At 34.9% G+C, this 66859-nt stretch overlaps 3 protein-coding genes across 4 annotated transcripts; all 3 read right to left on the bottom strand.

Annotated features, from left to right (window-relative positions):
• Window positions 1–16327: 16327 nt before the first annotated feature.
• On the bottom strand, window positions 16328–23843 carry LOC101897631 (actin maturation protease). The gene is made up of 3 exons (XM_005182922.4): window positions 22777–23843; window positions 16884–16980; window positions 16328–16818 (listed from the first exon to the last, which is right to left on the bottom strand). Exons 1-3 carry the CDS (start codon window positions 23397–23399, stop codon window positions 16597–16599), a joined length of 942 nt encoding a protein of 313 aa, XP_005182979.2. The 5' UTR covers window positions 23400–23843; the 3' UTR covers window positions 16328–16596.
• LOC101897462 (U6 snRNA-associated Sm-like protein LSm3) lies at window positions 17312–20350 on the bottom strand. Its single transcript, XM_059123640.1, has 3 exons — window positions 20192–20350; window positions 20014–20124; window positions 17312–17544 (listed from the first exon to the last, which is right to left on the bottom strand). Exons 1-3 carry the CDS (start codon window positions 20210–20212, stop codon window positions 17368–17370), a joined length of 309 nt encoding a protein of 102 aa, XP_058979623.1. The 5' UTR covers window positions 20213–20350; the 3' UTR covers window positions 17312–17367.
• Window positions 23844–27075: 3232 nt separating the features above from the next.
• On the bottom strand, window positions 27076–33544 carry LOC101897969 (uncharacterized). 2 transcript variants are annotated; one of them, XM_059129781.1, is made up of 6 exons: window positions 33267–33544; window positions 33018–33176; window positions 30747–30953; window positions 29626–30513; window positions 27601–27753; window positions 27076–27540 (listed from the first exon to the last, which is right to left on the bottom strand). In XM_059129781.1, exons 1-6 carry the CDS (start codon window positions 33502–33504, stop codon window positions 27155–27157), a joined length of 2031 nt encoding a protein of 676 aa, XP_058985764.1. In that variant the 5' UTR covers window positions 33505–33544; the 3' UTR covers window positions 27076–27154. The 2 variants fall into 2 exon arrangements, with proteins under 2 accessions (XP_058985764.1, XP_058985837.1); XM_059129854.1 differs by lacking the exon at window positions 30747–30953.
• Between the last annotated feature and the right edge of the window lie 33315 nt (window positions 33545–66859).

The following is a 66859-nucleotide window of genomic DNA, read 5'->3' as shown; positions in this document are numbered from 1 at the left end:
TTCGCTAGGGAAATCAAAGGAATAAACTCATCAAGCACTTCCTGGCACCTCCTGTTCAGAGATAAAGAGACGTTAGTAGTGACAAACATGGTTATTAAGGTGATAAGCAGCTTGTCATCGAGCAGCTCGGCATCTGTCACGAATTATACTGTCCGGTAAATATCGCAGAACAATGCACTTCGAGTTACGACCGGCTGCTGTCAGTGAGGTGACGTACTGCTGACTAGCGAATTGTTTGCCCTATCATTCCAGCTATCAAACAAGGTCATCGATAGCTTACGCCAATTTTTCTGTGCCAAATTTCTGGTGAAGCTTATAGGCAAACCCAATTGAGGAGCTCCTTAATAATTAATAAATTATCTTCGACTTTTTCCTTTTCTGGTTGTATAGGTGCTTCTACTTCAGTCCAACTTTTACAACATCAACAGTTTTACAAAATAAACAATGTCAAGAAAAATATTTGAAAAAATGATGGCCGTTCAAAAATAGTTGAATGCGAAAATCTGATACAATCTATTTGCCTTCTTTTTGTAGCTTGTTATAAAGTCCTTAAGAAGAATAAAAAATGTTCTTTTGATACTTACAAAAATGATTGAAAAATCCTTAGTTTTTATGGAGTGTTTAATCTGACAAGAACATAAACATTCAAATTCAAAGAACGTACACAAAAAGTATTTTGTGCATTCCACTCATCCTGTCAAATCCCATTGTCGAGAAACTAACTAATACGACATTTTGCCTCAATATCTGAAAATCAAATATTGTTTCGTAAAAAAATCTACTCGTCTACGATCCTTTAGACCAAGAGGTGGTCTCTTTAAATTCTTGTAAGCATTGGTAATTGAAATTCCGTACATACTATTTTCTACATCAGTTTCAGGTCAAAAAAATCTTGGCTTTCTGGCAAATTTCCATTTCAATAGGTTCGGAATTAAGCTGCGAAAATATTCTTTGTATAATGTTGCAATACTGGTTTTTAAAGTGCTTCCTATTCCTACTTTTACGAAATTGAAATGACTTTAGAGTTCATCAAAGACATTGAGACGATCCAATATTTCCCTTATATATTTTCAAAATCAAAATTAAATAAACATATAAAAAAGTATCCCTTAACTCTAATTGTTGTGATTTTTATATAAACAAATACATTTAATATATATATAAACGCCTAACCAAAAAAATGTCAAACAATAAAGGTTAAATAAAAGCCAATGAAGTCGTAGCGGGTCGTTCCATATTGGAATTTACAATTGGAGTGCAATTATCTTCAACTAGCCCTAAATTATCTTCAAGCCCTAAATACTCGTATGATTTCGCAGATAGTGGCGGTACTTTGTGCGATCCAACGACTCTTTACGACTTCATTGTACTCAAGGCCTAAAAATCATAATTATTATATAAAATATATAATTATTGTTGTAAAATAAAATAACTGGTATGCATATGCGCGTAACATAATGGCAATGACGACTATATGATGGTAGTTCTGAACAAATCTACATACGATGATATATCAGAGACAAAAATAAAAACAAAAACAAAAAATAGAAACAAATAATCTACAATTTTTGCTAAATTTTCTTATACACTACCCTGTCGTTTCCAAAATGTCGAAATAAACTGTGTTTATATACCTATTTATATAGTAGTTATACATCGATGCATATATATATATACAAAGTTGCATATAAAATACAAAAGAAAAATGTGAGGTGGAATGGCAAATGCTGGTGGTATGCATTAATGATGGGAACATTGAAACTAGAAAGAATAAAACGTTGAAAGTAGATATGGATAATTTCATTTGGAAAAAAACTGAGTTTATTGGTATTAAGAGATGGGAATAAAGAATATCTTCTTTTCTTTTCTCTCTCCTTAATTTGTCTTTCAATGAAACTTTAGACGTCAAATCTCATTTAGCCGGCATTGCCAATCCATTCCTAAAATTGTGAGTTAAATTGTTAGTTTTTGAAATACAAATAAAAGGCGTTTAAAAACGAAACATATATGTGTGTGTACATTTCTATTGTAATTTCTTACCCAAAATATTATTGTATTATTATAATTAATATAGTTAAAAAAAAAAATTATATTTCTGCTTGCTATTATGTAGTGTGAAAGAATTTTTAATATTTAAAGTGAAACAATAAATATTTGAAAATAATAACAAAAAGACTTACAACTTAAAAGTAATAGCATGTTGTTTGAATTTTCTATGGAAAAGGGAATTGTAGTCTGGGTGTGGGTTTCTTTCTCAATATACTAATTAATTATTTCTCAGTACGTTTTACAAAATTGTGTTTCCATCCTCGTAAATGTAATATCCAACAAAATATGAAACAAAATGACGAATTAAATTTGTGAAAAAGTACGCGGTGAAAAATGTTGAATTTTACATTGGGTCACTTCTGGACTAAACTTGGTCGTGCGTTGTGGCATTCATTTTATTCGAACTGATATTACGCATTTTGGGCACAATGCTTATGAAATCGGAATACACTATATATGAAGCTATATGGGCCAAACAAATGATTTGAGGAAATTTTCGTCTCAATAAGATAAAAATTCGAACTGTACTTATTTACGTACTTACAAAAATACATGGACAGCCGCACGGACAGCATAAATCGACTCGGAATGTCATTCTATGAAGATCAGCAAAAGAAATTATGGGTCTATTTAAAACCGCAATAGGATATTTAATGAATATATAGGATAGGTTATTTTAATGAATATATATTTTTTTCATACAAAAAACGTCAGTATGCGGACTATAGGAACATGTCATGCCGACGATTGGAAACTGGTGCCGACTACTGGCAAAAAAGCTCTATTAAAAAAAAAAATGCAAATATTTCAAATTTAATAAAAAAAGTTTAAAAGTATCGGTCGGTCCAAATTGTTGACCCTCTGTGGAGTAGGTTCCGAAAAATTATCCGATATGCCAATTTCGTATCGGACCTAAATAAATATTGGGACCTGTCAGGTTTGCACTATATTGGACACTTCCTTCACTTTATATGAGATATCTCATAATTTTTAGAAAATGTTAAAATGTGCGTAAGTTACCAGATATAGTCGACCTAAGTATTCCATCTTTAGTACCAGAAGGAATAGGCCGTTATATTCCATCTTCACACCAGACCGTAGGTTAATAAAAATATTGTGTAATTTGATAATATATATATATATATATATATTTTCGGTATTTTCATGATTTTAGCGACATTATTCACCGTAATTGTTTCAAATTTGGTATTTGAAGTTCGAAATGGATACTACAGCATAAGACAGAAAATTGTCTGTACAGGTTCGCGTTTTCGTATAGCCCCCATAACACGGTACCTCCCTATATTCGGTATTTTGATGATTTTAGCGACATTATTCACCGGAATTGTTTCAAATTTGGCATTTGAAGTTCGTAATAGATACTACAACTTATGGCAGAAAATTGTCTGTGCAGGTCCACGTCTTCGTATAGCCCCCCTATAACGGCACCTCCCAATATTCGGTATTTTGATGGTTTTAGCGTCATTATTCACCGGAGTAGTTTCAAATTACGTATTTAGAGTTCGTAATGGGAACTACAGTCTGTGACACAAAATTTTTTAGGCAGATCCAGATCTTCGTATAGGCCCCATATATCAGTACCTCCCTATATTCGGTATTTTGAGGGTTTTGGGTACAATACTCACCGAAATTGTTTGAGGTGTCGTATTCGAATTGGAAGTTCATAATGGATGCTACAACCTGTGACAGAAAATTGTCTATGCACGTCCAGGTCTTCGTATAGCTCCGATATAACGGTACCTCGCTATATATGGTATTTTGAAGATGCTACATTATTTCGTCTTTTTAATATGGTAATGGCTTATAACAAACAATGCCTACGTAGGTCCACGTCGGATAGACCCCAATATAACGGCTATATTCGGTATTTTTAAGATTTTAACAGCATTTTAAACGGATTTTTTTTTGAAAATTTCCGTATTCATTCCAAATGGTGGAGGGTATTCAAAATTCGGCCCTCCCGAACTTATTGCTTTTTATTTATTTATTTATTTTTTTAAAAATTTCGATCTTTTGTGTAGGAGGTACCAGAAGGAGTGGACCAATTTTCCCACCACCGAACTCGATCTAAGTTTGATAATAATATTACGATGTACCAAGTTTGGACCAAATCAGATACTCCATTCGAGAGTTAGCGTGCACACCAGCCAGCCAGACTGACAGACAAACAGACGGATGGACATCGCTACATCGACCCCAAATGTCCTGAAACAGATTTGGTCCAAAGAGATCTAGAATCTAAAACGGTTATTCCGATGGGCACGTTTTGGCCGTATCAAATGATATATAACCTCTCTAGCCAATTGACTTAGGGCATAATTATTGAAACTTTATTTACAATTACAATAACTGAACAAGTTTTTTAATTTAAACAACGATGAAAGGTGAAAGATTTTAATAGCCAATATCCTAAAAGTGCCAACTGGCACACTGACCCCATATTGGGTGTTTCCATTGCTAAATATAAATTTTTTAATTTTTTTTTTACTTTTCTGCAATAGGCACCGAAAGGAGTGGGCCAATATTGTCAATATCTGAAGTCAATCTAAGTTTGGTACATACATTACGTGTACCAAGTTTAGACCAAAACGAACACTTCCTTCAAAAGTTGTTGTTAGCACAGACAGAATTGCTAGATCCAATTCCAAATGTCCTGAATCGGATTTCTTCCGAATGTACATAGGCTCCAAAACAGTTATTTCCATGAACTACATTATGTCCGTATCAAATGATTTATACTCTCTGTTGCAATAAGGCTAAGGGAAAATAACAACTTAACGCCGCGATTAACACAGACTCACCCATTTGTAAAAAAGTTCTTATCCAGAAACTTCCAAAAATAATCCATGGAATAAGCACAGTGATATCTTTTTGAACAACACATATACTAGTATATTATGCACATCTAAAAAAAACATACATTCCGACGAGAGCTTCACATACGATCTTTAATCTGTAAACAGCAATTTTACACACCTCACACACAAGAAACTACATTTAAGTAACGTCACTTAGCTTATAACCACCGAAAACACTTTTAAAACACATTTCCTCATTGAAATAAAGAAAATAAACAGTAAATGAGCAATAGTTAATGAATTTTTACAATTTTTTTTTAAACATTTTCTCATTATTTTTAGAAACATCACATAAAAATCCGAATTCAACCAAGCCGACAATAGAACTGATTGAAGAGTAAAATAACCCAGCAGTCCGCTCGCCATTACAATTTAATACCCATCCGAATGTATGCTATTTTGTCAATAGGAAAAAATGAAATAACAGTGGTTTATAGCATACAACTAGCATCCGATTTGGATGAGTCGCATTGCTATTACATTGTGGAACAAAATCCATGTTAGAATTAAAGAACAAAACAAAATATAATAAAATGTGTCCATCGCACTTGCATCTGAATCGGATGCCTTTGTATTGTTTTGTAAAGTTTTTTTTTTTTGTGTGTTGTTGTTATTCATTTTTGATGCTTCTTTCTATTTAAATGCAAAATTTTATTCTGTGAAGTGTTTTTGAAAGTGCAAGTTGTGAATATTGAAAAAAAGTTAATAAAATAAAATAAATTAATAAAATAAGAATATAGTAAGTGTTGTGTGTTAAATAAGTTAAATAAAATGTTAGGATTCAGTAGGAGAAATTTAAGACGATCAAAGAAAGTGGAAGCAGACAATTTAAAAAGAAATGCACAATTGAGGACGGACTGTTTGGAAACAATGATATTGTACTAAATGAGCAGATTCCATGCATGCCAAAATTGTAGAAGATTTTGGAAAATATGTAAGAATATTAAAAAATCTCCGTTAGAATCCACTACTAATTTAATTTTTTTCAGGTTAGTATCATAAAAATTATAATTGCACCAGATGGCCTTATTAAAAACTTCGGCAAGATTAATGACATTTCTATAATATTATCTTATAACTATGATGGTACCCGAAATAAAAAGGCGTTTAAGGAATTTAAACTTTTATGAAAAAATGTTCTATATTTTCTATCCTTATTTCAGAAGCTGTCCGATGTGAAGGATTCAATAAACAGGATTACTCCAAAAAATTAGAAATTGTTTCAAATTAAGGCCAGACACTTCCGAACAATGTCCTACAATAAAAAAAAAAACAGGAAAAAATTATTTTCTTTCTTTAGTTTAAGCTTTGTTTCCTCCCACGTCTTTTTAATAACTTTTATGAATTTCTTTTTTATGCATTATTTCTAATTATAATAAGAATATTTTATTGTTGAAAAACTGTTCTATAATACGAATATTTTAATAAAAAAAACAGCTGAAATTTAAGTTCCACAATCTAAAATGTTGATGGAATTGGACCCATCCAACCTTCGCTTACAATGTTGATATATTTCGGACCCATTCAACATTCGCTTACATTGTCGGTCGATTTCGGACCCATCCAACATTCGCTTACATTGTCGGTAGATTTCGGACTCGTCTGACGGCCTAGGCCATCGCTGTGTAAATGTAAGTAGAAATTGTATACAGGCTTTGGATGGGTCGCACCTACATTGTCATTGGTCTCAGATGGAAGATGTATGTGCTAAAAAATCCGCTGGGAAGCAAACCAATTACAGTTATGAGAGAGGCATAATAATGTCGCTCATAATCATTTTGTTGTTGGTAATCATCAGTTACATTTTATGCAAATACATAGTTGCCATACTTGGACGATTGTCGTCCATGAGAGAACGTATAAATATAAAACGTTATATGGGAGCTGCAACAAAAATGTGCAGTACTCTAAATGAGTAAAAGGATATTTTTAAACCCATGAAACCCCAAAATGCACCAAATTATTTGCGTATGTTACGTATGGGAGCTACAGCAAAGTATGACAAAGAAGAAATCTACCACTTTTAAAGAGGTAAATTGTGTTCAGAAAACCGACTACTATAATAGATCAAAAATACCCCAATTATCATTTAACTTAACGGTGACTGCATTATTTCCAACGAGTGAAAAAGTATACATACACCAAAACTAAATATTATATTAATGAGGTAACAGATTAATAATGTCCAAAATGTACTATATTATGGGGTTCATAGCCAATGTGGACAAATTAGGATCATTTTTTTATGAGCCGGTTACATAATCTACAGTCAAAATACCATGTTGTAACAAACTAAATAAGTGAAACCGTTACGAAATTCATAAAAATAACTAAACAAATTGAATTTATAAGCTTAATTGATTATTTTGAGAGTTACAAACGATATTACAACCTAAAAAAATATGACAATTTTTGCACACAATTCTATGATATTAAGGATATAAACCATAGAATAGTGTGTAAAGTTGTCATCTTATTTTTATGGAAACAAAAAATATGAATTTTTTTAGATCTAGGGTATGGCTAACTTTCTAGAATCTCATAGTTTATTATAGCAGGAGATCAATCGAGAGATTGCACCATTTTTTTTGGTACCTCCCCCACATAGGGTTCAAGAAACGCTCATTGAAAGCGAAATATCTCTCTCCTATTTTCACACATCCAAATATGTTAGCTAACGCAAGATCTGTGGTGGAAATGATATACATCTGCCAACCCCTTCTGGTACCTCACCCACAGAGGGTCATAATTTCCAATACTTATATCTGTCATAGCTTGCAAACAAGTCGGCGATTCTTTACAACTTTCTATACATAACTATTTCCCTTAACCAGAAATCTAATATGAAATGTGTATGTGTATCTTATGATTTTGCATAACATTCGATATAAATGCTGGATTTCCTACAAATTTTAAACATACCGATATTTTAACATTTTTAGATGGAGTGTGAAAGTGGAATACTTCGGTCCGCTATATCTGTTACCTCACGCATATTTCCACATTTTCCAAAAATTTGCACATATCTCATATAAAGTTAGGAGGTAGTCGATACAGTCCAAATGTGGCACGTTGTAATATTTTTATCAGTCTTAAGTCAGATACGAATTGGTTAGTATTGTCCAACTGCTTCGAAACCTCCTTCATAAGGGTCAACAGTTCGAATAATAATAACTCAAGACTGGGAGTATACATCTGTCGGCAAATTCGAGCAATACTATATAACTTTTTTCTAAAAGTACAACCAAAATGGTATTGTTCTAGGCAATGATATTCGGTACAACATATCAGATACATCCTGTAAATTCCTTTGCTAATTTTGTCGAAATCGATTCAGATTTAAATATGGCTCCCATATATATTTCCTTCTAATAATTCTATGTTTAAGGTTAAAATGTTAAATTTGGACCAGCTAAATCCAGATCTATCTAAAGTTTCCAGATCAAGCTAAAGTTCCGATGAAATATTTAAACGTTCAACGTTCGCATATATTTGTAGAACGATTCATGTTGCTTATTGGGTTTCTTTGGATATAGGCTCCTAATTTAATTTTTGTCTGTGGGCTTCAAAGTGCCACAAAGGGTTAAGTATAATTTTAAAATAATCCGTGAGCATTTGTATATTTATAATGTTGAGTTAACTTATTTTATCGATATTTTTTTATATTTTATTCCCAAAAGTATATTCCTAACTAATCTGGCAACTACAGGTACAAGGAGTACGTACTTAATTAAAGTTTGGCCAACAACAATATGCAAACATTTGCCTCTCTCAAGACTATTATAACATGGACAATCGGATCAGTTATATCGTCGTGTTCTTACAGTTCGTCCTATTTCGGTGTGCTTATTTGTATCTTTTAAAATAAACTCCGCTTATAAAACAAGGATTTACCAGAAATGAAACAACCTTATGTAAACACAATATCGATCAATAATTAATTTCAACTCAACAGTCGGTTTTATTTCATCCTTTTCTACGTGAAAATACAATATTAATTTAATCTCCAACCTCTCGGATTCTAATTGCACAATTTTGTGTATGCGCTTAAGGTTTGCAACAACCGTGGGAGAGCATATTGATTCTGCTAAAATTAATTATTTATGTCTCTCTTCTCTAGAGCCTAAGTTAAATCCAAGTATGTATTGCGAATTCATTTAGTTCATTCGTCGCGTTCATAAGATGTGCATGTTCGTCGCTAAGCTCGGTAAATTTCCTAGTGCACATAACAGAAAAAGAAAGCTAACCAGACACAAAAATGGGCAAAGAAGTGCAAAACTCTATAATGTTCTCATAAATTTTTACCTAAATTAAAAGTCAGTGCCAAAAATATTAGTTGAATTAACAATATAGACACAAGTGAATATCAAACCAGTAGCAGTGAATTGTGTTATGTTTGAAGTGAATATTTTACGTTGACATCAAAGGTATGTCACTTTTTTGCAAAAAGGCGCCGTTACTTAACCCAACAATTTAACATTCCATCCTTTTCTACATGAAAAGACAATATCAGTTTCGTGTGAAATCTCTCTGGTGTCAAGTCAATAGTCTGTCTTTGGAGAATACAGTTGAAGTTAACAACAACTAATATAAAAGCTTCTATTTCTCTCTCTCTCTCTCCGAGTCATAGAAAATACAAAACTTGCAGAATCATTTAGATCTATCTTCGCGTTCAAGCAGAGTAAATGCTCTTCAAAGTGATCAGAGAATTTCTTGTTAAAATAACCAAAAAAGTGAAAATGCCATAATAAAATCAATAAATCTTTTAAAAAAATAAATAACTAAGTAGATCAAAATTATTGAAAATCTGTTAATGCATTTAAGCTAACTATTTAAAAATTCAACGTTAATTGTTTATGTGTGTACGTTTTTTAAGTACATTTGTCGATTTTGTCTGCGTTTGTGTTTGAATGTGATTCAAAAGCTTTAACCAAAACATGAACAATAACATTTTCGTGATCAGCTCGCAATTAAATGTGAGGAAAAGAGACAAAAGCCAACCACATTCATTCCTTGCGAATACTCTAAGATTTAATATTTTCCGTTTCCCATTCGGTGTGTTTTGTCAGTATGTGTGAACAATTGCGAACAGCAGCAGCAATAAATTTGCAATTTTCAATCAACAAACTTGAAAGAAATTGGGTGTAGCCGATAATTATGGTAACTTCTTGGAACATTTTCAAGCTGTTTAAGTGTTTTTATATGAATATTTTAAAAGTGAATTTTTTCGTTAAAAGCTAACTTTTTTAAACTTATGGTGATTATAAGGTATCCCTTTTTGATATGTCACAAAATATGTCAGACGAAGACTTCAAGCTGCCTTTTTACCCACATCTTTATGACTATTAATTATGCATTCCTAATATGAGAAATTTCGATATCGCATGTATTCTATCGGTTGCCGTGAGTGGGATTTTATTCGTCGGTCCAAGTTTGATTCGTCGGTTCGTTCCCGGGGGTTATAGAGTGAAAAAGACAGAATAGTAAAAGAAGAATGTAACGTTTTTCCTAATAACTTAAAATATCTAAATCATACGAGTCCGCCAAGAGATGCTCAAAGAGAAAATCGATACGTTGACATATTATATCAAATGAGTTGCAAATTGTCGCGAGAACCTTAAAAATAACTAAAATCAGGAGGGTTTATTATGGAGCCTATATATGAACCTATATAACAAACTTCACCTATGTTCATATATTTTTTTTTCTTTTTGTGGGAAGAAAATGTGATCGTCAGAGACCCAGAATGCCGAATAGTCAACTCTGTTGGAAACTGTCGCGAAAATGTAAACAATACCTGAACATGGAAGAGTTAATTTAAGTGAGTATGTGTTTTGTTTTCTTTATTTGAAGATATCTTCTTTTTATACCCTACACCACATTATGTCTTTATGCATTTGTTTGTAACCTGAAGAAGGAATTGAGATAGACCCACATTTACTTTTAAGAAGCTTCATTGAATCACTTTCTGAGTCGATTTATGCATGTCAGTCCGTCGGTCCATGTATTTTTGTGAACAAAATGCAGGTCGCACTTATTATTCGACTGAGATTAACATTTTCCAAACAACATTTGTTTGGCCCAAGGACGAACCCTATTGAAATTGGTGACAATCGGTTCAGATTCGGATATAGCTCTCATATATATCTTCAACCGATTTCGGGTTATTTTTTACACCAAATGAACAATATCAGTCCAAATGACCAGAATTTTGGTATATCCGACCAAATTTAGCCCAGAAGCAAGTAATCAAATTTGCTAAAAATCGGTTCAAATATAGCTATAGCTCAAATATATATGCTTCATCCGATTGGTTGTTAAAGTCCCTCCCATGCGTAATATGCACTCCACAACAATCATATTTGGTACCGGACACTAGACACAGCTCGTAAATACCTCTTCCAAATTTTATCGAACAATGTCAAACGACCTAATTTTTACATTTTTTTAAATAAATAGCTTCAAGTATTTAGTATTTTTAAGTGCCAACCTTGCTTTTCAAAATACAATAGACACAATAGTCCAACGGATTGGTATCCGGAGATTTTGGTGGCCATTATGCGCTGCAAATGAAGTGAAGAACCTCATTTTGTGACCATTCTTGGGTGACGCGTGCTGAGTGCGATGGTGAAGAGTCCTGCCGGAATGTCTAAGGTCTGCGGCTAAAATGTTTGCGTGCCCAAGGCTTTAATGCACCCTCCAGAATATTTTCGCGATAATATTCGGCATTTATTCTGATGCCACGGTCGATTAATATGAGCGGAGAGCGACCATCGGCTGTTACGGCGGCCCACACCATCATCATGGCCAGCGCTTGAGTTTTGGTGGCCAACCGAAGGTGTACGTTTTCAGCTGACCTCTTTGGCAAGTAATCATCGATCACGATCATTTTGTTTGTTTACAAACTATTGGACAACGGATGTTTTCTCATCGGAGAAAACCAAATTCGGCAGTTCACAACTTTCGGCCAAGCGAAGCAACACTTTAGCCCTTTTGAGTCTATTTTCTTTCTGTTGCGGTGTAAGTACTTGCACTTTTTGTAATTTCAATGGCTTTATCTCGAGCTCATTTTTCAATATTTTCCGAATGTAATAATGCGGTATGTTCAGCTCACGAGCCATTTTGGCCAATGCGACGCTGGTTTCAATCAAGTCGCGACGGTACAAGACATAAAAGATTTATTCACATTTAAATGCTGGAGTGCTCTAACGATAACCACTTGTGGTTTTCCAGCCAAATATAAAGAAATCACACTATTACGCTTGAATTCCATCACGAAAACCTATTTTTCTGGAAAATTCTCATCAAAATGCTTTTGTACGCTTGTAAACAATATATAATGGAATAAGTTTAACAGCTGTCAGACGAGTGGATTAGAAATGAACATCAGACTCACCCTGTACATGTTCATCCGATTTTATAGTTATTGTCCACCATATATGTAATATCAGCCCAAACTAGATAGATTTTTTCATATTCAACCGAAATTTTCCATTTGGTGAAACACGGACCGGTGACTAATTTAAACCTATGATACACATTCAAATGAAGTTCATAGTTAGTATGATCTATTTCACATGAATTTCCAATAAAAACATTTTTAGTTACGGGAGCTCTACTAAATACGCATTGAAATGTACCTAATCTTTATATCCTGTCCTTTTCTGTATGAAAAGAGAATATTCATTTTGTCAAATCATTATCACTATCCAATTGACTATCATCGGTTATCATGTTAAAGTTAGCAACAACAATGAGAGACTCCATTTACTCTATTGAAATTATTTCGTTATGACTCTCTCTTCCTCCGTGTTTAAAAAAATGCAAAAATTACGAATTCTTTTATTTCTTCCGTCGCGTTCATCAGATGTGCAAGCTCCGCGCAGTGATCCGTAAACTTACACGTTTTATTAATCGTAATCAAGAAAATATTATTTATATCAGTAGAAATAAGTCGAAACTATTGAAATTCTTTCTAAAAACTCTGAAAAATATTGTCAAAATATAAAATATTATGCAAAAATCTGCATGAATTAGGTTTTTATTGGTGTATGTGTGTGTGTTTTATGCATTTCGTTGCTTCTTGTGAGCGTTTAATTCAAAAGCTTTACCTGAAATCGAAACAAAAAATCCCTAAATGGCTTCCGTGTCCGTTGTTTGGAATGAGCATGAAAGAGTGAAATAATGAGAGACTCCATTTACTCTATTGAAATTATTTCGCTATGTCTCTCTCTTCCTCCGAGTCTCAAAAAATGCAAAAATTGCGAATTAATTTAGTTCTTCCGTCGCGTTCATCAGATGTGCAAGCTCCGCGTACTGATCCGTGAAATTCCCCGTTATATTAATCATAATCAAGAAAATATTATTTATATCAGTAGAAATAAGTCGAAACTATTAAAATTCTTTCTGAAAATTCTGAAAAATATTGTCAAATTATAAAATATTGTGCAACAATCTGCATCAATTAGGTTTTTATTGGTGTATGGGTGTGTGTGTTTTATGCATTTTGTTGCTTCTTGTGCGCGTTTAATTCAAAAGCTTTAACTGAAATCGAAACAAAAAAATCCCTAAATGGCTTCAGTGTCCGTTGTTTGGAATGAGCATGAAAGAGTGAAATAGCAATAAAAGTACTGTGAGATATTAATCATTTCTGCAAAAAGAGAGAATGTTAATTTCATCAAGTCAATTGAATCATTCAATTCAATTTGAATGTCTTCGGTTATTTGGTTAAAGTTAGCAACAACAATGAGAGACTTCATTTACTCCATTGAATTCACTTTGTTATGTCTCTCTCTTCCTCTTAGTCTCATAAAATGCAAAAATTGCGTACTCATTTAGTTTTATCGTCGCGTTCATATGATGTGCATGTTCGTCGCAAAACTCGGTGAATTTCCTTGTTAAATTAATGAAAAAAGAAACCCATAAAATCATTTTTTAAACTTGTAGAAATAACTCGAAGCTATATGGAATAATATACTGAAATTTGTCAAATAATGAAACATTCGACAATAAATTGCATATTTTGGACTTTTATTTGTGTGTGTGTGTGTTTTATACATTTCCTCGTTCTTTGTGCGCGTTCAATTTAAAAGCTTAAAGAAATATCAAAACAACAACCTTAAAGCGGTTTCCGTTTCCCTTTGTTTGCGATATGAATGAGAGAGTGAAATAGCAATATAAGTTCTGTGCAATATCAACCAATTTCTATCCGTTTCCACATCGGTAATAGCTTCATTTTAATGTGCGTGTTCAGATTAAGCTTTATCCGAGAATTGTGGTGGTGTATTCGAGCTTTCCTTTCAAAAAGTTTTTAGTTTGGACTTAAACCATTATTGTGACATTTCAAAGCAAATTAATTTCTTTTTACATCAAAAGCTTTTATCAATGAAATAAATAACATTTCCCAAATTTTCATTGAAAACAAAAACTGTTAAATGTGTTTACATCCATTTTAAAAACTTAATCTTTGCAAATTGTGAGAGTTCTTTTGTTCGCGATTTTGATTAATGTCTTGTTTTGAAAAAAATGATTTGAATTTAATTGGGTTTGCTTTCGTCGTCCGAATACATTACTAGCATCTTTATTCTTCATGAATGTCAAAAGAATGGAATGGTAAGTGGTTCTAATCTTGTTAATTAATAACTGAAACGTAAATCTATTATTTTATGTAAGAGATGTTATACTAAGCTTGGATGGAGCCAGCCACCGTCGAAATAATGTATTTATATATTAGAAAATGTTATGTATTTTACCATACTCATATTATAATTTATGGATTCTAAAAATACCATTTCAATGCATATTTTAGGAGATTAAAATGTTTTTACATCATTGGCCAAGATAATTGTCTGTGTCTTAGTATTTCCGCATCTGATGAAAGTTTCCAATTTCAGCATCTTCGAGAAATCTAAAGAGACTAATAGATGACATATATTGATAAGAAACATGTTAATCTTCATAACATATGTATTAATATTGTCCATGACTCCGGAAATATATTTTATTTTGAGATAGAGTCCCTGGCTACATATTAACAATATTTTTGAAAATCATCCATTTTTATACCCTCAGCCATATGGCTACAGGGTATATATCATATGATACGGCTGAAACGTGTCTAGGCGAAATAACGGGTTTAGTCCCTAGGTCTCTTTGGATTAAATCCGTTTCAGGACATTTGGAGTTGATTTAGCTATGTCCGTCCGTCTGTCTGTCTGGCTGGTGCACACGATAACACTCGAAGGGAGTGCAATGTCTAAATATTTCTCTCAACCACAAACAGGGCATTAATATGGAATTCTTGATTTCGCATGAAATTGGATATAATTTTTCGATTTTCTTGTAATTTTGCCCATACCAATATTTTTATCTGTATTAGATAAAGTATAAAAATGGAATATTTCGATCGACTATATCTGGTACATCACCCATATTTTAACATTTTCTAAAATTTATCGCATATTTCATTTAAAGTGAAGGAAGTAACCAATATAGTCCAAACCTGGAACATCAAAATATTTATATAATATTTATTTTGGTCCATTCCTTCGGAATCTACTCCATAGAGGGTCAACAATTTGAATAATCATAACAGAAGTCAAAATATATTTAAACATATCGAACATTGGCTGAGGGTATACATCTGTCGGCAACATCGACTGATATTATTTAACATGTTTTTAATATTCCTTGATTCACAATTGCTCTGTTTCAGAACCTGCAAGAATCTACTAGTTTTGCATTTTTTTCGATATCATAAAGGCAAAATCGGCTATCATAGGAAAAAATTTTACATTCTTGCCGATCTGTGCTAAAATTATCAAAATATCGAACACCTACAGGTACCGTAAAAATGTAAAATGTTAAAAATTTTATGCCGGTATGAATTCCAAATACTGAATTTTAAACAATTTTGTTAAAAAACGTTGTTTAAATCACCAAGATACCGAACGATTTGGCTCATTTACGAACTTGACCTTCCTACTGACAAAATACACACGTGTATTAAAGTTTAGCATTGTATATCAATTTGCAAACATACAGATGGACTTCGCTAAATAGACTTCGAATTTTACGCTGATAAAGAATATATACTTTGGGATTATTTTGAAGAGATACAAACAAAGAGACAAATATGCTGGAGGGTTTATAGATAAATATCGTTCTTTATGGGGTCTCAAGAGAATATTTCCATCTTACGCGATTTTAATAAAAGTTCTTTCCCCCCCTTTTTTTTAGAAAGTCGGAAATAAAACCAAAATTTTTTTCTACTAATTTTTATTACATTCGTTGTAAAAATAAAACAAAAATACCCTTTACCCATGGACGAATATTTAAAAAAATATATAAAATAAAAAAATAACTAATACAAAATGTATATAACAAAATCCGCACAAAAATAATCAAATTAAAACAAATATTTCATTTAAAAAAGGTATTTGTATACATGGCTAGAATATGACAATAAACATAAATTGGCAAAAATAATAAATACAATTTTTACAAATGGCTATATATGAATAATTAAGTTCGTTGTTAAGTATAGAGCAATGAAAAATCTATGAATACAACTGTAGATTTCGTTTATAACGACAACAAATTTCCAAACAATTTCGTTTTGAATAGTCGTTATAAATAACTTCCTCAGTAATTTCGTATATATATTTTTCTAACTAATCGTTGTAGTTTCAAGCGGCAATCCTTTGACAATAATGGCACGTTCTCTTAAACCTAAATTTCCACCAATACCACCAGGCGGCAGAAGAAAATCACAATCAGGATATCCTTTGGGCTGGGCAAATTCTATCAAATTTGCATTGCTATCACTCAGCGATTGAAGAGACCAAACGGCAAGATTTTTCGCTTTACCATGTCGTGCTATGACATAAAACTAAAAAGAGAATACGGACTTTTATGGAGTTTGTTAGAATAAGTGTGAAATTCATGTGAAATTACCTCATCGTTATCTGTTATTAGATAACCAATAATTAAAGCCCAATGAGCTTTGTGACCCGATTTTAAACATGGTGAATGATTGAAGTCGGGATCATAGCTGTATTTTTGCGGTTTTGAAAACATTTACAAAATTAAGGAAACCATTTAGTAAAAGTGCTGTAAAATTATAATTTTCTTAAAGCAAAGTGTATATTGCGTTAAGTAAAGCTCCAAAAAACAAGAGCATCTAATAATTGAATTGTTAATATAAAACAATAAGGGAAAATGTATGCAGCCTTTCTAAATCAATTCAAGTCTGGATTTCTTTAAAATATCGAATCTTAGTGCAGTTCATAGTTCATATTCTATATGAAATATTAAATTTATTTCCCCATTAATGCCGATATGAAAAACGTTGGGAACGTTCGAGAAATTTTACACACTTTAGATATATTATTAAATATTTATTTATATATTTAAGAAATTGAAAATCTAAGTGTATATGTTAACCCACTCTCATGGGTGGTGAAACTAGAATAACTCCATCGCCCCGAACAAATAGCATGGGAATAGTTCTTTTAGTGGTCTTGTATACCTCTTCATAGGTTTCTTCGTCAATTTCTACAGTCGTGACCGTCTCTTCAGCATCTCCTAGTACCATATTTAAATGTTGATCAAAGGCCTAGAATAAAACGAAAACATACAATTATTGAAAAATATGCAAAACGAAGTTCCATATACAGTGCGAGATAAAAAAAACTGCAACAAAGTCAAACGCCACAATTTTTTTTTAAATTTTATTGAATAAAAAACAAAAATGTAGGAAATAGCATCCAATTTTAAAATAAGTTTAGATTTGTTCGAATTGGTCACCTTTGGCACGAATTATGGCCTTCAAACGGCCAATGAAGCCATCACACGCTGCCTGAATGTTGCTCTGCGGTTTTTTGGACCATTTCCGGCGAAGCGCTTGCTTGAGGTGATCGACACTTTGATATTTTTTAGTGCCAACCTTGCTTTCCAAGATACTCCAGACACAATAGTCCAACGGATTGGATGGCGCGTGCTGAGTGCGATGGTGCTGAACCCTGTTGGAATGTCCAAGGTCTGCGGGCAAAATGTTTTCGTGCCCAAGGCTTTAATACACCCTCCAGACTATTTTAGCGATAATATTCCGAATTTTTTCTCATGCCATAGTCGATTAATACGAGCGGAGAGCGACCATTGGCTGTTATGGAGCCTACACCATCACCATGGCCGGTGTTTGAGTTCTGGTGGTCAACCGAAGGTACTCATTTTCAGCTGACCTCTTTGGCAAGTGAACAAGATCATTTTGTTTGTTTACACACTGCTGGACAATGAATGTTTTTTCATCGGAGAAAACCAAATTCGGCAGTTCACCACTTTTGCCCAAGCGAAGCACATCTTTAACTCTTTTGAGTCTATTTGCTTTCTGTTGCGGTGTAAATTCTTACACTTTTTGGAATTTCAATTCAACGAGCTCATTTTTCAATATTTGCCGAATGGAATATTGCGATATGTTAAGCTTACGAGTCATTTTTCATCCACAGATTTGGAACTATTTTTGCTGATGTTGCTGTTTTCTTCCGTCCACTTTCTTGACGTCGGGCTACGCTACCTGTATCAGGGTAACGAGCGTTGGTTCGAGACACAAGATTTATTCACATTTAAATGCTGGAGTGCTCTAACTATCACGCTTGAATTCCATCATGAATAACTTTTTTCTGAAAAATTGTCACGAAAATGTTTTTGTATGCTTGTAAACAAGCTGTCACTGGAATAATTTTAACAGCTGTCGCACGTGTGGCTTCGTAATTACAGCAGTCTGAAGTTGGTTAAGGTTTTTTTCATCTCACCCTGTATATGAGGTCAGGGCTAGGGTCAATATAGAAGCATATTTTTTTGGAAATGGTCGCAAAATATTTAGGGAATAAAATGAACCCAAACTTTTTTATGTTCTTCCGCTCGTTAATCTATGTTCAATTGTGATACTCTACTGGTCGCAACTATGAACGGAACCTCACCAACATTTTTTGGGGTTAGAGCCAGGGTCAATATATGAAGCCTATTTTTTGGAGGAATAAAATGGACCAAAACCTACATTGATTTTGCAGTCGCTCTACAGGCCAATTGACCAATTGACGCGTGTGGTTAGAGTGGAGGACAAGTCAGAGACCTGACATTTTAAATTACCATAGTATAACATGTAACATGTTAGCAACTATTATTAATTGGAAAAACACCTTTTCATTGATTCATTAATTTCGTTGACGTATATAGACAGAAAATAGAATAAAAATGTACCCAGTTATCTAAATTTTGAATCCATTAGCATGGGAGAGGATGTAAATATAATACATTTTCCAAAAAATTTTGTCTCGTGGCTTTGGCACAAATTAAGATATGGTTACAATTATGACATGTTCATCTATCCAACGTCGTTTCCCGAAAAATATTGGTTTCAGAAATTAATACATTATTCATAAATCCTAACAATATACAACTAGAGAACGAACCAGATATTTGGAATAATTTTTAAGCAGTCTAATTTTGTATTCCAATGTCATGAGAAATTCGTTCATTCAAGTCAAAAGGGTTTCAGATCTACAGACTCTTTGACTTAAAACATAGTGGTGTAGACTACCCATAGCCGGTTTCTAAATGCTTGGCTTAAGGCCTGTGAAAGGCTTGTAGAAGTTCGTTTAGAACATTTTAATATAACTTTAAAACTTTCTTTGTTACTATATTGCATAAAATATGTATGTACACTTTATTGGGTCCAATTCGAATATGCCGAGGAATTGCGGAATGACACATTTAAAATACCACATACTTTATGGTGCAGGGTATAAAAACTAGATTTTTATTTAGGGTGTCCTAAACAAATCACTGGTATATAGTTGAGGTAGACAATAATTCAGAATTTTATAATTATGAAGTCTGTGCAATGGGAATTATAAGACGAAATTGCCTTAATTTCGAGTACTATTTGCATTGAAAAATACTCAGAGGACCTATCGGAGCACCGGTCTCAGATCTTCATTACATCGTGGAGACTGCTTCACACGTAATATATCATATATTAGCAATTGTTTTGCAAATTTTAAAATTCACAGGTTGTGTTACTTACATGAAGTCGTCCCCTTAGTTCCCTCTCATTACGCATTTTCACGTAAACTTTTTCATCCAAACTGAGACGTATCAGATCCAATGGTTCCTTGACCGGCAAAACAACCTGAGTCTGAAAGATGTTAATGCAAAACACAAAACCTTAAATAATTAACTAAATACATGAATCTTATACTTACTTGTTCCTCTTCGGTGGCCATGATATGAAATTTGTATTTAAAATTATGTTTTTAAAATAAATAATAAACTATTTTCACAATTCTCGGCGAACAAACAATAAATTGTTTGCAAACGCTAATGGAACAGGCATAACCTCAACATAAACGTTTGTCATAAACAGCTGATAGCATTGCCGATACTAAACCGAAAAGATATTACAAATGTGGCAATGCTGAAACGAACGGTTGTTGACTTGGATAAAATTAGAGTTGCTAAAGAAATTTAGGAATATAAATTTATTCACAACATTTTTGCAATAAACTATAGGAACTATTTTGATGTACTATTAAAATGCAAGTCACCATCAAAAATGAAATACGACTTCAGCGTTTTTGTTTCTACCTTAGGTTAGGTTAAAGGATGCACAGTTGTTTGAACAACCCCTCCCTCGGTGACCTGCTGGTCCATTGTGTTCATCCCAATTTGGAGAAAACAAAATAGGGAAATAAATAGAGTAAAGAAGGAAAATGTTGAAGATAGAGATGTGATCAGTGTGTTGTCTTTAGTCATTTTAATCTTCTGGCTAATTGAAGCATAACTGTTGGCATGGTTTCGGAGAAAGAGGACAAGTCGCGGTTTCCTCCTCCTCCTGAGAAAGACTGCAGTATTCAGCATTCAAATTGAAGTGAATCGGTTTCAAATCTATGAAGATTGTTCGAAAGGAGGAAGACAATCATGAAAACATCAAGCGCTATAATTTACTAAATACTTTTGAATAGAGTGATTGCGTCACGTATTGGACCACTTAAAATTATTCCAAATATCAAGAATCGTTCTCTAATTTGTGACTTACTTTTTATACCCGACACCACGCTTTGGTATATGGTGCTATTTCTTTGTGCATTTGTTTATAACATGTAAACGGAAACGAGATAGACCAAAATATGTCCTTTTGATGATCTTTGTAGAATCAGATACTGAATCGATTTATGCATGTCTGTCCATCCGTCCTTCCCTCCCTCTGTCCATATATTTTGGTAAGCTATAGTGATGAAATTTTGCACATATCATTTATATGACCCAAGGACGAACACCATTGACATTATTGGTCCAGATTTAGCTATAGCTCCTATATATCCAAGTCCGTATTACATACTCCATGATAAGGATTTTTTGTACAAGATATTGGGTTCATCCTAACTATACCTTTACCCAATTTGATAGAGATCGGTTCAGATTTGGATATATCTCCCATATATATTTCCCCTTTCATTGATGTAAATAGTAGATTATGTTCGTCCAATTAGGGGAGAAACAATCACCCGATTTTTTATTTAAGTATTCTGAATGTCATGACGTACATGACATTGGAAAGTCATATACAACAAAAATTTACATCAGGGATGTTACTTGGGATTTCGGGACAAATATTTGGGACTGTCCCAAATCATCAAAATATCGAAAATAGAGAGGCAATTATATGGGGGCTATATCAAAACGTGAACCTGCACAGACAATTTTCTGTAATAGCCTGTGGTATCCATTACGAACTTCAAATACCAAAGTTGAAAAAATTCCGGTGAATAATGTGGCTAAAATCATCAAAATATCGAATATTGGCAGATATAGTTATATGGAGGCTATACGAAGACGTGGACCTGCACAGACAATTTTCTGTCTTACATTAAGAACTTCAATTACCAAATTTGAAACAATTCCGGTGAATAAATCATCAAAATAGCGAAATTGGGGAGGCGTGGGTGCTATACGGATGCGCGGACCTGGACTGACAATTTTCTGTCATTGGCTGTAGTATCCATTAAGAACTTCAAATACCAAATTTGAAACAATTCCGGTGAATAATGTCGCTACAACCAAAATACCGAAAATAGGGAGGTACCATTACATGGGGGCTATACCAAAACGTGGGCTTACGTGGACCATTTTCAATACCAAAAGTCATGCAGACATTATATACATTTGAGTAAAATGTTATCAACCTACTTCATTTCGTTCGAGAGCTGGAGTGATTTCCACAGACCGATAGACGGACGGACATCGCTAAATCGACATAGAATTTTATGCTGATCAAGAATGTAATGTATATTTCAAAGTGTTACAAACGGAATGACAAACTTAATATACCCTGCATACTATGGTGGAGTGTATAAAAAGGAAACATAGAAGTACGGGTCCATGTTTCGGTACGTCCTCATAAAATGGCATCCCCGCTTTGCGGTAATTTGAACTCTTTTAACTATGTTATCCTACCAAATTCACATTCTCAGTTTAAAATAGAACTCGTTCGAATATTGAACACCGATGCTGTTATTTTCAGTGGGTTTCTTCTTTTAGGTGTTTGAGTTTCTGCTCGGCCGAACTACGCTTTTCATTTATTTCACATAAAAATCCTTTCTTTACTTTTTTACGTTCATGTTGTAAAATTTCGAAAATAACGGCCTGGTCTCTTTCATGTATTGTCGCTAAGTAAAACATGTGAATGGCCCACAATTTATAAATATAGCCAGTCACATATATACACTTTTCGTTTACTTACTCACAGACAATGTCTAAAAATATTTTTTTTTTCGTTTAAAAAGGATACGGTACAAATAGACAAGCTCCCTGACGTAGTGCATCTCTGACCTTGGCACAATTCAAACGACCTTCGTGCATTTGGCATTCGATGGGTCTCTGATGAACAGCTGTTTGCTGTTGAGGTGTTGTTGTTGTTGTGGTTGCTGCTGTTGTGTTTTGTCGGCTATCTGTGTCATTGGCATTTAATTTGCATGGCAGGCTGTTGTCGTCAATTGTATTGTTGTTGTTGTTGTCGTCATTGATAATGGGCAAATAATCACAGATCAATTGAAACAAATTGTACGCACTAAACATTTCACCATTGTAGGTGTAGTGTCTCTCCTTGGCCTCCTGTAGCAGAACAGTGGGTGGCAGCACACCTCCCAGCAGCATGCTTACCGCTGTCAAACCACACGTCGGTCCCACCTGTAGTATACTATTTACATTGTAGTACGTACACGATTTCGGTCTTCTCGTTGTACAAATCCTGGCAAGAAAACAGGCTTTTTGCAATTCCGGATGATCGACTGCCCACAGGCATTCTTCTAATTGAGGTTTTTGTCGTTGTGGTGTATGGCTATTAGTCTTATCGGCTAGTTGCAACAAATTTGGTGGTGCGGGTGGCGGTGCAGTTGCAATGGTTTGAGACATGTGCGAAATTGTATTCTATTATATAATTTATCACAGAAAATATTTGATCCACTTTTGTTCTTTTGCACATTTGTTTATTGGCGACCGACCGACCGAACTAACGCATGCACGCACTCACTGCCCGATACAACGATGACACACTTCCACTAATAGTACGACACTTCACTGCCAATGACAACATTCGTGTATCTGGCGCTGTTTTTAGCCAGATTCTCTTCAATCTTTTGTTATGTGATGTGTGTGGTTTTTCAGATTCTTTACGTTTATGGTGTCATTTTCTTTTTAGATATTTTCTTGATTTTCCGGTTCAAACGGTCACAACACACACTTGAGAGCTTTCTCTTGCCGCTCACAGCAACAACACAACAGCACTTCAATCAAATTTTAGAGTTTTTTTATTAAATAAACAAATATCCACTTTCCTCTGCCAAACAAACAACAGCTGTTTCAAATGCAGAAAGTTGCCACATTTGTAGCTATTGAAATTTTTTTAGTTATGGCAATACTGTAGAAGTTTTTAGTGTGGCAGTTCCCTGTTCAGTAAATTTTGTTATTTGAATAAGGCGGTTAGAGAAAAATGCTTTCTTTAGATGAGTACGATAACTTAAAAAACAGTAAATAAAGGACCCTATGCCAATATGCGTATTTAGTAGAGGATCCGCTATGTGGGGACTATATCAAAATATATATGTATATCTATAAATTGTTCTGTAAGATGGTCATCTACATTTTCTACAAATGAGAGCGACCATCGACTGTTATGGCGGCCCACACCACCATCATGGCCGGCGCTTGAGGTCTGGTGGCCAACCGAAGGTGCACATTTTCAGCTGACCTCTTTGGCAAGTTCACAAACTGCTGGACAACGAATGTTTTCTCATCGGCAGTTTACCACTTTCGGACAAGCGAAGCAACTCGTTAGCTCTTTTGAGTCTATTTTCTTGCGGTGTAAGTTCTTGCACTTTTTATACCATCCAGCATACTATGGAGGGTATATTTACTTTGTCATTCCGTTTGTAACTCCTCGAAATACTCATGTCAGACGCAACAAAGTATATATATTCTTGAGCAGCGTAAAATTCTAAGTCGATTTTTATATTTTGATGATTTCAGCGACATTATTCACCGGAATTGTTTCAAAATTGGTATTTGAAGTTCGTTATGGGAACTACAGTCTGTGACAGAAAATTGTCTGTGCGGGTCCAGGTCTTCGTATAGGCCTCATATATCAGTACCTCCCTATATTCGGTATTTTGACGATTTTAGGCACAATGCCCACCGAAATTGTTTGAGAGGTGGTATTTGAAGTTCGTAATGGATGCTACAGCCTGTGACAGAAAATTGTCTCCAATTTAACGGCACCTCGTTATATACGATATTTTGATGATTTTAGCTACATTATTCACCGTTTTTTTCAAGTTTCGAATTTGAATATGGTAATGGCTTATGACAAACAATGCCTATGTATGTCCACGTCGTATAGACCCAAATATAACGGCTATATTCGGTATTTTTAAAATTTTAACAGAATTTTTTAAGGATTTTATTGCATTTATTGAAAATTTCCAAATTCGTTTGCAAATGGTGGAGGATATTAAAAGTTCGGCCCGGCCGAACTTACTGCTTTTTAACTTGTTGGAATTTCAATGGCTTTACCTCTAGTTCATTTCTTAATATTTACCGATTGGTCAGTATCACTGTAACGAGCGATGGTACGAGACAGAATAACTTTTTTTCTGGAAAATTCTCACCAAAATGCTTTTGTACGCTTGTAAACAATATAATGAGCTGTCACTGGAATAATTTTATCAGCTGTCGGACGAGTGGCTTAAAAATTACAGCAGTCTGAAATTGGTTGCAGTTTTTTCATCTCACCCTGTATAAAGATTCCAAAAAATCGAATATTAAAAAAAAAATGTGAAAGAAATTGGAACTTAGGTTACTTTGCCAAACGCCGATACACGTGTCTGCTGTTTCTACCTTCATAATTTGCTGTATTTTCCTGTAGTTATTTGTTGTGCTGCCCAGTGTTATGCAAGATGTCACATGGCAGAGAGTATAAAAGCGATATATTTATTTGTTTACAAAATGATTTGGCGGAATTTAATATTACAGAATCAATTTATGAGCAATTTTATAAATGCATTAACTCTTTCCCTTAAATTGTATTATTTATGTATGTATATATAGTTTTTATTGAAAACTGAATGAAACTCAAATTACTTTTCATATTTACATAAACACCAGTTTTCATAATTCAGCAATTTTTCATTCATTTATATATTTTTTTTTTTGAAATTTTGTGACTTACACTTCAATGAACTCGTATAAACTGTATGTGATCTGGTTAAAAATGCCAATTTTACATTTTTAACATTGTTTTGTATTTTCAGTTTCTTTCTGAAGCCGTGATCTTGAATACTAAATATGAGATGAAAAGAGAGAAAAAACAATTGCTATCCATTGTTTGGATTAATATGTATGCGAGCGGGTTTTCCAAAGTAAGTACATACATTTACATTGATTATTAAAAATATAAAACCTGAAGGATTGTTTTAAATATTATACAGGGTGAGATAAAAAAACTGCAACAAAGTCAAACGCCATAATTTTTACATTTTTTTAATTTATTGAATGAAAGCAAAAATGTCGGAAATAGCATAAAATTATAGAATAAGTTTAAATTTGTTCGAATTGGCACAAATTATGGCCTTCAAACGGCCAATGGGACCGTCACATGCTGCCCGAATGCTGCTCTGCGGTATTTTGGCCCATTCCTGGCGAAGCGCTTGCTTGAGGAGATCGACACTTTGGTATCTTTAGTGTCAACCTTGCTTTCCAAAATACTTCAGACACAATAGTCCAACGGATTGGTATCCAGAGATTTTGGTGGCCATTGCGCGCTGGAAATGAAGCGAGGAACCTATTTATTCTGATGCCACCGTCGATAAATATGAGCGGAGAGTGACCATCGGCTGTTATGGCGGCCTACACCATAAACATGGCCGGCGCTTGAGTTCTGGTGGCCAACCGAAGATGCACATTTTCAGCTGACCTCTTTGACAACTCTTTAGCTCTTTTGAGTCTATTTTCTTTCTGTTGCGATGTAAGTTCTTGATTTTTTTGGAACTTCAATGAGCTTATTTTTCAATATTTGCCGAATGAAATATTGCGATATGTTCAGCTCACGAGCCATTTTAGGGCCATTGCGACGCGGATTTCGATCAAGTCGCTTCGTTTTTTTTTCGAATAATTTCTGATGATGTCGCTGTTTTCTTCCGTCCACTTCCTTGACGTCGGGCTACGCTACCAGTATTACGGTAACGAGCGATGGTACGAGACATAAAAGGTTTATTCACATTTAAATGCTAGGGTGCTCTAACGATAGCCACTTGTGGTTTTCCAGCCAAATATAATTCTTTATATCACACTATCACGCTTAAATTCCATCACGAATAACTTTTTTCTGGATAATTCTCACAAAAATGCTTTTGTACGCTTGTAAACAATATAATGAGCTATCACTGGAGTAATTTTAACAGCTGTCGGACGAGTGGCTTAGAAATGGCAGCAGTCTGAAGATGGTTGCAGTTTTTTCATCTCACTGATATATTCGTCAATTATTAACAACAAAACGAATTTTAAAATATTCCAATATTATTTTATTTATTAAAAAAAGGCTACAAAAATTCGTATAATAACAACATTAATCCTAAATTGACTATATTCGCTAAGACTCTTTCAATACTTCAATATCAAAGACCAATTTGTGTATTACCTTGCCTTTGGTGTACCAAATCCATTATAAACGATTTGATTTCTGGCTCCATATAGTGTCCCATTGACCAATTAGAACGTCTCCTGACTACATGATCAACTAGAGATTTATCTTCGAGTTCTTTGTTATTCTCCTTTCGCGTTTGGATAGCAGCAGTTTTTGCTTTAGTGTTGGATGATTTGGTGGATTGCTTACTTTTGGCATTTGTTTTAGCTGGACCTTCTGTGGTACTTGTTGGCATACTCTCTGTTGCCGTGGGTGCAAAATAATTACTGGTATATTTAAATCCTGGTGCTTGATTTTCATATCGATCAAGTATAGGGGTTTTGCGATGACATTCGCCATTTGCAACTTTCGTCCAATCTTTAATTTTAAAATATATTAATATCACACTTAATTATTCTACTAAGTTTGTGAACTTACTGCTTATTTTATCCAAACATATGGCCATATTGAAATAGCATTCATTAACCATGGTATAATTCACACCATTACGTTGAACACAAATCGGTTGATATTCGCGTTCACAGTCATAATTGCATTTGTCACAACGCCCTTCATGAAGTTTTACGAAGGCTGCAATAGAGGATATATAGTTAGAAATTTTATTATTTACTAATGTACTCCGATTTTCTCTCATTAGGTCCGCTTAAACCTCGATTGCATGGCTCATTTCTGGCGAAGACGATTTCAATTCACAGCATTTGCCAATTCACAAGCCAGCTAAAAACCAGTAAGGAAAAGTCAAAAGTCGGGCGGGGCCGACTATATGATACCCTACACCACTGCGCATATTTAGTAGAGCTCCAGTAACAAATTAATTTCGATCATACCACCCATCAATATTTGGCTTTAGGGCAGTTATAGTTTGTTATAGAGTGCATGATATCACTTGGAGAAGGATTATATAAGTACAAAAGTAGTAGGTTCGGCCGGCCGAACTTCGAATACCCTCCGCCATTTGGAACGAATTAAAAATTCTGTTAAAATTTTAAAAATACCGAATATCGGAAGGTGCCGAAATATGGGGTATATACGCTATTGTGGACCTATATAGACAATCCTCCTTTAGAGGATAAATTACTCACAAGGAACTCCTTGTGAGAATTTTCAGCCAATTCGATTGCAAAATGTGGCTAAAATCATCAAAGTACCGAATATCGGGAGGTACCGTTATATGGAGGCTATACGATATCGTGGCAAAATGTTAACTTCCTATCTTAAATAGGAATTCATTTTTTGGTCTGATTATTTGTACAATAAGCCTGAAATCGATAAGGATGGGAACTATATCCAAATCTTAGCCGTTCTCGATAAAATTTGGCAAAGGTATTTCCGAGCCTTATAAGATATTCGGTATCAAATATCATTGTTGTCGAATGCATATCTGATTAAACATATATATGGGAGCTATAGCTTTATCTGAACCGATTTTCTCCAAATTTGATGTACTTACTTCTAGATCAAATTCGGTCGGATGTACCAAAATACAGGACTTTTTGACAGATATTCATCATTTCGTGCACAATTAACCCGAAATCGATATTTCCGATCTTTATAAGATATCTGGTACCAAAGATCATTGTTGTGGAATGCATATTACGCTTGTGCGGGACTTTACACCCCAAATCGGATAAAACATATATATGGGAGCTATAACTATATCTGAACCGATTTACACCAAATTTGAAGTACTGGTTTATAGGGTGAATTCAGTCATAATTGCCAAAAATTCACTCCATTTGGGTTGATATTAGCCATTTGGTGCACAATAAAACTGATATCGGATAGAGATATATATGGGATCTATATCCTAATCTGAACCGATCTAGACAAAATTTGACAGGGGTATTTTCGAGTAGTATCCGATGTCCGGTACCAAATATAATTCTTCTGGAGAGCATATTACGCATGCGAGGGACTTAAAACCCCGGATCGAATGAGACATATATATCGGAGATATAGCTATATCTGAACCGATTTTCCCCAAATTCGATTTACTTGCTTCTAGACTGAATTCGGTCGGATGTACCAAAATACAGGTCATTTTAGATTAGCCATTTGGTGCCCAATTAACACGAAATCGGTTGAAGATATATGGGAGCTCTATCTAAATCTGATCCGATTATCACCAATTTCAATAGGGTTCGTCATTGGACCAAACAAATATTGTTTGCAAAATTTCATCTTAATCGGATAATAAATGCGACCTGCATTTTGTTCACAAGAATACATAGACGGACGGGCGGACGGACTGACATGCGTAAATCGATTTAGAAAGTGATTCTATACATAATACCCTTACCTTAGTGTAGGGTATAACCAATTTTTAGTTTTATAAAATTGAAATTACCCTTAAATCAATAGATAAAAGATTGCACTTCAAAAATTTCAACATAACCTACCCTTGTAGTGACATATCATATAAATACAAAAATGTATACTTACTATTTTTCAAATACAAATTCGTGCTTCGCATTTCACAAATATTCTCAAAGGTGCGAACAGTGCCATTGCTTAGAACACCGCATATTTTCACAGAACCATATTTACATTCGGTTCTCTTTCTATTCGTCTTTTCCTTTCGATTTGCTTTGGACGAGTATGATTTATCTCCTTTATTGCCTATTCTAGTCGAAAACTCATCGTTGTAGGACCGTAAGGGGATCATATTTTCATCTCCATATAATGGCAAATTTCTTTGATCTGTATGTAAATCTTCAAAATTTCTATTATATAAATTATGCATAGATTTGACAACAGGTTCCACAATGGGACTTTCGTTTTCAATATTTATGTTATTTGGGTAAAAATTAGGTATTTCATTTTCATATTTTATGCCATTCACAAAATTATGTTTTTCATTCTCATATTTGATATTAGCATCAGCATAATTTAATGGCATATCATTTAGTGATGAATATGGCATGGGTTTTGGGTCAGTGCCTTCGAATTGCTGATCTGGTACACTCTCAGCATTATTTTCTTCCGCCAGTGGTCTTTGAGTCTCTTCTGGCGCATACATGTTTCGCATGTCGGGGTATATATGATTGAAAGGATTCATGGGTTGGAACATATGTGGCGTCATCAAGAAAGGATTTTGATATTGCAACATATAGTTCGGATACGTTTCGCTGGGTATTCTATTTTCATTAGTCATCATCGATTCCGTTTTGTAATTCAGAAAATCTTGTCTCTCCTCTTGGTTGGGGGAGTAGCTAATCTTTTCATAACTTCGTTTTGTGATGCCATGCAATTTGGGTGGCTTAATGTCGAGACGTAATCTTGAATTGGAATAATCTTCATCACAGATGCCATACTTGATAACACGCCAATCTGGGAAGAAATAAAAAAATGAATTAATTTTAATTAGTTGCTTTCAAAATTGCAGGCAAAATCGTTCAAAAGATATAAATATCTGCAGGTGTTAGTAATTTTGTTGTAAAACCTATTCCATTTTAATTTTCGAATAGATCTCAATTTTCCTTAATTTTTAAAATACCAATTTCAAATCCCCATCAATTGGTCGATTTTGCCTACAATGATTTAATATTGACTTAGAAAAAAACCTTTTCCATATTTGACATTTTCGGCATTCAATATACATTCGTTGCGGAAGGTCGATTTAACACCCATATATTGTCCACACACCGGTCTAAATATCGATGTGCATGGAATCGGTCTTCGTTTTCTTCGTAGTTGTTCTTTAGGTTTCCGATAATTTGCCAGTTTGTTTCTTGCATCTTCACAATCGGAATATTCTAATTTTACAAATTCTGAAAATGTTTCGCTTGTTAGTTATGATGTTGATGAGTTATCCATTCTTGTATTTGGTATAATTCAAAGAGAAGAAAATATAGTTTATGTCGTAGCTAGGACCATTAAGGGACGTTTTTATATTAGATCAACAGAATCTACAAATCATTTAAATTTTTTAGAGTACTGTGGCTTCCTACTGGTTTGAGTGTACGCAGGGTATGAAATGGCTTCTTTTCTTTCATTTTTTCTATATTTTACATGGAAAAGTTAATTTTTTTTTAGTTCTGCTCGAAATAGTTTCGAAATGCAATTGAGGTTTACTTTTTTGTTTGTCTTAAAAACCTCACTGCTATATGGATGCAGTGGTTGTTCTCATTTGACCACAAACGTTAATTACGAATTGGGACCTTATCTACCAAATTCGCTGAATTAAGCCATCGATGACATTTTCCTATTTTAAACAACGAGAGGTGAAAAAAAAAATATTTTCGGCCGGTACACCTATTTGAGGCTCATTGCAAACGTTAGACTACGGGCTGAGAATCAACTTCAACTGGAATCAACTTCAAGCTTCTGTCATTTCTAAGCTACTCGTCCGACTGCTGTTAAAATATTCCAGTGATAGCACATTGTATTGTTTACAAACGTACAAAAGCATTTTTGTCAGAATTTTCCAGAAAAAAAGTTATTCGTGATGGAATTCAAGCGTGATAAATCTGAATAAATGTTTTGTATCTCGTGCCGACGCTCGTTACCCTGATACTGGTAGCGTAGCCCGAAGTCAAGGAAATTGACGGAAGAAAATAGCAACATTCGCAGAAATGGTTCGGAAAGTAGAGAAGCGAATTGATCGAAACCCGTGTCGCAGTGGCCGAAAAATGGCTCGTGAGCTGAATATATCGCAATATTCTATTTGGCAAATATTGCAAAATGAAAAAAATGCAAAATGGAAGAACATACACCGCAACAGAAGGAAAATAGACTCAAAAGAGGTAAAGAGTTGATTCGCTTGGCCGAACGCGGTTTTCTCCGATGAGAAAACATTCGTTGTCCAGCAGTTTGTAAACAAACAAAATTATAGCGTTTACTTGCCAAAGATGTAAGCTGAAAATGTGCACCTTCGGTTGGTCACCAGAACTCAAGCGCTGATGATGTGGGCCGCCATATTAGCCGATGGTCGCTCTTCGCTCGTATTAATCGACCGTGACATCAGAATAAATGGCGAATACTATAGCGACAATATTCTGGAGGGTGATTTAAAGCCTTGGGCACGCAAACATTTTGGCCGCAGACCTTGGACATTCCAACAGGACTCAGAACGCCCCACCCAAGAATGGTAACAAAATTAGGTTCCTCGCTTCATTTCTAGCGCACCAAAATCTCTGGATACCAATCCGTTGCACTATTGTGTTTGGAGTATTTTGGAAAGCAAGGTTGGCACTAAAAAATACCAAAGTGTCGATCATCTCAAGCAAGCGCTTCACCGGGAATGTGCCAAAGTTCCGCAGAGCAACATTCGGGCAGCGTGTGACGGTTTCATTGGCCGTTTGAAGGCCATAATTCGTGCCAAAGGTGACCAATTCAAACAAATCTACACTTATTCTAAAATGTGATGTTATTTCCGACCTTTTTTTGCTTTTGCTCAATAAAATGTAAAAAAATGTATATATTATGACGTTTGCCTTTGTTGCAGTTTTTTGTCTCACCTTGTGTACCCTTTTCTTAATCGATTTCTACCAAATGACGGACTGAACCGAAATTCATCAAATCCATTTTATTTGAGCTGATATTGCACTTTTAGGCACAATGAACGTGAAATCGGATGAAAATATATCTGAACCGATCTCAATAAAATTTAGCTGAGGTATTTCTATTCTGTATCTGATAGCTGGGAGCAAATATAGTTGTTATAGGGAACATTTTACGGGTTTAAGGGACTTAAACACAAAATAGGATGAAACATATATATGGGACATATAGGTATATCTAAATCGAATTTCACCATATTTGATACACTTTCTTCCATATGCAATTTTTCATGAATTATAAAAAAAACTCAAATTCAATTATCATCAACTTACCCAGACTAGTTTTACAAGCATATTTGGTAAGTTCACATAAACTCACAAATAATTTCCTCTCGCGGGTTTGTAAATTTATTGCACAAATCGGTTTATACTCCTTCGGACAAGCAATGCGACAGCCGTGTATGCAACGTTGCAACGGGAACTTTGGAAAATCTACAAGAAAATCATACATATATATTTTCACCAACAAATTCATTGATTTGGCGTTTAAAACACAACGCAACACAACATCGATTCACATACATTCTCCCCTGCTCTGGTAGAAATTTCTATTGGCCTCGGTCAGCAAACACTGATTGGGAAAGAGTAAAAAATCACTGCCTTTGGCCGAACAAACTGGTACACCGTCATTGGGACATTTTTCGTGGCGACCACTACTGATGATGTCGTTATTTGCATATCCGCCATACGATGAGCGGCACGACAATAGTAACACCAATACAAACACATAGAAACCGTAAAGCCAACGTTGGCGGGACATTGTTTTTTTTTTTTTTTGGAAATTCACTTTTCGAACACTACGTAACCGACTACCACAGCTTGTACAATACGATGCGAGATGCGAAAGCTTTAACTAACTATTCGCTTTAATTCTGAGATCAAATGGTTTTATACGAACCCAAATGGCATAGCTAGTTAACCAATACCATTGCAAAGTTGTCTTGTATTAGTGTTGATGGTGAGATGCATTCCATTCATTGCATGTTGGCTTTGGTTTGCTGAGCTTGACTTTCTGCCCGCAAACTTATCAACGAAAACGCAAGCCACTACCACGAAAAGAATATATCACTTGGAATTTTGTAGGTTATCGACACCAAAAATCGTGTAACTATTCGCTCTCCATAATCTCTGTGCATTCCAAGTTCAGAATGTAAGATTAATCGTATCACTTTAATTCTTTTGTCATCTCATTTCTCTCATCAACTAAAAGATGTTCTATAAATTGTATATACACGTGTCATATATGTGTGTTGGTATTACATTTACAGATGTGAGTAAAATTTTGCACATTGTTTTAAGCCGCTCGCTCACTATTCTGAGTGGAACATTTCAATTATTACAAAGTTAATATATTCAGATTCGAAATTTTGTATAGTTTTTGCAATAATAAATAAAGTTTTAATAACTTTTTATTAAATTTCATAAATTTGTAGTTTTATTAAAACAATGCTTTTTTGCCAGTAGTCGGCACCTCTTGCCAATTGTCGGTATGGCATTTTCCAACAGTCGGCATACCAATTTTTTTGTAAGAATAATTAAAATAATAATAAATTAATTCATAAAAATATAATATTTTTGTTTAGTTAAACTGATTTGACGTCTTTATTGTACTTTTCTTAGAATATGAATTATTGAGGACCTTCACAGACAAAAATTTAATTTTTATTAGAATAATTCATATTTTCTTAGCGAAATTGTGCACAAAGATAGCTGACAATATATTTGAAGTAAACAAAATACATTTAGTTATAATAGTTTCATTTATTTGGGCTTAAAAATAAAAAGTGCGACTACTGGGACCTGCCGAACATAGGCACACTTACCCTATGGATTTTCAATTAAAATAAAAATTAAATTAAATAAAAAAAGAAAAAAGTACCTTTCTTATATTTGGAATTTGTGAATTGATCTTTTTTCCTTTAGATAGCCAATATATTTTTTTTTCAAAAACGAGATAGACCCATAGTTCTTTTCTGTGATATCCACCAATACACGCCACGCGAAATAGTTGAAATTTACATTCAACAGAAGAAGTCAATTGTGAAAACTCAACGTGCTTTTTAAACATTAAAACAAGTAAAAAAGCAGTAAGTTCGGCCGGGCCGAACTTTGAATTCCCTCCACCATTTGAAACGAATTAGAAAATTTTCAAAAAAATAAAATCCATTAAAAAATCTTTAAAATATCTAATATAGGAAGGTGCCGATATATGGGGGGATATACGATATTGTGGACCTACAAAGACAAATCTATGTCTGCGTGTAAAGTACTCACAAGGAACTCCTTGTGTGGATTTTCAGACAATACGAATGGAAAATGTGGCTACCGAATATCGCGGGGTACCGTTACATGGGAGCTATACGTTATCGTTAACCTATATGGAGAATTCGCAGTCGGGGGGTAAAGTGCTCACAAAGAACCCCTTGTGTACAAAGAACCCCTTGTGACCATTCCGTTGAAAAATATGGCTAAAAACATCAAAATACCGAATATCGGGGGTACCGTTATATGAGGGCATACGATATCTCTGCCGAGGTATAAAGTACTCACAAGGAACTACTTGTGTGGATTTTAAGACAATTCCATTGAAAAGTGTGGCTAACATCATCAAAATACCGAATATCGGGGGGTACAGTTATATGGGGGATATACGATATCGTGGACCTATATAGACAATTCTTTTTGAGGGGGTAAAATGCCCACAAGGGTCTCCTTTTGTGGAATTTCAGACAATTCCATTGAAAAATGTGACTAAAATCATCAAAATACCGAATACCGCGGGGGTACCGTTATATGGGGGCTATACGATATAGTAGACCTATATAGATAATTCTCTGCCGAGGTATAAAGTACCCACAAGGAACTACTTGTGTGGATTTTCAGACAATTCCATTGAAAAATGTGGCTAAAATCATCAAAATACCGAATATCGGGGGTACAGTTATATGGCGGATATACGATATCTTGGACCGATATAGCCCATCTTCGAACTTGACCTGCCTGCAGACAAAAGAGAGATCTGTGCAAAATTTTAGCTTTCTATCTTAATTCGTTTAGACTGTAGCGTGATTATAACAGACAGACGGACATGGCTAAATCGTCTTAGAATTTTACGCTGATCAAGAATATATATACTTTGTTGGGTCTAAAATGATTATTTCGATGAGTTACAAACGGAATGACGACCTTTATATACCCTCCATACCTTTTTTGGTGGAGGGTATAAAATGTGAGAAGTGCGCCTTCTAAGAACACCATTAAGCGTTTATACGAAAAATTTTCGGCCGAGAATATCGCTGCCGTACGAGCCAGTGTTGAGATGTTCCCAAGAACATCCCAAAAACGCCGTTCTCAGCAGTTGGGCATGGCTCGGTCCACTTTACAACGGATTATTCGCATTGATTTGCATTTGTTCCCGTACAAAATTCAATTGACACAAAGAATGTTGCCTGCGGACAAGCCTCGTCGATTGGAAGTCATGGGTCCGTCGAATATGGGCAACCCTGTATGTTCTGGAAACAATGAAAAGGTCGCATTGGTTGTCCGATTGAGGTAAAATTTAGAAAACAACTAATATATTGCAGGCTTCTTTTGTATTTTACTTAATTTGACGAAGGCAATTGTGTCTGAATCTAAATTCATTAAAATCCATCCTATTTGAGCTGATATTATATTTTTAGGTACAATAAACGTGAAATTTGATCTAGCAGAGGTACTTATATGCGGCTAAATTCGTTCGTGTGTGCCAAAATATATTCAGTTCGAGCTTATATAAAGCGATTGGTGCACAATAAACTTGAAATCGAGTGAAGATGTATATGGAAGCTATATCCATAAAAAATCGATCTCGATAAAATTTGGCAAAGGTATTTCTGAGCTGCATTTGATATATTTATCCGAATATCATTGTGTGGAGGAAAAATTTAACAAAACGGATGAAGAATATATATGGGAGCTATGTTTGAACCCATTTCCAACAAATTTGACGCTCTTGTTTCTAGGCTCAATTTGGTCGTATATGTCCAATTCCATTCGATTTGGACTAAAATTACACATTTGTTCCCAAAAAAAAAAAATGCAAATAGGACGAAGAACATTTTGATATTTTCTAAATTTTGACCGATTATCTCCAATTTTGTGCAAAGTTTCATCTTGATCGGGCGATAAATGCGACATGTAGGGGATGTACAGGGGACATTTTGTAGGGGACGTACCAGAAGGAATGGTCCGATCACTACCATCTTTATAACAGATCTTGTGTGGATAGAAATATTGAGATGTACCAAGTCTGAATGGAATCGGAAGTTAATTTCGCGTTTTATGCGCTTAATGGATATTCAAAATTTTGACCCTTCGCAGCAGACCTTGGCTTAATAAAAATATTGTGATGTGTGTAATTTGAAGATAATCGGACTCTTACATCACATTTTATTATTCAAAATTTTGACCCTTGATGGAGTGAACCGATATTGTCCATTTTCTCACCTGACCTAGTACTGATGAACATTTTAGAATTTGCAAAGTTGGAGCAAATTAAGACTATCCTTTCTCTTTGTGGGCAGTAAAATATTTTTTTGAAAATTTCGACCTTTTGGGGGGGAGGTAGCAGATGGAGTGGGGCAATCTTGTCCATCTTGAAACTCGATCTAAGTTTGATAATAATATTACTATGCACCAAGTGTGGATCAAATCGGATACTCCCTTTCAGAGTTATTGTGCGCAACAGCCAGCTAGACAGACAGACAAACGGACGGATGGACACAGGTAGATGGGCTCTAAATGTCCTGAAACGGATCTGGTCCAGAGAGATGAGGTACGTTTTGGCCGTATCAAATGAAATATACCCTCTCTAGCCATATGACTGAGGGTATAAAAATCTGTTCATTCCCACATAGACTCCGGGTTTTTGAATATTCGTGAATCTCGTTTATTTTCACATTTCGAGTTTTTGGTTTCGTCATACACTCAATATGGAATGTATAGAATAGATTACATGTAAGGATATACTTGATTTAAAGGACTTAGGACACGAACTTAACTACGTATTACTAATTTTAAAAAGGTTCACTTTGATCTATCGAGATGAACCTAAACTATATGAAAACGGCCGACATGTTGATTCTGCTTTGGGCCATGGCCTAATATTTACATTTCTAACTGTTTATGTTTCTGTTTATGATTGAACAACATTTTCGATTGTGATTTGTTGTTGTTGTTGATGAACCCATGCCATGCGGTTATGATGACACCCAGCACAATTCTTGTTGATATGCATTCAGAAATTCTCTAAAATAGTCGTTGCACTACCATCGAGCACGGAGTAACGATTACGGGATGTTTCACTGGCTTAGAAGCATTTATTTCTCTGCAGATAATTGGGTTAATCTTTTGTTTGATTTGTCTTTTTGCAAATAATTTCATAAACCCAAAAACAAAACGTGAAATAATTTCGTAGTTTGTTCTGCGTTCTCCAACCCAAATCACTTGGATATACGAAAGAGAACGTTGCAATTTTTATAGACCAAACGTGCTTATTGCGTAGTTTTTGTTGTTGTGGATAACTGTTTTGTAATCGATATCAATAAAAGTTTTAAATCTTTTCAGATTTGTTTTTGGGGTTTTCATAATTTGTAGTATTGTTGTGGTAACAAAAAATGACTCGGCTGCATTTTTAGTTCTGAATGAAAAGTTCATTAATTTGAGAAAATGGCACATGAGCAATTTAGACATTTTCAAGTATGAATTTGAAATAGAAAAACATAATAAATGTTAATGGCTGATAGTTATAATAATTAATGATACAGGAGCTCCATATATAAATATAGTCGAAAAAAAATGTGCTGATAACCAGCCGATAACTCCAAATCAAAAATACCTCATTGGTTTAATATTCTTTGTTTGTATTAAACCATTTATTTTGAGAAAATTACTTCGAATTTCAAATCATTTGGATTTCAAAATAAATCTACAGGGTGAGATGAAAAAACTGCAACCAACTTCAGACTGCTGTCATTTTTAAGCCACTCGTCTGACAGCTGTGAAAATTATTCCAGTGACAGCTCATTATATTGTTTACAAGCGTACAAAAGAGAATAATACAATAGAAAGAAAAAGTTATTCGTTATGCAATTCAAGCGTGATAGTGTGATTTCTTTATATTTGGCAGGAAAACCACAAGTGGCTATCTTTAGAGCACTCCAGCATTTAAATGTGATACTGGTAGCGTAGCCCGACGTCAAGGAAGTGGATGGAAGAAAACGGCAACATCAGCAGAAATGGTTCGAAAAGTAAAGAAGCGACTTGATTGAAACCCGCGTCGCAGTGGCGGAAAAATGGCTCATGAGCTGAACACATCGCAATATTCGGCAAATATTGAAAAGAAAATAGACTCAAAAGAGCTAAAGAGTTGCTTCGCTTGGCCGAAAGTGGTGAACTGCCGAATTTGGTTTCCTCCGATGAGAAAACATTCGTTGTCCAGCAGTTTGTAAACAAAATGATCATGCTTATTTTAAAATTTGATGCTTTTTCCGACTATTTTTTGCTTTCATTAAATAAAATTAGAAAAAAATGTAAAAATTATGGCGTTTGACTTCGTTGCAGTTTTTTCATCTCATCCTGTATTTTCGGCCGATCTCACATATTTGATGCATCAAACACTTTATGTTTGTCCGATTCCAATGAAATTCGGAAATTTGGTACAAAAATAAATTTACCAAATAATATTGAAATCGGTTCACATTTCGGTATAGCTCCCATATATTACGATCGATTTCTTTTATTTGATGCACCAAACATGCTATGTATATTCAATTTTAATGAAATTTGGAATGTGTAACCAAAATAAATTTGAAAATTATGTTGTAACAAAACAGATTTGGATATAGCTTAGATATATATTTTCGGCCGATTTCATTGAAATTTGGAATGTGTGGCTGAATTCGGACTTAAAATAAATGTTGTCAAATGTCAATAAAATCGGATTTTCCCATGGTCATCTGGACCTGAACGCGTGAACATGCGTTGGCAGACCGGCGGATTTCTTTATTTACGCTCCCTAAGGAAAACAAAAACAAGTAAAAAAGCAGTTTTTAATACCCTCCACCATATTGAAGGAACTTGAAATTTAAAAAAAAATAACGTCGAAAATGAAACCCCTAATATTGATGCTATACGAAAACCAGGACCGACATGGCAAATTTTAGTGCAAAATTATAGCCTTCCATATCAATTCGTTCCAAAGATAGCGTGATGGCAACAGATAGAGAGACACAAAAGCAAGCGGATGGACGGACATCGCTATATCGACTTATAATTTTACGCTAATCAAGAATATATATATATATACTTTGTTGGGCCTGATATAACTATTATTTCGGAATGACAATGTTAATAAACCGTCCATATTATGGTTAAGGGTATAAAAACATTACAATAAATACGTTTTTTATATTCTTGAATTTGTTTTTATTCAAAACCCACAAAATATGATAAGAATAAAATTGTAAATGCATATAAAATCGAAAGGGGTAGGGAATCGCACCAGGATCAGCTAGTCTATATCCATAAAAGAGGAATATGTTTGTACTTTTTTTGTTTGTAATTTTTTAGACTCAAAAACTGCTGAACAGATTTTCCTGAAAATTTCTAAACATACTACAGCATTGCCTGAAAGTAACATAGGATATATGAATTTTTAAAATTCCACTTGGAATTGGAGATATAGCATCAGAATCGGAGGTACCTCCAAAAAATGCAGTTTTTGCATGCACATTCTATTGGTCGGTTATAGATACAGTCTTCTTGTAACGGAATTCGGTACCGTTATATGGGGTCAATACGAAAACGTGGACCGACATAGCCCTTTTACAAACTTAACCAGCTTCTATGTCAATCGTTCGAAAGATAGCGTGATTACAATAGACAGGCAGACAGGCAAAAGGACGTAGCTAAATCATTTTAGAATTTTACTCTGATCAAGAATATATATACTTTATTGGGTCTGTCATATGTATTTCGAGAAGTTACAAACGGAATGACAAAGTTAATATACCGTCCATAGCATGGTGAATGGTATAACAATAAAGAACTAACTAGTAAAAAAAGCAGAGTCGGGCGGGATCGGCATGTTGTACCCTACGCGATTATATTTTGGGGAAACGATTTTATATATCTGTCGCCCTTTTTGACTTACAAAATCCCACAACAAAAATAAATTCAAATATCGAATGTATGCTCGCCCTAATAAAAATGCAATATATGTAAATGACATTTCACCTCGTAGTGATTTTCAGCGTCAAAAATATTCGCGATTACATGAGTTAAATGAATGATTTTTAAAATCAATATTAATATATATTGTTTTTTTTTTGGTATTTTAATGATTTCGGGAAATTTCTTGTTGTTGTTTATTGTAAATACGGGGTTTTGGCATTTACTAATTTCCCTTAGTCAGTTGTCTATGCTATTGTCTGGTAGATGGCGCCACAACGCAAGAAAATTCTAAATGTACACTTAAGGAGGAACACACTTCAATATTTACACCATAACTATTACGCTTCAACAATGCACTGAAATTATTAAAATTAACTAGAAACAAGTTAAATAGTATCAGTCAGTTTTGCCGACAGATGTATACGCCCAGCCTTGAGTTATGATAATTCAAACTGTTGAATCTTTATGGGGGTGGTTCCGAAGCAGTTGGCCAATATTGACCAATTCGTATCTGACCTAATTCTGATATAAATATTAAAACGTGCCATATTTGTTCTATATCGTCTACTTCCTATACTTTATATGAGACATGTGCAAATGTTTGGAAAATGTGGAAATATGCGTGAGGTACTATATCTGGCGGAGCGAAATATTCCACTTCATCTAATACAGATAAAAATATTTCGAAAACTAAACAAAATTTGAAATCTAAACAACTTTATTTTTCTGCAGTTGAAAGATTTTACTCAGAATGTTGAAAGATTGAAAAATCGAAAATCCTAAAAGTGAGAAAGTGAACGAGTGAGCCGATATATTCCATTTTCACAGGAGATCTTGTGTTAGTAAAAATAATGGCATGTGTGAAGTTTGTAGAGAACAGAATGTATATTTTGGATTTTATGATCGTTTTAGTTATTCAAAACTTTGACTCTTTGTGGGGAGGTACCAGAAGAAATGGTCCGATCTCTATAATTTTTATAACAGATCTTATGTTGATGGAAATATTGAGATGTACAAAGTCTGAATGGAATCGGATGTTAATTTTGCATTTTATGAGCTTCATTTATATTCAAAATTTTGGCTCTTTGTGGAGGAAGTATCTGAAGGAGTGAACCGATATATTCTACCTTCACAGCAGATGTTGTGTTAGTAGAAATAATCGGATGTATAAATATGAAGATAACCGAATGCTTCTTTGAGATTTTATAATCGTTTTGGTTATTCAAAATTTTGACCTATTGTTGGGTAGGTACTTGATGGAGTGGACCAATATTACCTATTTTCACACCTGACCTAGCACAGATGTGATGGATTTGCAAAATTGGAGCAAAATTGGATTATCCTTTCTCTTTCTGTACAGTAAAATATTTTTTTGAAAATGTCGATCTTTTGTGGAGAAGGAACCAGAAGGAGTGGACCGATATTGCCCTATCCGAACTTGATCTAAGTTTGATAATCATATTACGATGTACCAAGTTTTACAAGAGTTATCATGACACCAGTTAGATGGACGGGCGGACGGACGGACATCGCTAGATCGACTCCAAATATCCTGAAATGGATTTGCCCCAAAGAGACCAAGGGTCTAAAACCTTTACTTCGATTAGGCACGTTTTGGCCGTAGCAAATGATATATACCCTCTCTAGCCTTATGACTGAGGGTATAAAAAGTAGGTCGTAGTGGAGCACCTTATCGGACTTCAATGCAGAATTTATTGGAAATATTGGAGCTGTTGGGAAACGTCGCTTAAAGCAATAGAGAATATTGCTACTATAATCCAAAGTTTTGAACAAAATCCAAGATTGTCCATTTCTCGTCGTTGTTTGAAACTGGATGTTTCACAAACTCTATTATATTATTTTTTTTTATAAAGTCTTAGGTCTTAAGGTTTATTCAGAACCCATTTTGACTAATGAGGTTAATTTGCATATTGGTGGCTATATCTACATGCGAAATTGTGTATAGTGACTGTTTGGTGCAGTTAATGTACAGTGGGGTTATTGGACTTTACTAACGGTGAATGAATTGTGATATCAAAAAATGATTTATGATTTTTATTAGTGGAATATGTGAGGCTATTGAGGACATAGGCCAATAACATTTCGAACGGATTATGCACAATTTAATGAAAGAATATGTCTTGTATTGAACATGTGGTGGACGAAGGCTGATATTGTTTGCAATTGTTAATGGCGTGCCTCCATCTTTATAATTTGACATTTTATTTTCAATGGCGTTGTTATATTGTTTTGGCAAAATAGTTAGGCTTAATCCCATTATTATTGTTTTTTATAAAAACGACATTTATTCGTATAGCCCACATATAACGGTACCTTCTGATATTCGGTATTTTGATGATATTATCAATAATCTATTATGTCAGCTACCTCAAAAAATCTCTCCTCAAAGAAGCTAGAAGAAGACGACACTTGGAAACCGTTTGCAAGCTATCTAAGGCCATCTGTTCAGCAATATTGAGGAAAAGGACAAGTTCAATTCTATCACTTTAGTCCTCCGCAGCCGTAATATGCACTCTGTAACAACAATATTTGGGGAAATATATCAAATACAGCTCAGAAATACCTTTGCTAAATTTTATCGAGATCGGTTCGGATTTGGATATATCTCCCATATATAGTCTAATATTTGCCCAAATGGGATGATGAATTTGGCACTACGACCGTATTGAGTCTAGAAGCTAGTATATCAAATTTGGTGAAGATCGGTTCAGATATAGTTATAGCTCCCATATATATTGTTCATCCGATTTGTTATATTTGTTACCCACAGCCGTAATATGCACAATACAAGCCCCGCCAGACTTTAAGACTTTCTTTACTGGGTTTTTTGTTACAGGCTGTAGTATTGATTTCGAATTTCAAATACGAAATTTGAAATAATTCCGGTGAATAATGTCGTTAATATCATCAAAATACCGAAAAAAGGGAGGTACTGTTATATGCGTACATAGACAATATTCTGTACTGTTTTGGTATAGCCGCCATATAACGGTACCTTCCGATGTTCGGTATTTCGATGACATTCGCCACATTTTTTCTCGGATTTGTGTTTTAGCTCCGATGGCCAAACATTGTATTTATAGGTATTTGTATGTCATAATGGGTTCTAGCTCCTGTGGTGGAACATTGTATATGTAGGTCCACGTTTTGGTAAGGCCCCGGTACCTCATGATATTCGGTTTTTTGATGATTTTTTTCCACGGATTTGTCTAAAAATTGGTATTTATAGTTCATAATGAGTTCTTGATCCGGTGGCAGAACATTGAATATTTAGGTCCACGTTTTCCTATAACGCACATATAACGATACCCACCGATATTCGATATTTTGATAGGATTATCATATCATATCATATTTAACGACGATATTGTTTAAAATTTTGTATTTAAGAAGAATTGATAGATGACCATCCTTGAGGTATAAAATTGCCTATATGTGTTTCCATTTTGGTATGGCCCCCATATAACGGTCTCACTCACTTTATGGTTGTTTGATAAGTTTTATCGCCTTATCCCAACGGTCTTACTGGTAGATGTAGTTTAAAGTGGTACACGCTTGAATTCAGATACTTTTATGTAAACATGTTTTCTTTACCCAAGGTTGGAGGGTATGAACTTAACGTTTTTATACCCTACAACACTGTGTTGGGGGTATTATAACTTTGATTGGGCCAAAAACTATGTAACACCCCGAAATATTGGTTTCCCACATAGGAAAGTATATATGGATCTTCCTATCTCGCCGAGCTGAGTCGATCTAGCTATGTATGTCCGTCCGTCCGTCTGTCCATGTTAATTTGTAATCACTCTACAGGTCGCAATTATGGCCCGATCTTCACGAAATTTAGAATGAAGGTGGGGATAGGGCCAGAATAGAACCCTATTTCTTTTGGAGATGATCGCATAATATCTAGGGGTTGAAATGGACCAAAAACTGAAAAATTTCTTGATTTTGTAGCTGCTTTACAGGTCCCAATTATGGACCAATCGAAGCAGAAGTTAGCATGGAGCTAGAGCTTAGGGGTGGCTAGAAGTCTTCCAGTTTTGATGATCATCGGGTAATATTTAGTGGGTGAAATAGACCATAACATTTGTGTTAAATAAAAGTCAAATTTTCCATTAAACCGCTAATATTTTTAATCCCGACGAAATCACAAATAGACGAACAGGTCAATTCTGACCGTTACGTAGAGCCCATAATAAAAATATCAGTTATATATAGCGAAATATATACAACGTGTATATACAAAGGAAGGGGATGTTAGCTAGAATGCTTATATCTCCAGAATGGCTGGAGCGATTTTGACAAATTGTGTAAATTTAGAATGCCCTTTTGGCATAAAAGTATAAAATCTAAAAAAAATCGCATAAAAAATGCCAATAATGATGTTAATATAGATTTTTTAGTATTTTGTGACATTTTTTTTTTATTTTTTCATATTTTTTATCGCATGCGATTTTTTCAATTTGACTTATAATATTGAAGTGTATATTTTGTAATATTTTTTCACCTTACAACACAGATTGGGGTTATTACTATTGTTTTCAAAGATGTCCGCAATATATTTAGGGGTTGAAATGGACCAACAAAAATGTTCGTGATTTTTCAGTCGTTAAAAAGGTCACAAATAGAAAGCAAAGGACACGAAATTTCGCTTGATGGTGAAGTTTAGGACAGCGGGTAGATTTGACCACTACTTTTGTCCGAAAAAATACCAACATTTCCATTCCACCGAAACTCTGAAAATAACTTACAGGCGAAATCCAAAATACACAAAAGGCGAACTTCTACCTTGTTTATGCTGAATTCGTTGATTAATATAGCCAAATATCGTAGTCAAGCAACTCATATAGATGAGTCTAAACTTAGATGATGCTTTTGGTGATGATAGCAAAATATTTAGAGGTTCAATAGAACCAAAAACAGAAAAATTTTCCTAATCTCACAATTAAAGCCAATCGACACGCCTGAGAAGAGAGTTAAGGGTAGGATTATATTTAACTGTAATATGAACCACAATTTTCGTGTGAAATTGTTTTGAATAACTTACAACACGACGGAGTGCGTAAATATTGGGCAAATGTTCCTGGTCAAAATACTAAGGGTAATATCTGGGCAGTGCTCCGTGACATTATTTCAAAAGCGAAATCTTCCAAAATGGAGTTGAACATAAGGGGGCTTCTTACATATTGTAGTGTTGTAGGGTATCACATGGTCGGCCCCTCACGTCTATAGCCATTGCTTACTTGTTTTTTCATATTTTTTATCGCATGCGATTTTTTCAATTTGACTTATAATATTTTGTAATATATTTTCACCTTACAACAGAGGTTGGGGATATTAAATGCATATTGCAATTATCGTTCGATCCTCACGAAAAGGGTAGGGTTAGGCTCAGAAGGGCTAGGCCTATTGTTTGAAATGGATGGGTTTGAAATGGACCAACAACTAAAAATTTTCCTGATTTTGCATCCGTTATTAAGGTCATAAATAGAAACCAAAGGACACGAAATCTCGCATGAAGTCAGAGTTTAGGACAGTGGGTAGAATGGACCACTATTTCTGTCTGAAAAATACCAACGTTACTTACAGGCGATATCCTAAATTTTGAGATACAGGTTGGCCTACTGTTTTTGGAGATGATCGGAAAATATTAGGGGTTCACATGAACCAAAAACCGAAAAAAATTCCTTATCACACAATTGAAGCCATTCGACACGCCTGAGAAGAGCGTTAAGGACAGGGAAGAATTCTAGCATTTTGGATGACCATTTAATTATATTTAGCTGTAAAATGGACCACAACAACTAACAGCACGACGGAGTGCGTAAATATTGGGCAAACATCCCTGGTCAGAATGCCGAGGGTAATATTTGGGCTGTGCACTGCGAAATCTTCCAAAATAGATTTGGACAAAAGGGGGCTTCTAACATATTGTACTGTTGTAGGGTATCACATGGTCGGCCCCGCACGACTATAGCCTTTGCTTACTTGTTTGTTATAGTCTGTAGTGCTGATTTCGTATTTGAAATAATTCCGGTGAATAATGTCGTTAATATCATCAAAATACCGAATAAAGGGAGGTACTGTTATATGCGTACATAGACAATATTCTGTACTGTTTTGGTATAGCCGCCATATAACGGTACCTTCCGATGTTCGGTATTTTGATGACATTCGCCACATTTTTTGCTCGGATTTGTGTTTTAGCTCCGATGGCGAAACATTGTATTTATAGGTATTTGTTTTGGTATTTGTATGTCATAATGGGTTCTAGCTTCTGTGGTGGAACATAGTATATATAGGTCCACGATTTGGTATAGCCCCGGTACCTCATGATATTCGGTGTTTTGATGATTTTTTCCACGGATTTGTCTAAAAATTGGTATTTTTAGTTTATAATGGGTTCTTGATCCGGTGGCAGAACATTGAATATTTAGGTCCACGTTTTCCTATAACGCACATATAACGATACCCACCGATATTTGATATTTTGATAATCCTAGTCACATTTAAATTTGGTATTAAAGAAGATTTGATAGATGACAATCCTTGAGGTATAAAATTGCCTTTATGTGTTTCCATTTTGGTATGACCCCCATATAACCGCCTCACTCACTTTATGGTTGTATGATAAGTTTTTCGCCTTATCCCAACGGTCTCACTGGTAGATGTAGTTTGAAGTGGTACACGCCTGAATTCAGATACTTTTATGTAAACATGTTTTCTTTACCGAATGGCGGAGGGTATGAACTTAATGTTTTTTTTTACTTGTTAATATGAAACATCCTAGGTATTTGTAGTACATCTATGTCGAATTTTATTCAATTTTTTTACATATTTTACTTGATTTAAACAGACGGAGTGGGCAGGCAGACTTCGATGAATATTTCGTGGGATGTTACAGAAGGAATGACAAAGTTAAAATTGGACATTATGTTAATACCTATCATTAATCGTAAACACTGGCCAAGATATATGGAAATATTCTCATCTCTAGTTTTAAAATAATCTAACAAAGATTTCTTTAATGTATTTCGTATTGGAATTGTAAACTTGAAATACCATTGCTCTCAATGCAAGTCTTTATTAATTTTTATTACATTATTGTGAAATACTCATTTGTGTAGTTTTAGTCCGGAATAATCCTTTCATAACAAGAATACAATCTAACAATAGTTGGTGAAGGTTCCATTCATACCAAGAAAAGCATCTAAAGTACGACTTAATACAAATTTCTGGAATTTGTTAAACTTTTCTATGTACATGTATATTTTAGAGATTTCCAACAACATCAGAAAAAAAATCCCAGCTCAATGTTAACTGAGAATAATGGCTATGCCAAAGATTAGAGCATATTAGCAGGTCCGAAACAGTTCATTAACAAATCAAATAATTTTCTCAAATAAAGGTACTTTCCTTCGTTTCCTTTGGGTCATTTAAGTGTAAACAAGTCAAGTGGATTGGGAATGAACATTACCCCTTACCCTCGATTGCCTCGGGGCGATTTTTCTGGCCTAAATTTCTTCTTCTTCATCATCATCTCGAATGATTGTAGTTTTCTTTGTTGTCGTTGTTGTTGCTGTTGCTCTGCTTATTTTCTACGAACAGAGAGTAAATATAAAATTAATCAAAGCAAATTAAAGATTCAAATCACTTTCTTTGTGTTTGTTTGTGTATGCGTGCGTGCGTGCGTGTTTTTGTAAGCTAACAAAACATCTAAAACTAGCAGAAGCCATTTTCTCCACCCTTCTATGGATTCAAGTGCTGGCTTGTGTAGACTGGCTTAGCTGCAAATCAAAGGAAAAAATTATACCAAACTTTGGCAATCATCTACATCAAACATTTACGCACATTACTATGAAGCAAAAACGGGGTTGGAGGTGACCGAACCAATTCTATCGTCTATACTGCCGATGACCTAAATAGGAATGAAAAATAAATACTGCTTTAGAAATTCCTTGTGAATTTGTAATGGTAAGATGAATGTACTATAGTTGGCACCAATTGCACAAATACGGAATTTGTACTTTCGTATCATGTCTACAAGTAATTTAAAGCGAAAAGGGTATTATTTTTGATGTTTTGTAAATTTTAAACACCAATGACTATTAAAAATAAAGGAATGTCGTTTAATGACGTAAATTAATAAAATATTTAAGTTTTGGTATATTCACTGAAAACCCTACTGAGTACATATTATATATTCTGTTTTATTAAAATATAGTCGGTACACTTCTTCTTAAAGTACATTTGTCAGTACCATATCATACAAAAGTTATTTATCATTACTACGAGTAAAAATCCAGAACTTTGGCTATCTTTAGTCCCTCAATATAGCCTCTTATGTACTCTCGAACCGGTTAGTACGAATTTTACACAAGCTCTCTAAAACTTAATATACAGGGTTGCCCATATTCGACGGACCCACCCGGCAACGCCATAACTTTTGACAGAGATGTCACATCGCTTAATGGCATACCGCGTTTGAAGCGTCAGTCCAAGCAGATTTTTACCATGAACCAAAACACGCCACGCGAGCGCTCTGAAATAGTTGAAATTTACATTCAACAGAAGAAGTCAGCTGTGAAAACTCAACGTGCTTTTAAAACATTAAAAAATATGAGAAGTGCGCCTTCTAACGGACCGTAAATAAGCAAAATTGCCGTTTTTACGCCACTGAAAATCCTCAGGAGAATCAAGAAGTGCCTCTTCATGACGAAAAAGTCACAGTTTGGTGCGTCGTTAGTGCGAAAACGGTCATTGGACCGTTTTTCTGATAGTGTGATTTTTTTATATTTGGCTTGAAAGTGGCTATAGTTAGAGCACTCCAGCATTTATATGTGCATAAAACTTTTGTGTCTCGTACCATCGCTCGTTACCGTGATACTAGTAGCGTAGACCGACGTCAAGGACGGAAGAAAACAACAACATCAGCTGAAATGCTTCAAAAAGTAAAGAAGCGACTTGATCGAAACCCGCGTCGCAGTGGCCAAAAAATGGTTCGTGAGCTGAACATATCGCAATATTCCATTCGGCAAATATTGAAATATGAGCTCGGGATAAAGCCATTGAAATCCCAAAAAGTGCAAGAACTTACACCGCAACAGAAAGAAAATAGACTCAAAAGAGCTAAAGAATTGTTTCGCTTGGCCGAACAAAATGATTGTGTTTACTTGCCAAAGAGGTCAGCTGGATATGTGCATCTTCAGTTGGCCATCAGAACTCAAGCGCCGGCCATGGGGATCGCGTGGGCCGCCATAACAGCCGATGGTGGCTCTCCGCTCGTATTAATCGACCATGGCATCAGAATAAATGCCGAATATTATCGCGAAAATATTCTGGAGGGTGTATTAAAGCCTTGGGCATGCAAACATTTTGTCTGCAGACCTTGGACATTCCAAAAGGAATCAGCACCATCGCACTTAGCACGTGCCACCCAAGAATGGTCACAAAATGAGGTTCCTCGCTTCATTTCCAGCGTACGATGGCCACCAAAATCTCCGGATACCAATCCGTTGGACTATTGTGTCTGAAGTATTTTGGAAAGCAAGGTCGGCACTAAAGAATTCCAAAGTGTCGATCACCTCAAGCAAGCGCTTCGCCGGGAATGGGTCAAAATACCTCAAAGCAACATTCGGTTTCAATGACGGATTCCTTGGCCGTTTGAAAGCCATAAATCGTGCCAAAGTGACCAATTCAAACAAATCTAAACGATAGCCACTTGTGGTTTCCCAGCCAAATAAAAAGAAATCACACTATAACGCTTGAATTCCATCACGAATAATTTTTTTCTGGAAAATTCTCACCAAAATGCTTTTGTACGCTTAGAAATGAGTAAAGCAGTCTGAAGTTGGTTGCAGTTTTTTCATCTCATCCTGTTGCCCCATATAATAGTATCTTCCTATATTCGGTATTTTGATGATTTTAACTACACTATTCACCGATTTTTTTAGTTTCGCTTTTTAATATTATAATGGCTTATGACAAAAGTTGCTTATGCAGGTCTACGTCGTCGTATAGACCCTAATATAATGGCTACATTCGGTATTTTTAAGATTTTAACCGAATTTTTGACAGATTTTATTTTTTTTTTGGAAATTGTCAAATTCGTTGTAAATGGTGGAGGGTATTAAAAGTTCTGAACTTACAGCTTTTTACTTGTTATTTATTGTTTCACGCTCACAAATGTTGGCTTGGTTGTTTCTTCAATGAAAACACACATGACTGGAATTGGTACCTTATGGAATCGTCCCATCGATTGGATTATTTTGCATAGAAAGGAAATCTCTTGTTTTATTATGCATTAAAAAAATGTGTTAAAAAGCGAATGTTTTATAGTTCAGTTGTACCTATTCAAATTCTCCACAGTATCTCAAAGAAAAGAATATTTGTACATAACACAATATCGACTTAACAAAGTGCAAATACTTTTAATAATCATTTTTGAGACTTGAGAAGCACACACAGTCCAAGGAAACTCAGAGCATAGGAGTAGAATAACTACCACCCATCGATGTATGCTTCCAATTGTTATTAACTTAAGGATATTAAAAGAGGTTTAATAACGCACACTCTCACGCAGAGGCGCACAAAAGAACTGCCTCGATATGGCAATTTATGAGGATAATTGTGCCTGGACAACAAAACGGAAATAATCAATTGATTGAAAATAATTCAAATGATAGGGTAAGTGTACCAGTAGTCGGCACTTTTAGGATTTTCGCGTTTGTAATCGCTCACCATTCTGAGTGGAACTTTTCAATTATTACAAAGTTAATTTATTCAGATTTGAAATTTTGTATAGTTTTTGCAATAATAAATAAAGTTTTAATAACCTTTTATTAAATTTCATAAATTTGTAGTTTTATTAAAACAATGCTTTTTTGCCAGTAGTCGGCACCACTTGCCAATTGTCTGTATGGCATGTTGCAACTGTCGGCATACCAATTTTTTTGTAAGAATAATTAATGATAATAATAAATTAATTCATAAAAATATAATATTTTTGTTTAGTTAAACTGATTCGACGTCTTTACTGTACTTTTCTTAAGAATATGGATTGTTGAGGACTTTCACATACAGAAATTTAATTTTTATTAGAATAAATCATCTTTTCTTAGCGAAATTGTACACAAAGATAGCTGACAATATATTTGAAGTAAACAAAATATATTTAGTTATAAAAGTTTCATTTATTTGGGCTTAAAAATAAAAAGTGCCGACTACTGGGACATGCCGAACTTAGGCACACTTACCCTATTTCTTGTAACACACTAAACTTGTGAATACAATTTCTTCTTAACTCAACATAGCTTAACGTAAATAGTTGTGGATTAAGACAATTTTAACAAAAGAATCAATAATATTTCGAATAAGTAAAATTAATTCATAAGTCTAATGGCATGTTTGAACAAAAAAATAGTATAATCCTTGTATTTATGATATAAAGAAAATAGAAGAAATTTTGTAAAGCATTAGTTAAATTTTAATAATTGATTACACAAACCATAATTACAAAAAAAATCCGGCAGTAGAGGTAAGTATCGGCATTTAGAAAGTTTACTTTGCAAATTAAGCTATGTATGTCCGTCCGTCCGTCTGTCCGTCTGTCCATGTTAATTTGTAATCACTCTACAGGTCGCAATTATGACCCAATCCTTACGAAATTTTGCACGAAGGTGGGGTTAGGGTCAGAATAGAAGCCTATTTCTTTTGGAGATGATCGCCAAATGTTTAAGGGTTGAAACGGACCAAATACTGAAAAATTGTCGGATTTTGCAGTAGCTATACAGGTCGCAATTATAGACCAATCGAAGTGAAATCGCATGTAGCTAGAGTTTAGGGCGGGGAAGAAGCCTACCAATTTGGGTGGTCATCGGATAATATTTAGCGGGTAAAATAGACCATATCTTTTGTGTTGTAAAAATTCAAAAATTTTCATTAAACTGTGAATATTTTAAATCCGGGCGAAATCACAAAGCCATGACAAGGTTACTTCTGACCTTTACATGGATGTTAACATCCAACAAATCGGATATATAGCAAAATATATGCGATATATATGTCTATCAAAAAAGATATGCTTGTCGAGAACGGCTGAACTGATTTCGGCAGTTCTCATTAATTCAGAATGGCCTCTTGGCAGTAAAGAAAAAACCTCTAAAAATAGCATAAAAATATCTCTCTAAAGATGAAAATATTGATTTTGTAATATTTTCTCATATTTTTTCAATTTTGTCATATTTTTGGCATATTTTCATTTTGAATTAAACATTTGGTAATATTTCTACAGCTAACAAAACTAAGTAGTTAGGATATCAGGATATCATGTACAGATCGCATTTATGGCCCGATCCTTGCGTAATTTTGCATGGGGATAAGATGAGGGTCAGAATAGAAGCCTACTCTTTTTGGAGATGATCGCCATATATTTAGGGGTTTTGAAATCGACCAAAAAGTGCAAAATTTCCAGCAGGTCGTAATTATCGCCCGATCCTCAGGCACATTTGAATGGAGATTACCGGACATTGCAAAAGCCAAACAGTTTTGGATGGCCATCCAAAAATATTCAATGTGTGAAATAGTTTGCCAACTGTTGAAGACAAAATACGAAAATGTCCATTACAGTGACTTTTTGGAGAATTCACAAATACTGGAAAGACGCACTTCTGACTATTTTGTTAACGCTGATTCCGTTGAAGATTATAGTCAAATGTCTGCATCTCATATAGATGCGTTTCAGTCAAAAACCAATAATAAATGTTAATCTTTTGCCACTTCTGAGATATTATAGGTCTTTGGGAAATATTGGTTCCAGATCTAGGAAGACCATTTACGTGCAACATCTACCAATAAATTGGAAATGAGCAAATTAGTTAAAGCGGCTATTATTCGAAAATTAGAGAACGAAACCTGATAAACCATCATTATTTTATTTATTTATCACAATATCTTTTGGAATTCTTTCGAGTATCTCGCCTATATAAACTGTATCGTTTATTATAGTGTTGTAGGGTATTCAACGGTCGGCCCCGCTCGACTGTAGCCTTTGCTTACTTGTTTTTTTTTTTTTTAATTTTATTGAATGAAACCAAAAAATGTCGGAACTAGCTTCAAATTTAAGAATATGTTTAGATTTGTTCGAATTGGTCACCTTTGGCACGAATTATGGCCTTCAAACGGATAATTAAACCGTCACAAGTTGCCCGAATGTTACTCTGTGGCATTTTGGCCCATTCCCGGCGAAACGCTTGCTTGAGGTGATCGACACTTTGGTATTTTTTAGTGCCAACCTCGCTTTCCAAAATACTCCAGACACAATAGTCCAACGGATTGGTATCCGGAGATTTTGGTGGCCATTGTGCGCTGGAAGTGAAGCGAGGAACCTCTTTTCGTAACCATTCTTGGGTTGCGCGTGCTGAGTCCTGTTGGAATATCCAAGGACTGCGGTAAAAATGTTAGAGTACCCAAGGCTTTAATACATCCTCCAGAATATTTTCGCTATAATATTCGGCATTTATTCTGATACCACGGTCGATTAATACGGCCCACACCATCACTATGGCCGGCGCTTGAGTTCTGGTGGCCAACCGAAGGTGCAGATTTGCAGCTGACCTCTTTGGCAAGTAAACGCGATCATTTAGTTTGTTTACAAACTGCTGGACAACGAATGTTTTCTCAGCGGAGAAAACCAAATTCGGCAGTTCACCACTTTCGGCACGCGAAGCAACTCTTTAGCTCTTTTGAGTCTTTTTTTTGTGTGTTGCGGTATAAGTTCTTGCACATTTTGGAATTTCAATAGCTTCACCCCGAGATCATTTTTCAATATTTGCCGAATGGAACATTTCAATATGTTCAGCTCTCGAGCCATTCTTTGGCCATTGTGACGCGTGTTTCGATCATGTGGCTTCTTTACTTTTCGAACCATTTCTGCTGATGTTGCTGTTTTCTTCCGTCCACTTCCTTGACGTCCACGTCGGGATATTTCTCACATTCTATTATTTCTACTAACATAAGGTTTGGTGTGACATCGGTCCACTCCTTCTGGTACCGGCCCCATGAAGCTCACAAATCGCGAAGTTAACGTCCGATTCCATTCAGACTTGGTACATCTCAATATTACCATCAAAACACTCCACTCCCCTCCTTCTGGTATTTCCCCCACATAGAGTTTAAGATTTTAAAAACAGTACACTCAAAGAAAGTGAAATAAAAAACCAACTCTCTTCAAATTTCACACATACAAGCATTTTTGATAACACAAGATCTGTTGTGAAGGTGATACATATCAGCGAACCCCTTCTGGTACCTCACCCACAAATGGCCACAATTTTCAATACTTTTATCTGTCATAACTTGCGAAATAAGTCAGCGATTCTTTACAACTTGCTTTATCTAAATATTTCTCTCAACCAGAAACCAGAGATGAATATGGAATTTATGATTTCGCATAGAATTGGATATAAATGTTTGACTTTCTTGTAATTTTGAACATACCAATACATTTATTATTAGATGGAGTATGAAAATGGAGTACTTCAATCAATTATATCTGGTATATATGAACATTTTCTAAAAATTATCACATATTTCATATAAAGTGAAGGAATTAACCCATATAGTCCAAACCTGGCACGTCGCAATATTCATATCATATATATTTAGGTCCGATACGAAATGGACAATATTAGCCCATTCCATCGAAATTCTAAATAATCATAACAGAATTCAAAATAAATTTAAATAATCGAGCGTTGGGTGATGGTATAAAACCGACTGATACTTTTTAACTTGTTTTCTTATCATTCACGATAGGTTCTGTATTAAATTATGTGAGATTTTAATTCATAAAAAATGTATGTTACTGCATTTTTTATTTTTTTTTATTTTTTGTTTTATCATCTTTAAAGACCCCAGTTACAATTAACAATCTCAGACAATTTATTGAACTTTTTACTTCCCCTGTTGAAGCCATGGAAAATGACAACTTATTTGACAAGGGGCCAGGGAAAACAAGTGAAACTATTTTATCCGCATACAAGTAAATATGGATTTATTTACATTTAAATTCTCAATTCCCAGAACAATAATAAATTAATATATAAACGCACATTTCGAAATGGTAATGGTCCCCTCAAACAGTAGCAACATCAACGAGAACATCCACTGACATATCGTTATGCTGCATTAATGTTTTGAACCCAAAAAGTTTTAATGCCATAATCAGACTTTAATAGACCATCAACGACAAACTGAAAAATACCAGCGGAGCAGAAAAAAATTTCCAAATATCCCCCGAACTATAAAACACTTTCACTATTAACTGATGCGACTAGCTGTCACTATTGTTGTTCGTACTTGTCCCTTGTTGTTGCTTCTGTTGTTGTTTCTTTTCTTCTTCTTCTTTTGGGAGTATACTTGTAACCATTGCCGTTCCGTCCCGTTCATTGTATTGCTAATGATGACAGTGTGTCCTCGCATACACTTCAAACAAGGATCATTAGTTCAATTGAAAGCCACATTAAAAAACAAGCGACCGGGCGAACGAACCAACGAGCAAAAGGACCTTAACGGCCACGAACCCCAAGCGTCAGCTCAACAATAAAAGCAAAGTTTAGCTAAAAGCCAAAAATCCATAAATATTAATCTGTGCAGATGGGTGGTGGCCTGGATAGCGGCACACAAAAAAAAAAAAAAAAGAACAACTAAAGAAGTAACTGTGATTTTCGGTAAAAATCAAAACATTCAAACGAGGGTAGGATTAACCAGGGTTGCGGAGTAGATCCATTTGATTCCCAACTCCGGAGTCAAGTTCGAAACACACAAAAATTGATGCTTGCCAATTCAAAAAAAGTTTATAGAAAAATATATTAAAAAATCCGACCTATGTATTCAAAGTAAAATGGATCTTTGAAGATGGGCAGAATTTCTTCTTTCTTTCTTTAACCAATGGTGGAGGGTATTAAAAGTTGGGCCCGGCCTAACTTAATTATACCCTACACCACATAGTGATAAGGGTATTATGTCTTTGTGCATTTGTTTATAACAGGGATAAGGATGCGAGATAGACCCATAGAATCAATTTCTGTGTTGATTTATACATGTCAGTCCGTCCGACCGTCCGTCCATGTATTGTTGTGAATAAAATGAAGGTCCCATTTATTATAGCATTGAGATGAAAATTTGCAAAATAAAATTGTTTGGCCCAAGGACGAATCGTATTGGTGATAATCGGATCAGATTTAGATGTAGCTCTCATATATCTTCAACCGATTTCGGGCTAATTGTGCACCAAATGACCAATATAAGTCCTACTGACCTGAATTTTTGTACATCCCACTGAATTCAGTCTAGAATCAATCACATCAAATTTGGATAAAATCGGTTCAGATATATCTATAGCTCCCATATATTTGTTTCATCCGATTTGGGAATTTCAGACCCTCGATTGCGTAATATGCACTCCACAAGAATGATATTTGGTACCGGACATCAGATACTGCTCGAAAATACCTCTGTCAAATTTTATCGAGATCGGCTTAGATTAGGATATAGCTCCCATATATATCTTTATCCGATATCAGGATTAGTGTGCACCAAATGTCTAATATCAGCCCAAATGGACTGAATTTTTTCAATTACAACTGAATTCATCCCACAAATCAGTATTTTAAATTTGGTGTAAATCGGTTCAGATATAACTAAAGCTCCCATATATATGTTTCATCCGATTTGGTGTTTAAGTCCCTCACATTCGTAATATACATTCGACAAAAATAATATTTGGTACCAGATGTCAGATACAGACCAAAAATATCTTTGAGAAATTTATCAAGATCGGTTCAGATTTGGATATAGCTCGCATATATAATTGTGCACCAAATGGCCAATATCAGTCCATATGCCCTGCATTTTGGCACATACGACTGAATTCAGTCTAGAAGCAAATACATTAAATTTGGTGAAAATCGGTTCAGATATAGCTATAGCTCCCATATATATGTTTCATCCGATTTGGTTTTTAAGTCCCTTACATTCGTAATATACATTCGACGACAATGACATTTGGTCGAAAATGCCTCCGCCAAAATTTATCAAGATTGCATCAGAATTGGATATTGTTCCCATATGTATCTTTAACCGATTTCGGGTTAATTGTGGACCAAATGCCAATATATGTCAAAAATTCCTAAATTTGGTACATTCGACCGAATCCGGTCTAGAAGGAAGTACATAAAATTTAGAGAAAATCGGTTCAGATATAGCTATAGCTCCCATATATATTCGATTGATGTTTAAGTCCCTCATATTCGTAGTATACATTCGATAACAATGATATTTGGTACTAGATATTATTTGGTACTAGATTAGATCAGAAATACCTAAGCCAAATTTTATCGAGGACGGCTAAGATTTAGATATAGCTCTCATATTTATCCTTAATCCGGTTCAGGTTCGTTATAAACAGAATAACAAATGTAATATACCCACTATTTATAGTGGAGGGTATACAAATATAGGTCAACGAAATCAGGATAAATGTAGAGGTCAAAAGTGCCTTTTTCATATATTTTTTATACCCTCCACCATAGTACCCCATATTACGGTACCTATCGGGGAAAGTCCGTATTTTGATGACTTTAGCGACATTATTCACCGGATTTGTTTCAAATTTGGTATTTGACAGAATATTGTCTGTGCAGGTCCAGGTCCAGGTCTTCGTATAGCTCCCATATAACGGTACCTCCCGATATTCGGTATTTTGATGATTTTAGCGACATTATTTTACAATGGAATTGTTTCAAATTTGGTATTTGAAGCTTGTAATGCATACTACAGTCTATGATAGAAAATAGTCTGTACAGGTCCACGTTTTGGTATAGCCCCATTCCTATATTCGATTTTGAATAGTTTCGCATTTGAACATTGTAATGGGTTATGACAAAAGTTGCCAATGCAGGTCCTCGTCGTCATTTAGACCCTAATATAACGGCTTCATTCTGTATTTTTAAGATTTGAACAAAATGTTTAACGAATCTTATTTTTTTGAAAATTGCAAAATTTGTTCCAAATAGCTTACAGCTTTTTTACTTGTTTTGTCTACATTTGTCGCTAAATAATAACTACTTGGGAGAAAAAAAATAGGTTATAACATTTTAACTAAGAAAATAATAAGGCCTCTTTCTATTATAAATCTCACATAATAAAACAAATTATTTGCAGATTCAAAAAATATCTCCAAATTTGGCGACCGGTAAGTCACATAACAACTCGATGTACTTTTATAAGCTTACACATTATATTACCTTCTACCCACTACTTCGGTACCCAGCCTCCTTTTGTCGTTATTACACATACGCACATAAATGTATATTAAAAAGTTATATTTTTTCGCAACAAATTTACTGAAATGGGCGTTGAAGTTATAGTAAATGGGGTTTCGCACTTAACGGGTTTGGTCCACTGCAAAAAGAAAATAGCCAAATAGTTTTAATGCGTAAACTGGTCTTTGTTGTCCGAGGAATGTGGTGAAAAAAAAAACTGAACAGAACGTTTCACTGCTACAGAGCGAGTCACCCGAAAATTGTAAATGGTTACTTTGTAACAAACCATGTGCTTGTTGACCACATTTAAACGCATGCACACATACACAGATATGCATGTTTGAATGCTTGATATATGTACACACAACGTATGGAGTATTTTCTGGCAACGTGAATACGTTGGTATTCACTCACATCTGCGAGTGTGTTAACAAAAATAAAGCTTTTTGTCACTATTAGCCATGTTAAGGGCAGGTGCGTCGGTAGTTGTGTGGTAAGGGGGTGGGGGAGGTTATGGAATCGTAAGATGAGAAATTTGTTCCGGGATTCTTGTAAAGTTTCGTTAGTATTTAAAAGACCCATAGAAGCCCAAGAAGTCTCATAGTATACCAAGAAGATCGAGACATCTTTTAATAAAGATCAATGAGATCTAATAGCGAACTAAGTGGTATTTTCGAAGAAAATCAAAAGTCTTCTCATAGAACCCCGATAGTATATTTATAGAAAATCGACAAGGTTTCTCATAGAAGAACAAGTTCCTTCTTGTAAAAAACCTAGAGGTCTACATATAGAAGACCAAGAGGTCTTCTAATACAGTAAATACTAATATGCCCTATTTTAGAAAACCAAGAGGTATTTTCAAAGAGAACCAAAATGTCCTCTTATAAAAGACTAAGACGTCTTCTTATAGAAGACCACGACGGCTTCTTATATATTAAGAGTTTACTTAGTGGAAACTAAGGAGTCTTCTTATAGAAGACCAAGAAGAGGCTTTCTTACTGATCCAAAAATAAAGGTCTTTTTATAGAAGACCAGGGGAGAGGTCTCTTATAGAAAACCTTTTCATAGAAAACAAATAAGTATTCTTATGGAAGACCCAGAATTTTTCTTATAAAACACCAACACGTATTCTTATAGAAGACCAAGAGGCTTTCTAATAGAAACCCAAGAGATCCTCTTAAAGAAAACCAAGAAGTCTTCTCATAGAAGAATTACATTTCTTTTCATAGAAGACTCCGAGGACTTTAATAACTTTTTAAAAATCAATAAAATTTTATATTTTTATACCCTCCACCGTAGTACGGAGGATATATTAAGTTTGTCATTCCGTTTGTATCACCTCGAAACATATACATTTTAGACCCCACAAAGAATATATATTCTTGATCAGCTTAAATTCTATGTCGATTTAGCGATATCCGTCCGTCTGTTGAAATCCTCTAGCTTGCGAACGAAATGAAGTAGATTGAAAAAATTTTACTCAAATGTAAATTATGTCTGCAGGACTTTTGGTATTGAAAATGGGCCATGTAGGTCACATTTTGGTATAGCCCTCATATAATGGTACCTCCCTATTTTCGGTATTTTGGAGGTTTAAGCGACATTATTCATCGGAATTGTTTCAAATTTGGTATTTGAAGTTCGTAATGGATACTACAACCTATGACAGAAAATTGTCTGTGCAGGTCCACGTCTTCGCATAGCCCCCATGTCACGGTACCTCCCGATATTTAGTATTTTGATGATTTTAGCGACATTATTCACTGGAATTGTTTCAAATTTGGTATTTGAAGTTCGTAATGTATACTACAGCCTAAGACAGAAAATTGCCTGTGCAGGTCCACGTCTTTGTATAGCCCCCACATAACGGTACCTCCCGATATTCGGTACTTTGTTGATTTTAGCGACATTATTCTCCGGATTTGTTTCACATTTGGTATTTGAAGTTCGTAATGGGAACTATAGCCTATGACAGAAAATTGTCTGTGCAGGTCCACGTCTTCGTATAGCTCCCATGTACCGGTACCTCCAGCCATTAGATACTTTGATGATTTTAGCGAAGTTCGTAAAGGATACTACAGCCTATGACAGAAAATTGTCTGTGCAGCTCCACGTCTTCGTATAGCCCCCACATAACGGTACCTCCCGATATTCGGTACTTTGTTGATTTTAGCGACATTATTCTCCGGATTTGTTTCAAATTTGGTATTTGAAGTTCGCAATGGGAACTATAGCCTATGACAGAAAATTGTCTGTGCAGGTCCACGTCTTCGTATAGCCCCCATATAACGGTACCTTCCGATATTTAGTATTTAGATGATTTTAGCGACATTATTCACCGGAATTATTTTAAATTTGTTATGTGAAGTTCGTAATGAATACTACAGCCTATGACAGAAAATGGTCTGTGTAGGTCCACGTTTTGGTATAGCCCCCATATGATAGTACCTCCCAATCGTGTTTGGTATTTTGATAATTTTAGCTACATTATTCACCGATTTTTTTACATTTAAGTTGGAGGTCCACGTCGTCGCACAGACCCTAATATAACGGCTGCTTTCGGCATTTTAACCGAATTTTTAACGGATTTTATTTTTTTGAAATCAAACCGAACTTACGGCTTTTTTACTTGTTCCATTTGAATTCGTTGCAGTTTCCCCCATTCACACGCCACAGTCCAACGGCAGTACGAAATATTTTTATTTAACTTGGCAATGTGACAAACCCATAAAAATATCCATCTGGTCGAAATAACAAAAAAACACATACACACAACAGCAGGAGGAGCAAATACAACAAAAACAAAACTGGATGGAAAAAAGTAAATGTTTTATGTTTCCACAGAGTACCATAATTTTCACTTATTAATCCAACTGCATATATGTATGGAACTCCGTAAAACAAACAACCCAGCACTAGGCAAAATAGTGAAAAGGGTCAAAACCTACACACACACAACGACAAAGTATACGAATCTACATTTTTACCTCAACGGTAGAGCGTATACTCTAGGTCAAGTGATGCTAACCACACACACACATGTGTTCTACATGTATGTAATATACATATCTGAATAAAGGGTTAAATATAGATGCCTTAATATATTATTGGTATTATATCATTTCAAGATATTCAAGACTGTGGACTTCTTAGCCGTCCATCTGTTAAGTGAATATAAAAAAATACATCATATCCCGAAAATGGCATATATTTTTTAAAAATTTTAAAACCTCTCTGAATTTCCCTTTCGGTGTTGTGAAATTCATTTGCCCTTAGTTGAATGCGTGTGAATAAAATGCGGTTAAATTCCTCCTGCCTTCAAAGCGCAGTTGTATGTAATATTACATAGTTGCAAAGAACCAATTGTAACAGAAGCATCCACGGGATAAAGGTATTTTCAATTTATATATCCCTTTATAGCTCACGCGTACGCTTTAAGAATTAATCGTCCTGACACATTCATAAATATGAAAACAAATTACTGGCTTTGCTTAATTATATAGAATATTTTCACAACAATTTAATAAAAAAGCAATGAAGAAAGTTCAAAAGTCGGGCGAGTCTTTATGATATCCTACACAACTACACTATGCATATATAGTAGAGTTACCTGTTACAAATATTACTACCCGTATTATGTCATGAAACCCGTATCATTGTCCAGCAGTTTGTAAACAAACAAAATGATTGCGTTTACTTGCCAAAGAGGTAAGCTGAAAATGTGTACCTTCGGATGGCCACCAGAGCTCAAGCGCCGGCCAAGGTAATGGTGTGGGCCGCTATAACAGCCGATGGTAGCTCTCCACTCGTATTAATCGAACGTGGCATTAGAATAAATGCCGAATATTATCGCGAAAATATTCTGGAGGGTGTATTAAAGCCGTGGACACGCAAAAATCCGCAGCCGCAGATCTTGGACATTCCAACCGGACTCAGCATCATCGTACTCAGCACGCGCCACCCAAGAATGGTTAAAAAATGGGGTTTCTGGCTTCATTTCCAGCGCACAATGGCCACCAAAATCACCGGATACCAATCCGTTGGACTAGTGCGTCTTGAGCATTTTGAAAAGCAAGGTTGGCACAAAAAGATACCAAAGTTTCGATCACCTCAAGCAAGCACTTCGCCGGGAATGGGCCAAAATACTGCAGAGCAACATTTGGGCGGCGTGTGACAGTTTCATTGGCCGTTTGAAGGCCATATTTCGTGCCAAAGGTGACCAATTCCAACAAATCTAAACTTATTCTAAAATTTGATGCTATTTCCGACATTTTTTGCTTTCATTCAATAAAATTAAAAAAAATAAATAAATAAAAATGATGGCGTTTGACTTTGTTGCAGTTTTTTATCGCACCTGTATATTCTTGATTAGAATTTAATTCTGAGTCAATTTAACGATAACGTAGAGCTTCAAAATTTGACAGAACAATTTGTACTGTGTCTAGGATGATTGAAATTGAAAATGGGATATATCGGTCCACGTTTTGGTATAGCCCCAATAAATCGGTACCTTCCGATATTCGTTGTTTTGATGATTTTTGCCACATTTCTCCACATATTTGTTCTGAAAGTGAAATTTGTAGTTCGTAATGGGTTCTAAGTCTGGTGGCGGTACATTGAATATTTAAGTCGACGTATTCCTATTGCGCACATGTAGCGATACCCACCGATATTCTGTATTGTGATAATCCTAGTCACATTTACCCAAGAATTTGGTATTTAAGACAATGCTTGAAGTATAAAATTGTCTATAGAGGTTCCCGTTTTGCTATAGCACACATATAGCAGCCTCATAGACTTTATGGTTTAACAGAAGTTTAAATTTAACAGCATTATTCAGACGGTCTTACTGAATTTGCAGTTTCAACTGGAACACGTTTGAATTCAGATACTTTTATATAAAAATGTTTCCTTTATCTAATTATTAAACGTTCGGCCCGGCTAACTTAACATTTTTTTACTTGTTTTTCGATAGAGCCTAGTCAATTACGAAACTGTAAGTTATCCTATACATCCGTAAAATAAAACCAGTAAAGAAAGTCCTAAAGTCGGGCGGGGCCGATTTTATGATACCCTACACCACTTTGCTAATTTAGTTGAGCTCCACTTAATAATTAAAAGTTTTTATGGGAGAATTCAATCACACGCTATGATTACAATTATAATTTAAAATTCAAAGGACTAAATATGCCGAAGCATTTGTATCTTTTAAATTCGGACTTGTATTGCCCATTTGGTGCGAAATTAATTTGAAATCGGATAAAAATATATATGGGAACTATATCCAAATCTGAACCGATCTCGATAAAATTTGGCAAAGATATTTCTGAGCTGTATTTGATATATTTCCCTGAATATCGTTGTTACGGAGTGCATATTACGGCTGTGGGTAACAAATACAATAAATCGGATGAACAATATATATGGGAGCTATAACTATTTCTGAACCGATCTTCACCAAATTTGGCATACTACCTTCTAGACTAAATTCGGTCGTATGTGCCAAATTTGGACAATCCCATTTGGACAAATATTAGACGTTTGGTGCACAACAAATGGTAAATCGGACGAAGTTATATATGGGAGCTATATCCAAATCTGAACCGATCTCGATAAAATTTAGCAAAGGTATTTCTGAGCTGTATTTGATATATTTCCCCAAATATTGTTGTTACAGAGTGCATATTACGACTGCGGAGGACAAAAATAACAAATCGGATGAACAATATATATGGGAGCTATAGCTATAGCTATATCTGAACCGATTTCGATCAAATTTGGCATACATATTTTCAGGCCTAATTTGGTTGTATGTGCAAAATTCCATACTATTCGGGCTGATATAACACGTTTGGTGCACAATAAAAGGCAAATCGGACGAAGTTATATATGAGAGCTATATCTAAATTTTTACCGATTATCTCCAATTTCAATAGGGTTCGTCCTTGGGCCAAACAAATGTTGTTTGCAAAATTTCATCTCAATCGGATAATAAATGCGACCTGCATTTTGTTTACAAGAATACATGGACAGACGGACGGAAGACGGACTGACATGCATAAATCAACTCAGAAAGTGATTCTATGCAGATCATCAAAAGGAACTATGGGTCTATCTCGTTTCCTTTTGCCTGTTACAAACAAATGCACAAAGACATAATACCCTGACCACCTTGTGGTGTAGGGTATAATAAAACTTCATCAAAAAGCGAATGGCGTGGCATGCGTCATAGCATAGAAAAGTTTGTGGTTCATAATCAGCAATAGACCTATCCCAGTCAAAAAATCCGAATTCATACAAGCTATCCTTATATGTTTAGAACACAAGAACTTCAATTGTATTTGATTCTACCAAACGTCATGTGGTTGTCATTGTCAGTAATGTCAAAAGTGCCACACAGACCTATAAAATATTTGCTGGAATAAGGTAATCATAATGTAAACATTCATTGTAAATTTTTTAAAATATTCATCCTTCCATTGTAAATCATTCATCCCCTCTAAAAATGTAAAATCTCCTCTCATAGAGAAACTGTCCTGTCGAAGTTCTTAACTTTGTCACACTTACTTTCTCCATATACCCAGACATGTGAGTAATATAAAAAATCGTCCCGTTTGTACTTGTTGCACATAATAAACATTATCCCACAATGAATAAACTACTACAAATTAGTCATCAATTGTATTCTCAACGATATGTGTAATTGTTTATATTTCGTATTACCCATATTTTGTAGAATTATTCCTATGTGTTTTTGCTCGTTCACACAATGTGTACATTATGTACTTTTAATTTTATTTCCTCCATATGTTCCGTGTATTTGCTGTAATGGTCCTGTAATTAATTAGTGTTTTGTGTGCATTTAAACTAATTACGGTATTATGCTGTTATTACCATAAAACAGGGCTAAAGTGTTTTGGGAACACTCGGCCTGCTGGTGGATAGTTTAGTTGAGATTTATTTTTATTTTAGCTTTGCTGTGCGGAAGATTGTAATTGTTGCCGAGAGATACAATTGTACTCAATTGAAATTATTTTAAAAAAATATGCAATAGTTGAATTAAACATAAGATTAGATTTCAATATTAAGTTTGCTATTATAGAATAACATTATTATACCCTAAGCCATATGGATAGAGCCTCATCGAAATAATGGGTTTAGACTCTAGGTCTTTGGACCAAATCCGTTTCAGGACATTTGGAGTCGATCTAGGGATGTTCGTCCGTATGTTTGTCTACATGGCTAGTGCGGACGATAATTCTCGAAGGGAGTATCCGATTTAGTACATCGTAATACTATTATCAAACTCAGATCAAGTTCGGAGATGGGCAATATCGGTCCACTTCTTATACTACATCCCCCACAAAAGGTCGAAATTTAAAAAAAAAATATCTTTGCCAAAAAATATATATACATATTTTACTGCACAGAAAGTGAAAGGATAATCTGATTTGGCTCCAAACTTTGCAGATCCTAACATTCAGGTGCAAAATGGAGAATATCGGTCCACTCTATCAAGTACATCCCCTACAAAGGGTCAACATTTTCTATAATTAT

Source organism: Musca domestica, unplaced genomic scaffold (assembly GCF_030504385.1).
Source record: "Musca domestica strain aabys unplaced genomic scaffold, Musca_domestica.polishedcontigs.V.1.1 1, whole genome shotgun sequence".
Taxonomy (NCBI): Eukaryota; Metazoa; Arthropoda; class Insecta; order Diptera; family Muscidae; genus Musca; species Musca domestica.
Note: the sequence above shows the minus strand (reverse complement) of the source record. Positions and strands in the feature narration are given on the sequence as shown.

Excerpts from the sequence above, each read along its gene's own strand:
- LOC101897462 (XM_059123640.1), bottom strand. The coding sequence starts at position 20,212 with ATGGCCACCGAAGAGGAACAA. Across the intron at positions 20,125-20,191 it reads TGGCCACCGAAGAGGAACAA|ACTCAGGTTGTTTTGCCGGT; the intron begins GTAAGTATAAGA and ends AACATCTTTCAG. Across the intron at positions 17,545-20,013 it reads AACTAAGGGGACGACTTCAT|GCCTTTGATCAACATTTAAA; the intron begins GTAAGTAACACA and ends GTTTTATTCTAG.
- LOC101897631 (XM_005182922.4), bottom strand. The coding sequence starts at position 23,399 with ATGTCTCAAACCATTGCAACTGCACCGCCACCCGCACCACCAAATTTG. Across the intron at positions 16,981-22,776 it reads GGAGCTTGTCTATTTGTACC|CTATGATCCCGACTTCAATC; the intron begins GTATCCTTTTTA and ends GCAAAAATACAG. Across the intron at positions 16,819-16,883 it reads TAATAACAGATAACGATGAG|TTTTATGTCATAGCACGACA; the intron begins GTAATTTCACAT and ends TTCTCTTTTTAG.
- LOC101897969 (XM_059129781.1), bottom strand. The coding sequence starts at position 33,504 with ATGTCCCGCCAACGTTGGCTTTACGGTTTCTATGTGTTTGTATTGGTG. Across the intron at positions 33,177-33,266 it reads CTACCAGAGCAGGGGAGAAT|ATTTTCCAAAGTTCCCGTTG; the intron begins GTATGTGAATCG and ends ATTTTCTTGTAG. Across the intron at positions 27,541-27,600 it reads ATGTTTGGATAAAATAAGCA|ATTGGACGAAAGTTGCAAAT; the intron begins GTAAGTTCACAA and ends TTAAAATTAAAG.